Raw genomic sequence first — 72,089 nt, forward strand, 5'->3', positions numbered from 1 at the left:
GATAAGTTCACTTTAAGACCTGCTTTTGAATCACTTTGATTTCTGTTGAAGCAACTTGCATTCGCTGCCTCAATTACGACGGTTAAAGTTTTTCAGGGGCAAGTCCATACTTCTTGAGAAAACAGTTAGAAAGTTGTAAAAACTCCTATGGCACCATATGTAGTGGCACTATAACTCTAGAACTGATCAACCGATTTGGTCCAAAATTTGGCCTTCGTCATATTTTGTCCAAACTTAGTTTAACTCCTAAAATGACCCATATCGATCCTCTCCTTAGGGAACCTCCCCCACAAAAGTTCAACATTTGTGTCTAAGTGGAGTTTAGGGTCTGTTCGTTGTGGTCCTCTTTACAGCGATATTATGTTTTCCGTGGACAAGTCCATGCTTCCTGGCATACTGGTCCAAAAGATATACGATGACCCACTGAAATGACTAGTGGGCGCGATATCTATCGAAAAGATATGACTCCCAAAATAAGATCCACTTCCATAATGGACTATGTCGGTCCACTTCTTCAAGTAACTCCTCCTCAACACTTTGAACTTTAATCCTAATCCACATTTTTGTCGGCAAGTTCACATGTCTAAAAATGACCAAAAAATTCTGAAAGGACCCTAAATACATTCGATCTGTCCGTAGATGAAAGTGTTAATTCACATAGGCTGATGATATGTCTGTCTGTTTTAAATTTATCTACATCATACTATTTGATCAATTCACCCATCTCCTTAAGTCATATGGCTTTGACGGCAGCTTCTTACCGAATTTCTATTGGGCGTTTATACATATTGGGCGTTTATACGCCTCACTGGACCGCATATGCTTAAAAAGCGCATTCGGTGGACTTTCTGTAATATTTTAATATTTCCTTTTTTATCCATTGGTGTCCACCGAACTACTAATGCGTATGTTAGAATGGGCCTAATTAAGCTTTTGAATAGCCAGTGTGCCATCATAGGATTGAGACCCCATTTCGAGCTTATAACCCACCCTTCCATAGGTTGATATAATCCTTCAATTTAAGGGTCACTGCCGGTTATATCACCTTACTGGAAATACAAGCACGTCCGCCTTGCACTCAGAAGGTTTGCGGTTCAAACCCTGACCAGAACATCAACATTTTCGGCGGTGAAAAATCCCCTCAGTGTAAGGCTAGCTTACTTTTCCTGAGTATTTCATCCATGAAAAACTTCTCTACCATTCGGACCCGGTTATAAAAAGTTTTGTTTCAGTTCAAATAATATTTGTTAATTTTATTTGTGTCTCTATATGTACTCTCTTTAGTGAAAATTCGTACTAATAGTAAAGTGATTTAAAATTCAAATGGTACGTTTACATGCAACCGGATTTAATAAATCCACTTAATTTCAAATGTCAATTCCGTTGCATATACGTCAAAAATCCACGTAAAGAAAGTTCACCCGGCAAAAAGGTTTAATTATTGGAAACATCTTATTTCAAAAAAATCCTGAAAATGGTACCATTATAATGACATTTCCATCTCTGATATAAACAAATAACAAACTAAACAAAACTAAAGAGTATTGACCGGCATAGTGAGAGCAAGTGAGCTTATTCAGAGTGGGAGAATACAAAACACTTACATATGTCATGATGACACATAGGGAAGAGCTGATAACTGACCGACCGACCCGGTCCCCCAAAATGCTTGCATTCAACTAAATGAGACAAGAGAGTGGCTAGCTGGTGGAGCCCAAACGCTTCCACAAACATCGAAAACTAGCAATGTTCGAGAAATCGCCACCACACAATTTCAGTTGAAAACCAACAGTAGACGGTGGCGGAGCAAGGCGAACTGAAAAAAAACTTTTGTGACCAAAAACGACAAATCAAAACAAAAATAATAGCAAAGAAAACCAACATAAAAGCTAACAAGTGTTTGGCGAATTATCTAACGAACGAAGAGAGAAACACACGCTGCCGTTTGTCCATTTGACAAAATAACAACTAACAAACAACCGAAGTAACAACCACTAGCAGCAATGAGCGGTGTTTTGCAAGCAGCTTCATTAAGATTGATGGCATTTTCGAAAGCCTCAAATCTTGGTTTAATCACCCTAAGAAGTTTCTCCGTTTCCCCTAGCTTAGCACAGAAAAAAGAGTGAGTAAAAAAACACTATGAAATATGTATTTCAATTGTTTCTACGCAACCAAAATATAATTTTAATAAAAATGTCCACACTTTTTACATTGACATTCAGGGCACTTGCCGTTGAAAGATAAAAAGAAACAATTTGGCTACATATAAAACACATAAAACATGGCCATAAAATCCATGATAGATATGTAGATTGACACATGTGATAGATCAGTGGCTATAATTTCCATTGCCTATAAATTTTAAAAACTAAATTATTTATATCGACCGGTACAACAGCCAATTTGGGGATTGTCGAGGAGATGGTTTAAGGTCAGCAGAGCAGTTCTCAGGTCAAAGACAGAAAACATCTGAGAAGGGACTAACAAAACTTACAGATATTGGTCCATCTGGCGGTAGTTTCTATGGATGAGAGATAAGAAACGGACGCTAACAAAATAGATTGTCGGTCATTTCAATTTCCTTCTTACATTCAATGAGCCTTTAGTCGTTTGTACAATATCCCAGACACTATCTTATAAGCAATATGGAGCAGACTTATACCCCTGTAGTTTGAGCACACAGTCTTATCTCCTTTCTTGTGGACGGGACACATAATGCTCAGGTTCCAATCATCGGATACGCGTTCTGCGTGTCGCCTCCGGTTTCGAACAGCTCGGCATGTAAGCCATCGACTCCTGCTGTCTTATTATTCTTCAGCCGTTTTATTGCTGTCTTTATCTCATCTTGGTAGGGAGGTATATATTCAATGCCATCTTCTGGGGTTAGATCTTTGGTATCTCCGTCGTCTTCGCTAGTATTGGATACCAATATTTTGGAAAAATTCCAAATTACCCTTTCTGGTCTCTAGAGGAGACTGTGCCTGTACCAAAGCTATCAGTCAGATGTTTGCTAGAATTTTCGGACTTTATTCTGGCTGCTGTACATCTCGATTTTCACACTCCCGTTTTCCACTTCTCTCTTTTCCGTACGGAAAAGTCGTTTCTTCTCTCTCTCTCTCTCTCTCTCTCTCTTTTTCTCTCGATAACTCTCTCTTGCGCTACGCGTTGCCTCTAGCGCTGAAAATTCCAATTGTCGCAATTTAATTAGTCCAGAACTTGTTCTAAGCGGTACTAGTACACAATTGACCACTGAGTAATGCGAAGGGAACCAATTGACACCTTTTTATCCCCAAATAAACGACGAGGCGTCATTTGCGACTATTTACTATAAAGTCAATTGGTTACCTCCTATGACATCCCCATGGTAAAGTTTACAGTTGATTGCACTGTGAGGAGTCTAAAGTGAAACTAGTTACTGTAACTCTAAGAATCGGCGAGTTCACGATGCCGAACTAGTTCATCTTGCAAGCGGGTTGCGAATATTCTTAATTAATTATTCTTAAATTAAATATACCACTTTTTTAAACAACTACAGAAGAACTGGTATACGATGCAAACTTGGAACTAGTACAGTACCATCTACTGGTAATGCATAGAGAGTCAATTGGTTACTTTCGCGTACATCTCCTTGTAAAAGTTTATAGTTGATTGCACTGTGAGGGGTGTAAAGTGGAACTAGTTACTGTAACCTTTGGAATCGACGAGTTTCCGATACCAAACTAGTCCATGTCCCTAGCGGGTTGCTACTGATTGTATTTTTCCCTTCGGTAGCGGCACGACACTCCTGGTCATACCATGTGTTCCTAGGTAGAGGTCTCTGGTATCCAAATATGGATTTTGCGGTTGTTTGGAAGGACCCGCTTGCGCGGTGGGATAGTTCGGCATCGGAAACTCGTCGATTCTCAGCGTTACAGTAACTAGTTCCACTTCTGACCCCTCACAGTGCAATCAACTGTAAACTTTAACATGGGGATGTCATAGGAGGTAACCAATTGACACTCTATGCATTACCTGTAGGTGGTATTGTACAAGTTCCAGGTTTACAGTCATATACCAGTTTATTTATAAAAAAGTGGTGGGAAATAGTCACAACTGACGCTTCGTCGTTTACTTGGGGATATATAGGTGTCAATTGGTTCCCTTCGCATTACTGCATTACTTATGGGTCAATTGTGAACTAGTACCACTTACCTCTAGTTTAGAACTATTTAAATTGAGACAATTGGAATTGCTAGCGGGCAGAGAGAAGAAGAGGGCGATTTGTATATTTCCTTCGTATTCCTTTTTTATACCAGAACAATATGAATAATATGTACGAAGATATTCAGTCCATCAACACTAGCTTCTGTTATTGGATGCTTCATTTATATTAAACTTATGAAGAAAATGTAAATGTGAATTATTTATACAACTGGTCGTTTAAGTTACGTTAATTAAGTCGCAACTGACGCCTCCTCGTTTACTTGGGGATAAAAAGGTGACAATTGGTTTTGTTCGCATTACTTACGGACCAATATTTGTACTAGTACTGATTAGAACTAGTTCTGGACTACTTAAATTGCGACAATTGGAATTTTCGTCACAAGCGGGGAGTGGGCAATACTTTTCCACTGTGCTGACAAGTTATCGAGACGAGGAGTTCTTTGATTAAACAATTGGGCCAGTTGAGTGGAATATGCTGTGGCTTACTCTAAGCTGCAATCACCACAGATAGCTACGTTTAACAACAAGGTGGTGTTTCGAGTCTATGTTTGCTCATCGGAATGATCGATGAATGTCTTCCATTTATCACAACGTAATTTGATTTCTTGTTTTTTGGGCGCAGGTTTATCCGCGCCACGATACAATTCTGTTTATATTTCGACTTCTATATATCAATCATGAATTTTATCAATATCTTGATCAGCTGTCTACAAATGGTTTCGTGGCCAATAATATTTTCAAAGACCACCTCTGAACCATCCTGCCACTACAGGGATTCTTTGTGGCCGATATATGTAGCTGTCAATTACCAACTTTTTCAAAGTGCAATTATGCTATGAATTGACCGGAAGGTAATCCTCTTGGCGACCTTGACGCCTATGATAATAGCTTCACTACCATGTTTCGTTCGACTATCATCTATTTCGTCAGAGGTAATGATTTTCGGCGTCTGTGGAACATGAGCCATCCCAAACCCTCTTACTATCCTTCAATCATGAACTTTATCACTGTCTCATAGTGGACTATTTGTCTATTTTGTCGAATTTGGAGGCCAAATTTGTACTTGCGAATCATTTTCAACACCTACTTTCTATTCTGCGGCTGTAGTTTCTCAGGCAGTTCGCAACATATCCCTAGTACTTTGACGTTTATGAAAACAACTGCCCTACCGAATCTCGAATTTTCCTCTGACGGTTTTTGGATATAATTATCCAATGTTCGAATCTTTCGTCCGAATAAGCTCTACAAATGACGACAACTAAAATGTCGTTTGAGCCGATCAACCAGACATTTAACTCTCTCCCCCAGCCCGCTTAGAAATTGATGGTCTCTCGGTTGGATCAAGAGCTGAGTTTCTCGCAGCACCCATTCTAACATATGCATCTGTAGTCTGATGGACCGCTATTAAATAAGTAGATTTGAAAATTTTAGAAGAAGCATTTTCACAAAATTGTGAATTGTGTGATGAAAACGAAACGCAAAAACACTTTCTCAGATTACAGTCAATGAGTTACGCCGACATTCTCCCAGATTATTAGAGTTGCGTCGTTCATGAACGAACCGGCTCAAAGGAACGATTCCGTGAAAAGAACGAACGGATCCGTATCCAGCTCATTCTTTTATATCGTTCATTTAGATCCCCGATGGACGAGTCATTGCTGCTTACAAAATTAGCAGCATTGGTTTTGCAGTCAAACTCTAAACAAACGCTGCGCTAGCGCAAGCAGCACAAATTTCCACACAAAACAAACAATGATTCATAGAGCTACTCTCGCTCAGTAACTCATCTCATTCAGTAGCACATCTCGGTCATATCATTCTTTTGCATCATTCGTTCATCTGGTTCTTTCATATCAAAACCACCACCACTACGATCAGAAACAAAACCACCCCCATTAGCACACAAACAAGCAAGTAACACAACAGTTCCCTGCAAACATTTGCTATCTGTTTCTTGTCCAATGAGTTACTTCAATTAGATTGCACAAACGAATGCGATAGTCGCATTCTTATCCAATAAGATCATGCTCTCGGGAGGAACTGTTCCACTCATTAGATACTTTTTTGAGTGTCTCATTGGACACTGCAGAAAGTTATTAAAACGATAATATGGGTGGTGCAATGGTAAGCGTGCTTGCTTTGCAATCTGAATGCCCGGGTTCGATTCCCAGGCCAGTAGACATTGTTTTTTTAATGACAAAATTATTATAAGCTATAAACCATTAATATAAGCTAAAACATTGATAAAAAAAATAATAATAAATAAAAAAAAATATTTTTTCTTTCTTTTTTATTTGATTTGCTTTAATTTTTTTATTTTATGTGTTGTTATTATTGTTGACCCATTGGTCGTTAATCCTTTGTTTGATTTATTTTTGATTTTTTATTTATAACTCATTATATTTTATATTTTATGCGAGTATGTTTTTAGAATTTTTGTCGCTCATATTAATTTTTCATTTGAAAAATGTGATGTCGCCTGACCTGGTAATCGAACCCCGACATTCAGATTGCAAAGCGAGCATGCCTACCATTGCACCACTGTCTCATATAATCATCTGTATACAAATGTCTTATTTGTTCAAATTACAACAGTTCTAAAAATAAATGCAAGCTATCTCATTTGTATCCAAATAAACGATGGAAAATAGATAGACATCATATTCATACAGAATTGTTATTGTTATTTGCCTATCGTATTTTTATCTAAATTTTGACTGAATACGATGCAAATGGGATAACAATGTAATTGTTGTTGTATATTAGACAAATGTCGCATTTTTACAAAAAATTAGACACCAAAAAGATTCTCATTTATAAAATTAGATAAAACTCACTTCCAATTGCTGGCAGGGTTGTGTCATTCGTGAACGAACATTATCAAAAGAACGATTCGGTGAAAAGAACGACGGAGTCATATGCAGCAGAGAACGAACGACTTTAAAAGAAAATAATAAAGTCAAATGTATTGTTGAACGAAAAAGAGCCAACGAACGAAGTAAACGACCCGGATCTTTTTGGTGAACGGAATGAAAAAGATCGATCCGCTCAATGACGAGATTGCCCAACACTACAGATTATAATCACATCAACTTTCCCAAATCTCACATCCTAGATCTTAAAAACTACACCATACGAAATCACATTAGGGAAAATTTATTAAAAAGGTTGATCGTAGTTTACACTGTGCAACATTTTTGAGCCAATCGCGTGCAAACAACTTCTGTCCCGAATTTTATGAAAGTAGAGGACCAATAGGCAAAAAAAACCATATTTGGGTTTTGTTTTCTTAGATCGGGTTCGGTTTTTATGGCCTCATCTAAACATGGTTAAAGATCGAGTTTTTAAAACAAATCGGGGCTGTATCTCTGAAACCAATACGAATCTTGTTTTGACATCTGCAGCAAACTTGTAGATAAGAGCAAGAAGAAAATATTTTGAGGAATAGTGAACTCGAAAAACTGCATTTATTGCCTCAAATTTTATAATATATCTAAAAATTCTGTATTTTGTGTATATTTCGCAGCGTAACTCCCAAAATGTTACATTTTTCTTAATGTTACCTTTAGGGAAAATATTCTCTGGAATGTAATACACAACTCTTAAGAACATTATATTGTTATAAAATGCCTCTATCGCCTTGTTTATAGCAAATTTTTCAAAAACAATTTGGTAAATATTTCAATAATTCATTGAAATCCCCAACATGGGAATAAACAGCCTGTGTGAACATTGTTTGAAATAAGTTCTGTAAAAGGTATGATATGAAATACCCCTTAAACAACTTGAAATAACCATTTTAGAGTTTCAGAATGTTCTGAAGAATTGATGGTCACGTTATTTGGAAAATTTTTAGAATGGTTACTTGTTTCAACTCCCAACAGTTTAGTTGTTACTGACCAGAATTTCAGAAATTATGTAAACTTTTCTATATTTTAACGAGTTTGATGCGCTAGATGCAGCTTTTCCTAGTTCATCTGTTTGACACATATGTTGTACTACTTTAGGGCTACAATATTGCTACAGACTGCAAAGCAAAATTCTTATTAGTTTCGGAGATAAATGTCCGATCACTGGAAAAAAGGCTCATTTTAGGTCGGTTTAGATGAGGCCATAAAATCTAAACCCGAACTAAGAACACAAAACCCAATTAAGGTTTTTGTAGTCTCAATATGTACTTTCAGAAAATGCCCATTAGAAGTTGTTTGCATTTCCAGTGTTGCACAGTGTTATCAATGCACAGAGGCAACCTCTTCAGACAATCAGATTAAAGTACACAACCGAATTTGTGTGCAGAATTTAACTTTTGTCTATATTATCTTTTAGAATATTCCCAGTTATCCATCCACATTTGCTAATGAATCATAAATCGTTACCATCTATTCCGCATAGATTATCTTCTACTTGATAATTATAATTATAAGTGTATCGCAAAGAAAAAAAAAACATAAACTTTACTCTCTTATGACATCATAACAGATAAATTTGTCTGCGTTGAAATACTCAAGGAATTGTGGAGTTTAATTAATATTTTTTTGTGAAATACCACGAATTGACGATAAAAAATGGTTATTAAAATTCAATCAAGGTGCTACACCGTCTAAAGAGAGAAGCTACACATTATAATTATCAATTCGCAACCAGTCGCTGCTTATCATTTTATGATCATTCTTTAATGGCTAATCGAAGTTTTTCGCCAAACCACGAGGAGTGTTACATAGATTCGCAAACAAGCAAAACGACCTACGTGACCCGATACAGAACATTTGTTTTATAAGCCTAACTAAATATCCTCCAACCTTCCCGATCCTATACACATAATTTCCATATTTGAATACCTCGACTTTCGACCTCATCGATTTTGACCTTTCAGCTTTGGGTGTACTTCTAGTAGGGACATTTTCATTCTTTTTTATGACATGACAAAATTCTAAGGTGACCAACCAAAATGACTGGTGGCCACGATAACTATCGAAATGAGTTGTCCCCAAACATATGTCGAACCAATTTTTATCACCATTGTACTACTGTATTTTGACGGTATCTGTCGTTAGACACGCCGTTCTGTCTCGATTATAAAAAGGAGTTCCCATACCATGATTCAGGATGAATTCATTGATATGAAAGAAGTCACCCTAGTCTCTGTGGAGGTGTTCGTGGGAAATATGGAGGAAATAATCATTTGGGACCCTATAAAGTATATGTATTCTTGATCAGGATAAAATTCTGAGTCGACCGTCTGTTGTAATCATTCTCACGTCCACAATAATTGAGCTAGAGCGCTATATTTTTGAACGTGAGTTACGTTTTTCCATAGGCAGGCCAAATTCGAAGATGGGCTATATCGGGCCACGTTTCGGTATAGCTCCCATATAACGGTATCTCCTGGTTTTTCGGTATTTTGAGTACTTTATTTACATTTTTAACCGTACTAGCTGTAATTTTACATTTGAGGTTCTTAGGGGTCAAAACACTTCTTCACTAAAAATTGTCAAGTCCAAGTTTAAGTATAGCCCCCATATAATGGTAGCTACCGATTTTCTGTATTTTGAGGGTTTAACTAAATTTTTTGACTTAATTTGACATTTCGGTCCAGCCGAACTAAATGCTCAGCATTTATGCTAACAAGGGTATATACACTTTCTTACGGGCAAAATGTGTCTCATCGAAATAATGGTGTTAGACCCCATGTATGTTTGGACGAAACCCGTTTCAGACAATTTGGAGTTGATTTACCAATATCCGTGCGTCTGTCTGTCTGGCTGGCTGGAGCGCAGGATAACTCTCGAACGAATCACAGATTCGGTCCAAAATGTGGCTTTCGTAATATTTGGTCCAAACTTAGTTTAAGTTCGAAGATGTGTTATATATGTAGGTAGCTCCCCCGCAGAAGTTCGAAAATGTTCGGAAAATTTGTGCGCTCGATAACTCCCCAGCAAAAATAGTAACTTTGTATTTTGTGTTTCCAGAGGCTAAGAAACATTTCTATCTTAAAATGTTTATATAGGTCCACGTTTTGATATAGCCCCCATAGGACGATATCTCCCGGTTTTCGGTATTTTGAAGGTTTTGGCCTCATTATCACACCGAGATGGCTGAAATTTGGTATTTAGTCTTCGTTGGGGGTATAAAACTTTCCCCCAGAAATTTGTAGGTATAGGTTCACGCCATCATATAGCCCCCATAGAACGGTACCTTCCGATTTTCGGTATTTTGAAGGTTGTGGCCACATTGATCCACCGAAATGGCTGAAATTTGTGGTAGAGGGTATAAAAAGGTCGGCCCGACCGAACTTAACGCTTTTCCTACTTGTTTTTTAATTAACAAAAACTCGCGTGGCGACGGTGAGCGTTGAACACACAACCCTAGGATTTATAGTCGGACACACACACACACACTGTGCCAGCGTACTCATTACTTAGTGAGGAGTAAAGTAAGTAGGTTTGCCTTGTAAATTTTTTAAGAAGTAACCCATCACTTGTAAAAGAAGCTTGTAACCCATTACCAAGTAATGTAAGGTAATGGGTTACGTAATGACTAACGGATCCGAATTTTTGCTGGGTCTATATACTTTGGTCTATACGTTGCACATTGTGAAATTTCTACCAGACTTAGATAAGGTTGCAATATGGACTCAATCGATCCACTCTTTCTAGTATCTTCTACAGAAAAATTCGGACGGTATAAGATTCACTCCCACATACGACGGTATAAGATTCATCAGGGGCAAATCGAAGGTAAGCAACATCGGTCCAAAAATGTTCGGAAAAATTGTGCACACGATAAATTTTAAAAGGAGTGGCCGATTTGGTCCATACCAGATATAGATCAGGTTCGAATATGGACTTTATTTTTCCACTCCTTCGGGTACCTATCATACAACATTTCGGATAAGTTCACTTTAAGACTGGTTCCGAATCGCTTTGATTTTTGTTGAAGCAAGTTACATTATAATATATATAAAAGTTCCACAAACATCCCATACGGGACAAGGGAGACCTCTCTCATATCAATGAGTGCACCCCGATTCATATTAGCTCAGTGATATGGGACCTACAGTTTATCGCCGAGTCCGAACGGCGTGTCCTAAGACACCACTTGTAGAGAAGTTTTACATGGCTGAAATACTCAGGAAATGTCGCCAACATTACTGAGGGGTATTTTGCCAACGTTGAAAATTTTGATGTTTGACTGGCCAAGGCGGGTGTGCATACCATTGCACCACGTTGGCACCCAGCAAGTTACATTAGCTGCCTCAATTACGACGGTAAAAGTTTTTTAGGGGCAAGTCCATACTTCTTGAGAAAAAAGCCCGAAAGGTGTAAAAACGAACGCACGTTATATTTATCTTGAACGGTTCAACCAATTTGACCCAAACTTTGGATCTCCTAATATTTTGTCTAAATTTAGTTAATCTTCTAAAATGGTCCCCCCACAAAACTTCAAAATTTGTGTCTAAGTACAGTTTAGGGTCTGTTCGAAGATCCTTTGGAAATGTATACCGATGCTGTTCGTTGTGGTCCTGTTTAAAGCGATACTATGTTTTCCGTGGACATACTGGTCCAAAAATTCTACGATGGCCCGCTGGAATGACTAGTGGGCGCGATATCTAACGAAAAGATATGATTCCCAAAATAAGATCCACTTTCATAATGGACTATGTTGGTCCATTTCTTCAAATACCTCCTCCGCAACAGTTTTGAACTTTAATCCTAATCCAAATTTTTGTCGGCAAGTTCAAATATCCAAAAAGGGCCACAAAATTCTGAAAAGACCCTAAATGCATTCGATCTATCCGTATATGACAGTTCGATTCACATAGGCTGAGGTTATATATCTGTCGGCAAAACCGACTGGTACTTTTTTACTTGTTTTTACTAGCCTTGTAGGTACGCTCGTGTTGCCAGTGCTAAATAAATCTTATTAATTCAATGAGTTGTAGCACACGCAAACTTTGTGACAATTTAGGTCGATTCGGCTAAATACCAGTCAAATAACGTTTACTCTTCGGTGTTAGTTGATTGCTATTAACATATTGAACACGTTTCTGAGAATTAAGCGCTCTCTTTAATTCCAAAAAAAAAAAAAAAAAAAAAAAAAACAAAATATTTTATGGACAAAGGTGGTCATTAAACTTGTAAATTTAAATTTCATATTTTATAAAACCGTAATATCCCAATAACTCGTAATGCTGCGGGCATTTTTTACAAATTATTTATGTTTTCGATTTATCGAGATTCTACTGTATTGTATTGGGTGTAACAATAAATTTTAATATTTAAGCATGTTGTTCTGACAACCTGTTAGCCGGAATATCTTCTTTTGTCTATGCGACACTGAATGACTTTGCAGAAAAAGAACTAGAAAACGAAACTTTTTTCGACAGTGATAAATGTCTAACGATGAATATGAAACGAGCTTTTTTCGGACGAAGATACATACATATGTATTTATATACATATAATTTCAACCCAACATAATTATAATGTTCAATTCATTGGGGATATGTAGAGCAGCATACTAAAGGGTGCAGCATAAATGAAATTCGAATCCTCTCTCACGCTAGAAGTGTGAACATTTTAACGACTAAATTAATTATCATAAATGCACACGTTTGACAAATAAATGTACATATGTAAGTTGAAAATAAACAAAAGTGTTAATTAATATCATTTGTTGATTTTGCGATATCGTCGTCTCCATTCCCGAGGGGATTTTACTGCACGCAATTTCAGACGTAGATATGTATGTATTAATTCCAACAACAATATACACACAAATGATTTTTGTTTATTTAATTATGACTATGAATAATCGAAAGTCAAACAAACTATAAAATATTCCAACTGAGCAGAGAGTGGTCAACGTATGCATGTTACTAAACATTTACACTGGAGCACACAAGTTTGCGTACAAAAGTTAAAACGCGACGTTATTATCGACCAATTTGTTGTTATACCTTAACCCTAATCATTTTGTTTTTTATATGATTTTAATTGGTTAAATATTAACTGGTTACAGCAGTTGTAGAGCCCAATAAAAACAAATTTTCCTTTAGCCGATAGCCTAAGACGCTAGTGCTATTTTTTATATAATTTTATTGTAATTTTTTATTATAATAAAAATGTGAAATAAATAATAAATAAATAACAATTTTCCCCGTGAGTAATAATAGTAATACATAGCATGTTTACATTGCACTACACTTAGAAAATCCCGCTATGTCCCAATTTACATTAGGCGAGTTTACTTGCGGCAATTGTCAGTTTGTAGGTGAGAGAGGGTGCTGAGATGCAAAGGGTTACCATATGCCTCTCTCTCCTACAAAATGACAATTGCCGCAAGTAAACTCGCCAAATGTAAATTGGAACTAACTTAAATTTAAACTCTAATGTAAACATGGCTAATGGGCTTTGTATTCGACACGACAGTGTAAGTAAGCTAATTTCTGTTTATAAAATTCGACAGAATTTTATAAACAGAAATTGCCTTACTAGTTATAACCAATGCTAGTTCCGGATCCAAGTGGGATATCAACAAAATAATTCACACATGTTTTCAAAGATTATGCTATTTTTTCATTTTTGCAAATATTTCATGGTGACTGACTGAAAAAAAAACTTTACACGTGTTTGACCACTTATTTTATGTTCATTGTTTGTTTTTGTTTTAGCATTGGATTTGCCAAAAAGACAATGAAATAAATCACAAGCCACCAGAAATAATTGTACCACAATTATGTAGTAGGAAAATGCGTGCAGCAGTTTACTACATCATGAGAGTAAATTGCTTTTTAATTTTTTCCTGTGGTTTCATTATTTTTGTGGTTTTGAGCTATTAAAAATATCGGCAGTTAATATTGGTGTTATGTAATAGGAGCTTAAATGAACAAAAATATGAAATGTCACACATGAGTATTATAGATCAGGCTAAAGGTCAGAAAGGCAAATTTCGTTCAAAACACAGAACAAATCTTCCCGGCCTTACTTCAAAGGGAAGTGGAATATATACCGTTAAAGCTGGTCGGAATCTTCAACGCTTGCTTGAAATTTGGGTATACTCACATAGCCTGGCAAGGTAAGTTACGCAAAAAAGCTAGATCAGGCCGTGAGGTCTAAATGTTAACCCGGAAAAACGGAATTATGTCTATTTTTATACCCTCCACCATAGGATGGGGTTATATTAAATTTGTCACTACGTTTGTAACTACTCGAAATAATCATTGTAGACCCCACAAACTATATATATTCTTGATCAGCGTTCAATTCTACATCGATATAGCCATGTCCGTCCGTCTGTCCGTCCGTGGAAATCACTCTAGCGTCCGAACGGATTGACGTAGGTGGATGAAATTTTGGGAGAATCTATTATATGTACGTAGGACTTTTGGTATTGAAAGCGGGCTATGTAGGTCCACGCTTTCGTATAGCACCCATACAAAATGACGCGTGACGCGTCGTCGTTTTAAGGAATTTTTAAGATATTTGTCCCATTTAACCACCGAATTGTAATTTGGTATTTTGTGCCTCCAGAGACCAAAAAACATTCCTACCAAAGTTGGTTTATATAGGTCCACGTTTTGGTATAGCCCCCATATAAAGTACGCGTCATTTTAATATATTTTGAATGTATTAGTCCCATTTGACAACAGAATCGGTTGTAACTTTGTATTTTGTGTTTCCAGAGGCTAAGAAACATTTCTACCATAAAACGTTTAAATAGGTCCACATTTTGATATAGCCCCATAGGACGATATCTCCCGATTTTCGGTATTTTGAAGGTTTTGGCATCATTATCACACCGAGATGGCTGAAATTTGGTATTTAGTGTTCGTTGGGGCTATGAAACTTTCCCCCAGAAATTTGTACGTATAGGTCCACGCCATCATATATCCCCCATAGAACGGTACCTGCCGATTTTCGGTATTTTGAAGGTTGTGGCCACATTAATCCACCGAAATGACTGAAAATTGTGGTGGAGGGTATAAAAAGTTCGGCCCGACCGAACTTAACACTTTTCTTACTTGTTTAACAACAATTAGGTACCTGGGATTAATTCTGAATAGGAAACTTAAATGGGAAGGCCATATTCAGAAAAAAGCTAATAAAGCGCACATATGTTCAAAATGGGGTTATAATCATAGGATAATATGCAGAAGCGTAATGAGGCCGATTCTAACATAGGCATCCATTGTACAATAATCGAGAAGGTAGGTCAAGTTCGAACAAATTGTGAAAAACAAGACCAGGGTGTATTTGCTTATTCTGTCAGAATTACCATAACTGAATATGCAACAGGTTGTACTATTTATTTTATATTTTGGATCATTAACTAATAACGCGAAAAATGAATGGGAGGCTATCGTCACCTGAAATGCCCAAAGACGTAACCCTCAAAGGGTTACGTTGAGGGTTACGTCTTTGGGCATTTCAGGTGACGATATACAATTTGTGCACAGATTTGAAAGAATAAGCAAACCAATAGAAAAAATTGTAATCAGCTGTTTGCTATGCCCTCCCTTGTAATAGAGTTGTACAATCTAGTTCATTTGAAAGATCTAGTTCAATAGCTCAGCTCTTTTAACTGAACTAGTTCAGCAATCTAGTTCATAGTTCACTATCCAGTTCAATCATTCGGATCAGAATCGTTCACGGGATCTTATGATTCGCTTGATGAAAACACACACACACATACACCAAATAGGAACAAACATTAGAATAGTATACTAAAACTACAAAAATATTACATTTAGATAATTTTATTCCATTCATAAAGAATGATTAAGTTTGTATTAAGTTTAGAAAAAAAGTCCTTCGGAAAAAATTGTAAATAGAATTTCATTTAAGTGGCTGGTAAAAAATCTTATGTTTTGCGTTTGTAGAAATTATAACTGCGAAAAAGCTTGATGTTTCTTTTTTCCTTTTTTCTATCCACAACAAGGCACATTGAATGAATGATAATGGATTCGATATATTGGAATGTGTTATGTCAACAATGTTTTTTATGTAGAAATTACTTTTATTACAATGGGGGTTGACACTTCACATTGATCCAAAACATAAACAAAACTCATTACATTACGAAGGCATCACTTGCACATGCTGAACCTGATTGTGAATCGTTCGTTCGTTGATCGTTCTTTGTGGATCTTTCGGTCTGCGTTCAGTGAGCTATTGAACTATAATGAACTATATCGACTGATCTAGTTCATACGCTCCTTTCAATGAATCGTTCAATTGAACTAGTTCGTTCATGAACTATACAACTCTACCTTGTAATGATTGTACCATGATAGTCATCTGTATTAATGTGAAAATACTGCAAAAAATCCAAAGAATGTGCTGTTTAAGCATTAGTGGGGCAATGAGGACTAAACCAACTAGGGCTTTAGAGACAATTATGTTTTTCCACCTATTAGTAATGGAGGTAAGGTATGAAGCAGCCATCGCAGTTATAAAACCTAAGTACATATCGCACCTGTTAAACAAAAGGGTAGTAACTCAACATTTTGAAATTTTCACTTTTTAATAAAAAACGATAGATAATGATCAACTCCATCAACTGTAAAAATGTCACATTGGTTTGTCTACCCTTTCGTCAAAAAATACCGTTATTTCACTCTTCGTATCCTCAGAGTTACTAGTTAAGTATGAACAGGTTTTTGTCTCTACTGAAAAGTAAGAAATTTTGAGTTGCTTCCCTTTTGTTGATTAGGTGCGATATATGAGCGAGTGGATCGAAAGAGACCATAACATACAACGGATGATCATTAGGGTTATGATTTTTTGAAATTTTTTTCTCAAAAATTATTTCCTTTAGTGAGAATGAATGAAATTTCGCCTAATAATTTATTATAAAAAATTGAAAAAATTCTATGAAATGAACAATTTTTCTCAAAAAATTATTTCCCCTTGCACGAATGAATGGCCTTTTGCCTATTAATGACTAAAATAACTTTTATACCATTTAAATTTTAAAAAAAGATCCCGCACAAACCACTTTTAATTTTTATGATATATGAAATAACGTTATATATAATATAAAATGATATATGTATATCGTCTGCTCCATCGGAAAAGGTCGTAAGTCCACTTTTTTTGGAAATCGCGTTTTTGTTACAGGATGATAGTACAAGTCAAAACACGTCGTATGATACAAAGAAAATGGTAGTATGTCGCGTTTTTCTATATGTTTAGCCCTTGTCGGAAAAGGTCGTAAGTCCACAAAACGTACAAATTTGAGTACGAAAAGGTCGTAAGTCCACAGGAAAATGTATACTTTAAAGAATACTACAGCTAATGTAGTTCAGATATAATGTTTAACGTCATCCATGGTTGAGGTATAATGTAAAGAACTAGCCCACACCTTTGGATGATAATCGGATGATATTTGGCGGAGCCTGTGGACCAAACTTTTGAACAAAAATGTGATAATTTCTATATTGCAACGAAAATTTACATTTGAAATCTATTTTCCCCTATAAGCGAACTAATTATGAAAGATGGACTTCTGGCCTTTTCTTTGATACAAATTGGGATGCTGTATGTGTTCAAATACCTCATATATTAAAAAATTTGTAAAAAAATCAAAATTTTTACTGTTTTTACACGAAGATCTATCTTAAAAATTGCGAGCTGTATCTTAATTTCAAAAGACGCACAGACGGTCATGGTTAGAATTTTACTCTGGTCGGGTCTTATTGCTAAAATATGTACCCAGGATTGGGGAAACGGAATCGTTCGTAAGTTTTATATATAGCGCATTTAAAAAATAGGTCACAGGTGTAACCCGCTCCTCCGAAATTCACCAAGGGACATCCCTGTGCATAATCTGAAAATTACATGGAATAAGTTCTTAGGGTCGGAGATTCAACAACCGTTGCCTCGCAAAATTAATTTTCTGTCCGATACTTCATAACTTTTGCAAAAAAGCGATTTTTTAAAAATAGCGCCTGCACCCGTCCCCTCCGAAATTAAAAAACTATAAAGCCTATTTTCACCCCGGTTGTTCCTTGCATATTCTCTGAAATTTTCAAAAAAAATCAGCCGTTTTTGAGTCTATGCGGAACACACACACATTGTCTTTTGTATATAAGATTTTACACAAAAGTTTTGGTACATTAAACCCGCTAATAATTATCTCATCACCATGTTAAATTTCAAGCTTATCCTTTGTCTTAAACTCAAATCATTCTTAAAATTTCGCTCCGATCGGAATATTACTGCGATCTACAGGACAGCTACAAAGTCGGGTAAAAATTGTGGGTTTGGTCCATTTCACACCTTTCGATCATAACCAACATCTAATGGGGTCACTTCTGGTCGGAACCCGACCTCTCCACAAAATTTCGTGACGATCGGTCCTAAATTGAGGCCTGGAGTTTTATTACAATTGTTAATGGATAGACGGACACACATAGCTAGATCGCTTTATCTCGTCAAGATATGAAAATATGGCAGGGGGAGGGGGTCTATGACGAATACTTCGCGATGTTACACGAATATTGGACAAAACAAACTTATAATACCCTTTCCACATTGTTTTGTAAAGTATAAATATTTTATTTAAAAACGTCCGTAAATTGTAGGAAAAGGTCGTAAGTCCCTACAAAAATACAAAACTGTACAAGGAAAAAGTCGTAAGTCCAAAGACATGCAATTATCTCCCAAACGCGACGGAATTTTATCAAACAAAGTACAGTTATTGAAGCGGAATAAATAAACGAAAAATACTGCCTTTACCACCATAATAAAATCTTTAATACAGACAGCGCTGGAATGTTTTTTCTTTCTCCTGAAAAATTTATTGAGAGGGACTTACGACCTTTTCCGACGGAGCAGACGATATGCTATAATACGATGATAAAATTAGTGAGAAACAAACGGTTATGTCATTTTGGTTATGTCATGTGCCCCTATACCTTGTTTTCAGTTTAATATCTGCTTACAGTGACTTCAACAAATTGTCAAAAGTTCTGAAAATAAAAACTTTAAAAACTCTTTGTGCGGAAACGTTTTTCATCGAATCACTCTGTAATTAAGACTTTAACTAATCTTACGTAAAAACTCATCAAAATATCATACAGGGATACGAGGTTGTAAAAAAAGTCATAAGCCTAATATATATGTTATAATACGATGATAAAATTACTAAGAAGCAAACGGTTATGTGATTTTGGCTATGTCGTGTGCCCCTATACCTTGTTTTCAGTTAAATATCTGCTTACATTAGATCTGTTCCTTTACGTGCAGAATCTTCAAGATTTACCACTTGTTACTCGAAAAGTGTTCCCTTACTTCAGACGCCTTACAATTCATATGGGAGCAGTTTACAACTTTTACTACTTTTGACGGTTTTACCATTTTCAAAAGTAAAGGAACAAACCAAGTAACTTCAAAAAATGGTCAGAAGTTCTGAAAAATAAAAACTTTAAAATCTCTTTGTGCGGAAACTTTTTTCATCGAATCTCTCTATAATTAAGATTTTATGCAATCTTAGGTAAAAACGCATCAATATAAGAAATTGTAAAAAAGTCATAATCCTATACAACACCCCCTCTATACTTGAAGTTACATATTTAAACCGAGGCACAGTGTCCAATTTTATGTAAAAACTGGCCAAAACTCTAAAACTAAATGGATTTTGACCTAAACTTGGGTTCTTATGTTTTTCGGGTCGTTTTTTCGTTTTTAACCTTCAGACGGTCATCAAAGTGGTCTTTTTGGTCCCTTCTCCTATAACATGTGATCGTATCAGTTCAAAATATGTATTCTACAAATTTGTTTGCCATCAATTTTTAGTATAGGTCCTAGAATACACGAAAACACTATATCTTACCTAACTCCAGAAATGTGCAAAATTAAAAACACATTTTAGGGTTAAGGTCGTACTTCGTGTGAGTTTTGGCAAAATTGTAATACAGTAGAACCTCGATAATTCGTAATTCAAGAGACCGGCAATTTTATACGAATTATCGAGGATTTCGATTTAGAGAGGTTAAAATGCGAAGGAAATTGCTTCAAGAGACCGACAGCTTATACGAATTATCGAGGTACAAATTATCGCGACACTATACTCGTATGGTGTCTTTGGCAACTTTACTGACAAGAATTTTACTATAGGTCCTAGAATACATCAAAACTCTAAATTTTACCTAAGCGCCAGGAAATTACCCTATAGTACTCGTATATTCTAACATTCTGAATCAACGAAAATATATCTGCAAAACAAAATGTCACATAAAAACGAAAAGTTCAACTTTGTGCGGGATGTTTCGATGGAGATTGGTAATAAACTCTTCTCTTTTTATAAAATGATAAGTTACACACCTGAACTCGATCTTACTCACAACTATTTTCATAATTTTTTGTTAAAATTGAATTGAATTGAAAGAACGCTCACTTCGTTAGAGGCACTGAACACCTTAAATACGTTTCACATACCTTTCATTAAAATTACAAAAAAATATTTAAACCCCGTTGTTTATTTTGGATATTATCATAATTTTATAAACAACTTTAATATTGAGACAAGAAAAAAATTCAAATAGGGCCACTTTAACCTTCTTATATACCCACCCACTTATTTAACAAGAAGCCTATATATTTTTTCATAACTACACGCAGTGGAATCCTATAAACAATATTTGAACCTATTTATTGTAAATTTATAAAAAAAAAATCGATTTTTGGTCAGGTTTTTCGGAAAATTGGACACTGTGCGAGGCATTAACATAATCCATAAATATTTTGTTCTGCCAAAACCCTTGTAATGATGTGCCTCACCATATTTTCTATTAGAATATGCTGGATAATTATTGATTTTCATTAGATCATCTCTTGAACAAAATATTCGTCATCATATCGATGTGCTTCTACAGTTCGTGTTATATATTCTTATGCGCAAGATTTATCGAGTTTTTGTTCTCCATACATCTTTAACCATATAAGGTATGCTTTAATTTCCATTATATTATATTCCATTATATCGCTTTCTCCATTCCATTGATAACACTATGCAACAAAATTCAATTATGAAGTATAGCAAAAAGTATAAAACACGTGTATCGGCATTATTAAAGTTTACATCGGAAAGTAACCAAAGTAGGCGGGGCAAGTTCTAGTTTTTTTTCGAAATGTTCGAGTTAAGATATCTTGGAATCTTTGCATTTTAGGTATATAGTGTCTTTGGCAACTTTACTGGGGAGGATGTGGGGAATATTTTTGTTTAACCACGTGTCAACCCACGTGCGGTGCATCAAAGAGGCTGTTCAAAATACTTTGAACAGATTATCACATTTTCCATTGATTGATAATGGAAGTTTTTTAAGATAAGAGTTGAAGATCCCACATGTAGTGGTAGCTAGTATCGCTAGTTGTTTGTGTGTGCGCTATGCACTTAAGATTTTATGGCACATGCATTGTGGGAAAATTCTTCAATTATAAAATGTTTGTATTTTTAGAACATAGAGTTTAGTGATAAGAATTGTAATGAAAGGGTAGCCTAAGAAATATTTTGTATTGATTCAGTTAAGCGAAATATTATTGAAATAAATCAGTGACTTACAACCACTCATTGTGTTAAGACGTTCTTCGTCCCTAATTTTTAACAGACGAGCTGCGGCTGTCTGTTGGATGCTGCGGCATCAAATTTATATTTATTCAGAGGCCTTTTTGGTCTTTTTTCGAAAATCTTTCAAAAACTCCTTTAAAATGTGATCATATCAAATTCAAATGTTCCACAAAATTGTCATAACATTTTACTATAGCTCTCAGAATACACCTAATATGGTGATGTTATCTAATCGCCTGGAATCTCTAAAAATTAGGATTAATGTCGGACCTCATCTAAATTTAGTTGTCGATTATCGATAGCAATTATTGTTGAGTGGCGTTGTCAGTTGCCAAAATTACTTTATGTATGGCAACATTAAACTGAAGTTGCGAATCTCAGATGACGAAGCGGCTTTTTTTCAGCAACCACCTATTTTCAGTTGCAGTGAACATTTTCGAAGAAACAAGAAGTAAAATAGAAAGAAAAATAAACATTTTCTTAACAATCGTTGATTCTTTGCATCATTAATTAATTTTGGTGTATCAAAAATATGGTGAAAATAACGACAAAACAACAGTTTGAAACATTAGTTGATAAATTGAGTGCAAATCCAAACTTAGCCCCAGGAGTTCCGGTTTTTGGTGAATCCAAAGCCACAGCAAAGCCATTTTGGACAGTTTAAACAGCCATGGACCTCCAACACGAACGCCTGAAGAGTGGCAGAAAGTCTGCATTCACTTTAAAGCTTTGTTGAAGAAGAAAATGGCTCAAAATAAAATAACATCCGCCTTTGAACCAAGAATGTTCACATGTGTTCCATCTATACAGCCGACTACACCAGGGAATTTCGTTTTTGATTAAAAATATTTTTATTTAGTCTTTTTTCCTGCTCTGTCAACTTCGAAACGATCCAATGGTTTCGGTGCCAAACATTTGTCCTCTATCAAGTGGACAACTTTCTTCAATACGTTCGGAAATGTAGATTAAGCCATCCAATTGTTGTTTTCATTGCCATGGGACATTTAAAAACTTCCCTCCGCAAAAAATCTCAACGCAGCGCACACATTTAAAAGTGGGGGTATTGCTGTTGATCTATAACTTACTTTGAAGTCATCCTTTAACGTTTCCACAATGGCAATCGAAAATAGACTTTAAACCTAAAATAATTTACTGATTATACATATCTTTCCAACATGAGCATCAGCTTACAGTGCAGATGGCAATTCCAATGGATTCGACTTGACCCTCAAATTTCTTCTAATAGATGCAATGTCCAGTATATATATTTTTTTTTCATCATTAAAATTAAATTGAACTTATAATTTAAAATAGTTTTTTTTTTGCGAATTGTGTGTTTTGGATTGAACATAGAGTTCACAAGTTTGAAAAAACACGTTTATCGACCACCTATAATACAATACAATAATACAACATTTCATCTCAGCCGCGCTGGCAATTGACAATGCAACTCAAGTTTAGTGGCAATTATTCAAAACTGTCCCACAAAACATAATTTTAGGGAGATGACGTCAAAGACAAAAATTTTCTCCGTCAAATTTCACTATAGTCCACCAAAGAAATGAAATGTCTATTTACATTATAAGTCATGAAAATATTAGTATCCATTTTGCCGAAAAAATATGAAAACATTTCCCATGTTTTTTGGAGGAAAATGGTTTCCTTTTTTCTTCGAGTTGATATATGAAAGTAATATGAAACTTAGTTCTAGGTGGAAAGTGCCAAAAGAAGAAAAATTCTACACAATATTTCACTATAAGTTTCAGAATAAACCATATATCTAGGTACATATAATATTTTCATAGGAAAATTAGATTACAAATTTAAATATTTTTTTTTTTTTTTTGGATGAATTATTTGTTTTAATTTTCGATTGTTAATTTTACATAATTCCATGCTGGACCAAAATCTAATAAAATCCTTCGCTTTTTGGGGATATTTAAAAAAAAAAATCCAAATCAAATTTCAGTACGAGTCTGAATAATAGGAGCCTGTAACCATAACATGAAAAATTCTCAATAGCCCTTGTTTTTGATATAGGGTTTATGGCCATATTTTACATGGTCCAAAATAATACTCTGATAGGAGTAACTCTTGCTTTGGTGACATTTACGGAATTAACCCTAGAAATTGACATAAATAGATGTATCATGCATGATCATAACAAATCCAGTTATGTTATAGTCATTTATGTCAATTTCTAGGGTTAATTCCGTGAATGTCTTCAAAGCAGGAGTTTCTCCCAGCATTGTATTATTTTTGGACCACACCAAATCGTACATGAGATATGACACCTACATTTTCATTGGACCATAGCCATAGACCTCTCACGTGTTTTAACATACAATATAAGTAACCAATGGCTTATCCTAACTACCTAATTTAGGTTAAAAATACTAAAAATATGCAATTTTAGCAGGTCCATCTGGGTTTACTATATTTTTCCAATATATTTTCACCACAAATATTTCAGAAGCTATTTATATGGAGCGCACAACATCTTCTGTATGAATTCATGACGAAACCCCATCAAGAACATATTTTTAGCGTCCAATCACAACGACAATCTGGATAAAATTGTAAAATATGGCCATAAACCCTATATCAAAAACAAGGGCTGTTAAGACTTCCGAAACGTCAGTTGCTTTGTAGTCGTGCATGAAACTAGGCGTTCTTAGAGGGGAACTCGACCTAAGAACCCCTAGTTTCATGCATGACTACAAAGCAACTGACGTTTCGGAAGACAGCCTAACTACCTTATGTTGTTGATGTGGACTGATGGGGGGAAGTTGAGGGGTTGGAATTTCAGGAAGGAAAGTTCAAGGGTTGCCAATAAAGCCAATAAATAACTAAAAAAATTGTTGTTGCATACTCTATTTCGAACATTTTCACTCAGGTACTCCCACTCGGGAATAAAATTGAGCAAATCGGCGTTGCGAGTGACGAAGAAAAATATAGTATACTCGATTTTTTTCTCGCACGAGTACTTCTGCTCGAATTTGAGTATTTCGAAGCTCTGCATTTATGTAATTACAATGATCGAGTAACACACGCTTCATTGGTAATTAATAATTAATTTGTTTCTTCATCACTAGGAATGTTGTCTGTTGCCGATAACCGATTCAATTTTGTTTTTATTTCTTCCGCCATAATGTGTCTCGGCAGCTGATAAAGTGTGACTCAATTTAATATGTCACCTAAAATCGGCACACAATTGTGCACAATTTATTTGTTATCTCCCACTTGAAATCTGATCGATCGATTATCGCCACAAACATAAAAGCGCTTTCGCATTAACTTGAAAAATGAATGCCCTAAGGTGAACGAGAATTCATGTGAAAAATATGTACATATATGTGTGTACATTAGGGTAATAGCATTTTCGATACTTTTGTCAGATACTATAATATAGGTGCAGGCTGGAACATGGATTTTTTCAAAGTTTGTAGTGATGAAGCGTATATCCTTAAGAAAATGATAAATACGAACAGGACCGAGTTCGCGAATAACAGTTTCTTCATTATTATACCCTCAGCATTTATGCTAACGAGGACATAGACAATTTCATACGGGCAAAATGCGCCTCATCGAAATAATAGTTGAATACCCCAAGTATGTTTTGACGAAATCCGTTTCAGACAATTTGGAGTCGATTTAGCCCTGTCCGTCCGTCTATCTGGCTGGCTGGAGCGCACGATAACTCTCGAACAGATCAACCGATTGGGTCCAAAATTTGGCCTTCGTAATATTTTGTCCAAACTTGGTTTAAGTTCGAAGATGGGTCATATCGGTCCACTCCTTCGGGTACCTCCCCCACAAAAGTTCAAAAATGTTCTGAAAAATTGTGCGCACAATAATTCTTGAAGGGAGTAACCGATTTGAACATCGTGAAATTTCTACCAAATATAGATGAGGTTTCAATATGGACTCTATCGACGCACTCCTTCGGGTACCTCCCACACAAAAGTTCGGATAAGATCAGTTTAAGACCTCCTCTAGAATCGCTTTGATTTTTGTTCTGACAACTTGTATTTAGTGCCCCCCATACGATGGTACAAGTTTTTTCGAAGGCAAGTCCATACTTCCTGAGAAAACATCCCGAAAGTTGTAAAAATTCCTATGGCACCATTTCACATAGGTTTCAATTAGGAAATTTTTGGCCAAAACCCTATTTTTGAAGTTTCGAAATTGTATTTTTTTTTGTACAGAATAATAAAAAACACATCAAGTCATCTGAAAATAATTAGTTTTTGTAAATAACGTTAGTATTCGTTGATTGGCGCAGTACCAAAGTTGACACTTTTTATGTAAAAATAAAACAGACTTTGTGTTGTATTGCGTCGCTGCATAAATATACAGAAGTGAGACCAAAGTTATTATGAATCGGGAAGCTGTTAATGAGTACATTCATAACATTTTTGTAAATGAAATTGTAAAACGAAATTTGTAAAATTAGCGTAATAATATCAATGTTTTTATATATATTAAAAATTATTTTTTACAAATACTTTTTAAATATTCTTAAACTTTTAAAAAAATGTCCAAGTTTGTCCACCTCCAAATTGATTTCGGAAGATAGCTGGGGGACAGATCTAATAAATTGAGAAATAAATTCTTGCTCAAATTTGCCACAGTTAAAATAAAGTGGATTTTTCTATTTCAAGATGGGAGAATTTTTTGTAAATACCTCTTGTGATTGTACGTAGTATCCAATTGAAATAGAACGGTAATACCCGCATCTATCAACCGATTTTCCTTAAAATTCATATTTAAGGGTTTCAGAGTGTAGAAAACAACTATGTATATTTTTTTTTGAAAATAGGTCCATTTTTTGTAATAGCCCCCACATAAAAGTACCGTCCGATTTTAGACATTTTGTTGATTTTAGCGACACTTTATGACCGATTCTGCTGAAATTTGGTATTTTGACCTCTTGGAAGATATGAATTCTTCGTACCAAAAATTATTAACATAGGTCAATGTTTTGGTTTAGACCCCACACAACGGGACCACCCTGTTCAACATATGTTGGCAGTTTTTGGTCATTTTGGTCTATAAAACGGAAGAATTGCTGTTTGTACACATTTATTATAAATAATAACTAATTTCAATACTAAATGGACGTTGAAATAGTTTTGGCCAGAAAATTTGGATTTGGGACCATTGTGCATTTGTAGTGGCTGGAGCGCACTATAGCACTCAAACTGATCAACCGATTTGGGTGTGTGGGTTCGAGTCGTCATAATCATAAAGCTCGATTTCCTTAGAGAAATTAATGAATAAACAATGATAAATTGGTACACGCTATATCTGTTGAAAGGAGCAACCGATTTGTTCCAAATTTGGATCTCCAAATATTTTGCCCTTCTAGTACCTCCCCCACAAAAGTTCAACATTTTTGTTTAAGTGCAGATCCTTTGGAAAATTATACCGATGCTTCTCCTTATGGTCCTGTTTACAGTGATATTATGTCTTTCGTGGGCAAGTCCATGTCTTCCGGACAAAGTGGTCCAAAAGATTGCAAGTTTAAATGTCTCAAAAGGTCCACACAATTCTGAAATACATAATTTTTGGGAAAAAGGATTTTGCCTTTTTAGCCAGTATTCGATCTGTCCGTAGATGAAAGTTTCAATTCGCATAGGCTGAGGGTATATCTCTGTCGACAAAGCCGACTGATACTTTCTTACTTTGTTTTTATTTAAACATAAATATAATAAATAATATTTCTTTATTTTTCCAGATGCAAAGTTCTTATTGTTGGTGGAGGTTCTGGAGGCTGTGCCTTGGCCGCCAAATTATCATCGAAATTGGGTAAAAATAAGGTTATCGTTGTGGATCCAGCCGATGTAAGTTATTATCGCTTAATGTGCGTCGAATCTTTACAAATATCGAATCAAAATTCTTTTGATTTTAGAAACATTACTATCAACCCATGTTCACATTGATTGGTGGCGGCATGAAAACTGTGGAACAAAGTTACAAACCAATGGCTCAAGTTTTACCCAAAAATATTGAATGGATTAAAGAAAAGGCCCAACATTTTGACCCCAACAACAACACAGTTACAACGGCATCGGGTCAAGAAATTAAATACGACATGTTGTTGTTGGCAGCTGGTCTGCAATTGAACTATAACAAGGTATATACAAAGAAATTTGTCTCCATAATATAACAAAAGTAATAACTTGTTCCTTCCCCTTAGATACCTGGTCTGTTGGACGCCTTGGCCATACCCAATGGCAAAGTGTGTTCGATATACTCCCCTCTGTATGTCGATAGAACCTACGATTGTTTACGCAACATCACCGAGGGTAATGCCATATTTACTTTCCCCAGTTCACCGGTGAAATGCCCAGGAGCACCACAAAAAATTGTTTATATTTCAGAACACTATTTCCGCAAGGTATGTTCTTATCGATTGGAAATGTTGTCCACAGTGTGGACTAACTTTTATTCTTTCTTTTTTCCAGATGAACAAACGTAATAAAATCAATGTTACCTACAACACAGCATTGCCCGTAATCTTCGGTGTTAAACATTACGCCGATGCCCTGTGGCCAATTGTCAAGAAGCGTAAAATCCAAGTCAATACCCGTCGTAACCTGATCGAAATTAAACCAGAAAATGATGTGGCTATTTTTGAGAATCTCGATAAGCCTGAGGAGAAATTTGAAGAAAAGGTAAATTAAGGGAAAACGCTGACACAGGCGATGTCAAATTTATTAGTTGTACGGAATGAAACTGGACTCTTGTTTTAAAGACACAGAAGTCCACAATAGGTTATATGTAGTAACTAAGGTCAAGGTCTTAAAGTTTTGATTCTATGGCCTATAAAGCAGTTGTGTTCAGTTGCAGCGGATTGCTGTACACAGTATGAAAGAGTTCCTCCATAACCGAATTTTATAATAAATATTTTAGTAACTCCAGTCTCAAAAATTCTGCAAACTGGGCTGGCTGCGTCTATAAAGAATCAGGAGGCAGGTGATCGGCAGCTGAAGAAGTGTAGCGGATCGTGTGGTCTCAATCCACATGCAGCGCATGTGTTGGGTATTGTGGCATCAATTCGAACTCGAAATGAATTGAGGCGGCTGCATCGTCCGGATCTTAACTGGGCTAAAAGGTTACCACAGACTGACCTATTGCCTTGTAAGAGATCAACAAGGCATCCCAAGCGCTGCCGATTAGCGACTTTAGGACCGTCTTCCTACTTCTGATCTTATCGCAAATAGCTGCGCGGACGATATAAACATGATATCGAACGTTACAACCAATATTTTGGGATAGTTAGTGGTCGAAATTAGGACACCAGGGGAACAGTGATGCCGTGATTTTAGTGGTAGATATTTTCATATTCCTCATATGGAAGATCTGATCTAGGTCAGTTATGTAGACATTTGACGTTCCATACTCAACTCAGGGTTCATACAGTTGCTTAAGCATTACCATTGATACTCCGGGTGGGTGCAACGCTTTGGATGATTTTGTGTATCGGATGACATCTGCAACATCACCTTCCGTAAATTGTGGTGGTACCTCCTCTGCTGGGAGTACTTTTCGTATACGGCGTAGCAATTTAGACGGCTGCAGCATCCCGAGCGAAGTTGAGACAAAACTACTCTGGTTTGATGTGGCAGAGCTAATGCTCCTCAGCTGCGATAATGGGTGATGTTCTCCGAGGACCGCATTCACACGATAGTTGTTTATGGCATCTGCAACTGCATCTTTGTGAATGCAATTTTGACTCGATAGCTCGATAGGTTTGTTGATCTAGGGGTTCTCTCTGGTAACGTGGGACCACTCTTTTTAGATCATGAAGATCCCTCCTGACATGCCTCGGTGGTGGAGTCCTATCCACCATATGGTGATTGTGATGGCTCTCTCGGTAGCAAGCACTGCAACGAAAACATGCCATTGTGTTACTGTACTAGAATCATTGTCTCCTCATGTAGATAGTCCACTGAAGACATGAGAAGGCAACCTGTTGTAGTTCTCAGAGCGGCATTCTGACAGGTTTGAATATTTTTCATGACATTGCACTCATATTTGTAGACTATACTGGCGCCGCATAGCTTACCACAGAACGACCTATCGCTTTATATGTGGGCAACAATGTTTCTTTAAGGACTAGGGACTAGAGGACCTTGTCGCATCTCAGCTCTGGCATGCGCGGAATATGCTGTCAGATGTGACCCCTAGAATTTTGGTGTAGTTTGTGTCGGATTTCTGCTACCATTGAATATAACATTCAACTCAGTTCTCAGCTCTGCCGTCCATGTGGTGAACAGAGTGGCCGTAGATTTAGTTGCGTATATTTACATACCCCTCGCGTGAAAGAAGGTTGTAAGATCAGTCAAATAGCCATTCAAAAATTACATCAGGGAAGGTAACTGACGCCAATATCTTACAATCATCCGATCTCAATGCCGTCTGGAAGGGGTGGAATACAGGAAAAGTAGTTAAACAGTTCCAGAGATATCACCTCATCTTGGGGAACTCTCTGTTTCACTCTACGGTACTTGGGACTTTTTTTCCTGAATTCCACGTAAGACTGGTTTTGCTATGGGCGACAAAAGCTAAATCGGTCTGTACGATCCAGCTTTGCTGGCATCCTTGCCTGGTTTCTGTAGCGTGACCATACTACCCATTTCCAGACGATGCGGGAACGATGGGTGAGAACTTTAGTGAGATACTCGACTCCCGGCATATTCTCCTGCTTTGTCATTACTACGGTCATTCACAAAGTATTAGATAATTCAGCGTTCCTGATGACATTCGCAACATCGTCCATTGTAAATTGTGGGGGTTCATCCTCTGCAGGAAGAGATCTAATACGACGTAGTACTCTTCACTTCAACCTCGGGGTTCTCGACAAACTGTCGTTTGAAATATCTTACGCACCACTTCGGATCAGTCAGCGTAACGTCGTAACGACGTGGCTAAGGTCCTATCTTCATTATTTCCAGGGTTCGAGAGTGACCTAACCGTTGCGAACAATTCACTTATTCCGGCTCCAATGTTGCAACTCTTCAGATGATTTAACCACTTTTTACGATTACGCTGGCCGACCGACAAACCTGTTAACTTCAGGTGTCAGTCTGCTGACTCTGGGCTCACTGGGGTTGACACGACGAAGTTCATTATGCTCATTTGCAAATCCCGTCGCCTCTGCTGGAAAGTTTGGTCTAACTTCGGGTATTCGACCAGCAGATATATAACGAACGGCTACAGCAGTGATGATGTCTCGGAATGTCTTTTCTGCTACCCGAAGATGAGAAGGGTTGGCCAGATATCCGAAGCGGTGATTAGGGAACTGTCTGAAACTAGGCCAGTTAGCTTTCCAATGATTGATAAAAATGCGGCGTTCAGAAGTAAAGAAATCGGGCAGTATGCTGATGGAGACAGTTATTGGTGGATGGTCTGAGCCCAGACCAACTGTAACACTCTCCGCTAATTCTGGTAGGGGCGTCCTCATTAACCGTAAAAAACGTAAAGTTATCAATCTGCACAGCCAGCATTATGCCCCTCTGGCCGTTTCCGATTAAACCTAATCCCCCATCTCCACTTCTGGTTCGATCCTTCCTAAGTAGGTTGTATCCTTCACAACGCTGTAAGCTGCAGCTGTTGTTGAACTTGGTTTTCTGCAGCGCCGCAACAATAACATTCTTCCGACGCATGAAATCCACTATTTCCTCGGAGTCCATTGCAATTAAATATCAAAATGTATGCATTTCCCACATCAATAAGTGACATCGTTTCTGCCTTTTTTTACAACCCGACTTATTCAGACCTGTTTTTATTGTTTTTTCTCTCAATAATAAATCTGTTTTGTTTTCTTTTTTTCGTAGTATTCCATGCTGCATGTCGTACCACCCATGAGTACACCAACCGAATTGGCCAATTGTAAAGAATTAGTGAATGAAACCGGTTTTGTAGATGTTAACAAAGACACCATGCAGCATGTAAGGTATCAGAATGTGTTTGCCATTGGCGACTGTTCATCTTCCCCCAACTCAAAGACAGCTGCTGCAGCAGGTATGTGGAATAAAATATTTTTCTCTATTTATTCTTAAAAATAACATTGTTTTTTTTTTCTTTTCTTTTTCAACTTTCCTTTAGCTGCCCAATCACCGGTGGTATTCAAAAATATGATGGCTGTTATGAAGGGTAAATCCTGCGACAAAGTCTATGACGGCTATGCCTCTTGTCCCTTGGTTACCGGTTATAAGACATGTATTTTGGCTGAATTCGATTACAATTTGAATCCCTTGGAAACATTCCCCGTTCCACAGAATAAGGAACGTTACAGTATGTTTTATATGAAAAAGGATATGATGCCACTACTCTACTGGCATGTTATGCTTAATGGCTATTGGAATGGACCTGCGTTAATGCGTAATATGTTGTCTGTATTTAAATTTGGCAAAAACTAATTCTCACCTAAGTAAAAGTTGTAACAATGCATATTTGTCTCGGTATTCCTTAAATTATTTCAGTGTCTCTAATTATTAATAATAAATTAAAAAAATATGAAATTAGCCTTTCATTTTTATCTCATACAATCGCATATTCTACGTATATGACAAAATAATTCAAAAAATTGTAAAATTCACCTATATTCGAGAAAATAGACTATGAAGACTCTAAAAAGTTACTCAAGTTTGTCCAACATTACGACGTGGAAAGGTAGGAGCAATGTTGGTAGAAGTCTTTAAAACTCCGTTATATGAGTCTATAAAACTCATTATAGAAGTCTGTAAAGATTATCTTATAGAAGTTTATAAAGACTCCTTTAAAGGAGTCTGTAAAGGCTCTTTTATAGGAGTCTGTAAAGGCTCCTTTATAGGAGTCTATAAAGACCCCTTTGTGGGGTCTGTAAAATGCTCCTTTTTAGGAGTCTATAAAGAATCTAGTCCATAGCAAAGTGAACTTATATCAACAAATACAACCACCAATTAAATAATGTATGTATGTATGTTACATTCAAGTGAGGTGAAGATAAAAAGATCACGTTTTATTATTACAAAAAAAAAAAAAAACTATAATATAATAAAAACTAATTATAACAAAAAATAAAAAAAAAATAATTGTCAAATATCGATGTAATTAAAATATACTACAAAAACAAAAGAAAAAAAATAATCTCAATTTAAAAAGAAATACAAAATATTTTGTAAAAATGAATTTTATTCTTAGTCTGAACATCCTCTTCGTTGTGCATTGTCGTTTCGTTTCGATTATTCTTTCTTTGTTTTCTTTTTGTAGACACAGGCTGCCAAAAATACAGATGAACTTAAAAATGTTGATATCAAGAAATTCGATAACAGCATCCAATCGTGAGACTGAACATAGACGGTATAGATGCGAGCTGCAAGATAACAAGGGGAAATATTACAATTTGTTTATAAAATGTAAATGTATACATGTGTATGGGTGCACTTACTCATATTAGTGAAGGCCGATAAGGCCCATGTGGTGCGACTTACGGAACTGGCATCTTTTGTGCGCAAGATAGCAATCAATTGTAGAACTTTACTGGTAGCACCAATGGGGGTACAGAAAGGCTGAAAAGGTTAAATTTAGTTTTTGTTAATATACAGATTTTGTGTTGGGTTTATACTACAAGTATAATGCACTACAGTCTGTCAATTAAATTGCGATATCAAGTCAAACAGATAGATCAAATATATCTAGATATTAATTAGTTACATTCAACCTATATTTAGTCTTGTGTCAGACTATGAAAATTTTCATGAAAATGTTTTGAGCTTATGGGTAAGAAGGGAGAAAGGGAGCTCCTTCACCTCCGCCCTCTCCTAAAAGCTAAAATATTTTCATGTGTTATTTTCAGTGTCTGGCACAAGAGTTACTTACTGCAAACATTTCTAAACAAATCGAAACATGTCCTTTAACTGCACAATTTTGAAATTTTGTGTGGGAGGTACTCGAATGAGTGGACCAATATAGTATATCTTTGAATAGACCAATATAAATCACTTCTTTCAATAGCGAACTTTGAGAGAGGTACCCAAAAATGTTATCCGATAAAGACCTTGATTGGAACTTGATGTAAGTTTGGAAGAAATTTTACAATGTGCAATGTTTCGGCCAAATCGGATTATTTTAGTTGGCGCAGGATTTATTTATTTATTTTTTTTTGAGCAAAATGGAAGTTTTGGCTTGCCCCTGAAAAAAATTGTGCCGTCGGGTCGGACAACATTTTGCAAACTGCACTTTTGTAAAAAATTTGGAAATTTTGTGTGGAAGGTACCTAAAGGAGGACCGATATAGTTCATATTCGACCTTGATCCATGTCTGGCAGATACATTGTGATGGACCAAAATTAGTTACTTCCTTTGAGAGCTATCGTAAGAAACTTTTAACTTTTGTGGGGGAAGTACTTAAAAGAGTGGGCCTATATGGTCCATCTTAGAACTTGATATAAATGGCAAGCGAAATTTTTTTTTTTAACTTTTATGACATGAATGATTTTATTATAACATGAATGATTTAAATATTTAATTCAATTTAATTCAATTAGTTAATAAAAAAAGATAACAGAATATAGGTACATATTTGCAAATTACTGCATATAGCAACTATTTTGACAGACTGTACAACAATAATAGAACGTGCATGTGTGAGTATGAATGTGCAAATTCAAATTATACTTACGTGATACATATATTTAAATGATTATGAAGTGTTAAAAGCATGCAATATATTTTTCTATTAGAGCGAAAATGAAAACTATTCACAATTTATTGTTATTTAAATGATCACATAGACAAAACCAGAGATGCAGAGTGGAGGGTTGTGCAAAAAAACTTAACTAAGGGCAATTTTGTATTTTTTTCATTTATAAAAAAAAACATTGGTTTTGGTCCCCTACAGTACAGACAATACAAGTAAAACATTTTGGCCGCAAATTTGTAGATTTTATAAGAAAACTATAAAAAAAACCTCGAACCCAAACCTCGTACCTTAAGCCATATTGAGAACCAACCCTGTCCGACTCAGACTTAGATCGACTCAAGGCAAATTTATATAAGGTATATGCATGAATTACATGGTAGAACAATAAAAGATAACTGGGTTGTAACGTTAGTGTCAAATTCCATACAACATTATATATATATTTATTTCTATTTCGATGCACATTAGGGGAAAATGTACATTTTTTGAGGAAAGAGTATATAATTCGGAAAAAAACTATTTTCCCTAAAGACTTCTTCATATCAATGATATGTAACCTCCTCCAAGTCCGAACGACGAGCCGCACAATAAAACACCGCTTATAGAGGGGGTACAACGATAGTTAATATGTGAGGTATTTTGTTAAATTTGAAAAAATAAAGCCCTAATAAACATGTGCTTCTTTGATTTCAAAAACAAAAGATTGGACCAACTTCTCCTACATCAATGAATTTCCAAACATTTTTGCAAGAATTCTACTTTCTGCCAGAAATGAAGCATTTAGTGGAATGATGTGGAAATATTCAAATTGAAAATGTAACGAATTTTCATTCATGTTTTCCAAAATATTCAATCAAATGTAAAAATTATTTTTTTTTTTTAAATTCAAATTATTTATAGACATTTCCTTATTTTGTTTACATATACCTTTGACACTAACATTACAAACAAAAACAAATTTCTATGTGGTTGTTGTTGAGTTGTATTTGTTGTAGTATTTACTTTACCTTAGCCTTATGCCAGACTGAAAATTTTCATTAGAAAATTCTTTGTTATTCTCTTTCTTTTTAGTTTCTATGTTACATACAAAACCTAATAATTTGTTCCCTTTCAACGCTCATACCTCAGTCTATTTTGTTGAGATCGACTTGAAAATTCTAAAACAAATATTTTACCGGTTTCTTCTACATTTTGTGGTCATCGTCGGTCAAAGTCAGATTAAGCAACGTGTCCTCTGGGGATATGCTCTTCTGGAGCAAGCCTTTTCAATTGGTCGAGAAGTTGCCTACTTTGCTTCAATTGTTATGTAGTCATCCCAGTCCAAAGTGTAGAACTTGTTAAACGAATACCGGTTTGTACAATTCTTGGATGTCTCGGGGAAAAATTGTAATGTGCAAAGTTTGGCCCAAGACGGTTACACCATTTTAGCAAACAAAAAAATGTTGAACTTTTGTTGGGGAAGTGCCGGAAAGCCGTTTCCATTGTTATATCTATTATTAGGATCACTGTAGGAAAGTAAGATTGAGATATGGAGGTAGTTTTTGAAATTCGTACTTATGGATACGAAATGTACCAAATGATACAATTTAGATTTGAGTGCAGGGATAGCGCTGGAATACTGTTATTTGAAATTTATTACCGTCGAATTGAAGGATTGATGTAGTTTTGAAAATTCGTACTTATGAGAACGAAGAGCACTTAATGGTACTAAGTTTGGTACAATTTGGGTGAAATCCTGAGAATTGGAGGGTTGAGATATGTGGTTGTCGAAGTACGTACCATAAGTATACAAAAATCACTATATGAAACTCAATTTGCTTGGTATGTGGAGGTGGTTTAAAAAATATATACCGCAAATATACGAAAAGTACTAAATTGTTCTAAATTTGGTATTGGGTGTTGGAACAGAGCTGGAATTCTAAAATTTGTTCTTAGAGTCACTGTTGGTGTGTAGGGTTAAGATATGGAGACATGGTAGAATAAGAAAAGGTAGCAGCAATACACAGCTGACTGAACTGGGTTGTAACGTTAGTGTCAAATTTCATATGACATTTTATACATTTATTTCTATTTCGATGCACATTAGGGACATATATTTTTTGAGAAAAAAAAAATATATCATTCGGAAAAACATAAAAATTGAAAATGTAACGAATTTTCATTCATGTTTTCCAAAATATTGAACCAAATGTGAAAAATTATTAGTTTTTTAAATTCCAATAATTTATAGACATTTCCTTGTTTTGTTTACAAATACAACTGGCAGTAACGTTACAAACAAAAACAAATTCCTTTGTGGTTGTTGTTCGAGTTGTATTTGTTGTAGTATTAACTTTACCTTATATTTGTTCTACCATGATATGGAGATGACTTTGGAAATACATACTATAACAAGTAAAAAAGTATCAGTCGGCTTTTTCGACGGGGATATACCCTCAGCCTGTGTGGATTGAAATACTTTTTTTCCCAAAAAAAAAAAACTTATGTATTTAGGCGGGTTTTCAAAATTTTGGGCGTATGTACCGACAAAAGTATGGGTAGGATTAAAGCTCAAAAATTTGCGGGGATATAGATAGAGCTTTTTTATCACAGTAGCCTACGAAAAACATAATATCGCTGTAAACAGGGCCACTAGGAAAACCTTCAGTAAAAATGTCCAAAGTATTCTCGAACCACACAAAAATGTTGGAACATTTGTGTGGGTTGTACCACAAGGATTGGACAGATATAGCCCAAATTTGAATATAAACTAAGTTTCGAGAATATTTAGAGATCCAAAGTTTGGACCAAATCGGTTGCTATGTCTATGAGAAATCGCGCGCACCATTTTAGCGAATATTTTCGAACTTTTGTGGGGAAGGTACCGGAAGGAGTGGACCTATAAGCACCACCTTCGGATTTCATCTACTGTAATGTAATTATTTGGCTGCCTTCAGCTTTTGCATTACTAAGTAAATAAATAAAATAAAAATAGAATTCATTTTTCAATACAAAACTCCTTAGGACATGTTAGCTCGATTAATCCAATTAAATAATAAAATAAAAATAAATAAAATATTCGAAGAAATATTACAATATCCAACCACTACATATGGTGCTATACAACAACTTTACAACTTTCGGGCTGTTTTCTCAAGAAGTATGGACTTGCCTCTGCCGTAATTGAGGCAGCGAATGCAAGTTGCTTCAACAAAAAGCAAAGTGATTCGAGAGCAGGTCTTAAAATGAATTTATTCAAAATTTTGTGTGGGAGGTACCCGAAGGAGTGGACAAATATAGCTCATATTCAAACCTGATCTATATCTGGTAGACATATTGAGATGTGTAAAGTATGGACTAAATCGATAATTCCTTTCAAGAGTTATCGTGCGCACAATTTTTCCTAACATTTTTGAACTTTTGTGGGGGAGGTACCGGAAGGAGTGGACCGATGTAACCCATCTTCGAACTTAAACTAAGTTTGCACAAAATATTACGAAGACCAAATTGTGGACAGAATCGGCAGATCCGGTGCTTCAACCACTACACACGGTGTCATAGGGCTTTTTTGTACCTTTCAGGTTATTTTCTCAGGAAGTATGAACTTGCCCCTGATGAAACTTATACCGTCGTGTGGGGCAGTGAATACAAGTTGCTACAACAAAAATCAACGCGATTCGTGAACAGGTCCTAAACTGAAAATTTCCGAAATTTTTTGTGGGAGGTACCCGAAGGAGTGGACCGATTGAGTCCATATTGGAACCTCATCTAAGACTGGTAGAAATATCACGATGTGCAAAGTATGGACCAAATCGGTTACTCCTTTCAAGAGTTATCGTGCGCACAAATTTTCTGAACATTTTCGAACTTTTGTGGGTGAGGTACTGGAAGGAGTGGGCCGATGTAACCCATCTTCGAACTTAAACTAAGTTTGGACAAAATATTACGAAAGCCAAATTTTGGACCGAATCGGTTGATCCGTTCGAGAGTTATCGTGCGCTCCATCCAGCCAGACAGACAGAGGGACGGACATTGCTAAATCAACTCCAAATTGTCTGAAACACATTTCGTCCAAACATACCAAACATAAAAGTCTCAATAAATTACAGATGGAAAAGAGATGTTATTTTACAAACTTTCTTCCGTGTTTAACTCAAACTAAATAAACTATTAAATTTACATACAAACAAACCAGTTCCTCCTTTTTCACAGCACTCCACAAAACAAAAATAAACAAATTACAATTTTTATCAATAGTCTTCTTCCATCGAAAGCGTGTTAGTTGTTTTACCCACATAAAAATACCAACAAAAAGCAACAGTTAAAGCGTTATCAATTCGATGTGACAATAAAAATCACCGCCAAAAAATGATTAATTGAATTTCATAGTTCATTGCCAACAAAATATGTAAAATTCTATTTCATGAAACAACAAATGAAAATAATGTGAAAACTCATTTGACGATAGAAAATGAAACTGTTACTTACCACTAAAAATTGTAGAATAACCAATGGGAATAGCCTCAAATAGATAAGTAGAGCAATGATGACATATAGAACTGCTACAATTTTGGTTCGAAGTCCAAGTAAATTTTGATATTTGAAAGCAAAATATATGAGAACATATTCTTGGAGTAACAAAATTGGATATTCCATATACGATAGAAATTCATAGCGATTTGTATAGTTGTAGGACATCATAACTGTATAGCTGAAAAGTTCCAGACAAAGGCCGAGTATACTTATACCTAAAATAAAAATAGAATTATTAATAAATATGACTCTTAATTAAGAAATTTAAAATTGCTTCCGAAAATATATCTGATGTTCCGAGTAATTTCTTATTTTTATGAATTTTTAATATTAAATTGGACAATAGTTTTGTCTGACTACATTTTTCAATATTGGAACTGCGTTCATTCTGATAGCATATTGTATATAAGTGTCTAACAGGAATATGACATTATCAACAGTGTTTAATCCCTCGTGGAGGGCAACAACTATGAAGAGATACGATAATTTAAAAGCTGAGAGAGAATAGACTGAACCAGATGTTAGCCATGTAGCGTTTTCTACCCTAAATATGAGAAGGTCGTCTTGCTCTTTCCACCACCAAGCGAGGGAATTTACCATAGGATAAGAAACAAGGATGAAGTCTAGGCATATGAGGAAACTCGATAAATGTATCCTAATATGACTAAAAGGGTCATCCTTATTGACCACATTCTACCCTCTAAACGACCTGTTTACCATCTACTGGACGAGACAAAGAGCACACTATCAGCTTACAGGTTACTGTTATCAATCAAAATCTTCCGCTGCGAAAATCTACGACACCACAGCATTTAGAGAACCTACATAAGGGAAGGAACATGTCCATTACTGTTCATGTCCATTAAAAAAATTTCCACTCCAAACCGGCGGAGGTCAAATCGACCGAAGATATTTTGGGCACTGTGGTTAGGGAAACTTCAACAAGTCGGTATGGTTTAAGAAACATACCACCTGTCAGACAAGACAGCAAATAACTCCGATTAAGCTCTGAAATATTTCGTTCCAAAATCTTGTAATACCACACATTAGGGAGAGTACTCAGTCCTGTGGATCACATACATGAAGAGACGAACAGACTCACGAACCACAAGTCCGATGGACGTGGCCGGTTATATCATGCCTCAGAGCCTCCTTTTATGGCATTCTTCTATGGTTTGAAGTAAAAGACAAAATCTCTAAGTACTTGAGAAATATCAATTCTCATCTGTCTCTCCTCCACTTATCTTGGTATTATTATCCGAATTTTCAGAGCGAGTAATTGGTTCCGAAAAAGGAATTTACACCTCAGACAGTGCGTTTACATCAAATCCAAAACACTCCTTATTTTAATTGGTAAATCTTATTCTCTAACCTCTACCATTCTTTCCCAACTTTTCGTCATTCATTTGTTTTTAATTCGAATATTATTATTAGGACTAACGATGATTGACAGCAAACAAAGATCATCTGACCAACTGCCGTATGAATTTGTTAAGTATAATCCTGCAATGCTTCTCTTAACTATAATAATTTCAATGCTGCTTACCTTTAGAAGATTTATTTTCACGTATGGTATTGATTTGAGGCACTTTTATGAATAAGCATGATGAAACTGTAATTAAACTCAGCAAATCAGCAATAACTAAAACTATGCCTCTATCCAGGTATTTTACAACAGCCTCTTGAATATCATCAATGGAATCCATGGTTACCTATTTTCAATAAGAAAAAATTGTCAATGAGTAACTTCAGTAATTTTTTGTAGAATTATTTAAATTTAATACAGTTACAAACCAATACACTTCATAACAAGTGTTCAGTATTCAAAATAAGAACAACAACAAATAATATTCAAGACATAATTACTTACCTAACACAATAAAATATAACAAATTAATAGTTTCTGAAAGAATTGTTGTTCAACAATAGCCCACAGCAACACCCTTGATTTTAACAGGTGCCTTGTTTTAAATTTTATACTTATTAGATTTATTAACAATCAATTATACGCATCCATGTACGTATAGTAATACTATATATGTGATATATCTATGACCACTTGTATTCGTATATATACCGTCCTACACATATAAATAACCAACTAAATCAGCAACACAAAAAAACTAACTCCCGCCGTCCGAGCAGACTACGATGGCGAATGATTTTGAACGCCGGCAACTGTCATTTGATCATATGTTCTAGTAAGGATCTATAAATCGATTCATATGCTATTGATTGATCGACTTTTTGAATAAAACAAAATTCTACCGCTAACAGTGCGTTTACATCAAATCCATTCCAATGTTCGTCAATAAAGGCCTGCGTACATAAGCTGCTCTGCCTGATTGCCTTGCTTTCCTGCTTCATTTTTGACATAATAAAAATAAAAGAATAAAGAAGGCCTAAAGGCCTAAAGGCCTGCGTACATAAGCTGCCTTGCCTGCTTACCTTGCTTACTTCTGATAAAAGAATAAAAAAGAAAAGGGCAACCCATGGTTTAATAATAAAGGTTATATGCTGTTTATATTAGAGCTTTTTACAGGGTTAACCTTCTTTGAGAGGATTTGTTTGAAATATAAGCAATGGAATTGACATTTAAAACCCAGTCGGTTTGTTAAATCCGGTTATATATAAACGGGGTATTAGCCAAAGCTTTATGTCAATTTAAATTTTTTCATTCGAGTATGCCTAAAACTTCAAAACAATATAAACAAACTGTGTATGTGTGTGTGGTGTTTGAATAATATGCCAAAGAATTTTAAAAACAATCAAATTCAATGATTTTTAAAATTGTTTTTAGACCATTTTTATGGAAGAAATTGGTGAGATTTGCATTGAAACAATCAGTTTATGATATTCACAACTCGATTATGTGGAGAAAACTTAACTATTCATTCATTTTTCGCGTTTTTTATAAAATGCTAAAAAAAATGCATTGTAAACAAACCCACTTGTTGCTTTTATTTTGAAGTTTTAGGAATTCAATAAAAGCAAGGGTTCTATAGATTTTTTTCATTTAAATCTACCTCTTTACTTATACCATGGGGCAACCCAGTTCGAAATTTCCTCGGCCTTCTTTATTCTTTTATTTTTATTATGTCAAACATGAAGCAGGAAAGCAAGGCAATCAGGCAGAGCAGCTTATGTACGCCGGCCTTTATATCCTCATTATGGGGTAGTTTACACTATATGTAAATGTCATATGACATGAAGTTTTCCAACGTTATACAACATTGTTCCACAACATCCCATACGGGACAAGGGAGACTTCTCTCATATCAATGAGTGCACCCCGATTCATATTTAGCTCAATGATATGGGATCTACTTTTTATCGCCGAGTCCGAACGGCGTGTCTTAAGACACCACTTGTGGAGAAGTTTTTCAAGGCTGAAATACTCAGGAAATGTCGCCAACATTACTGAGGGGTATTTTGCCACCGTTGAAAAATGTTTGATGTTGCCTGGCCGGGGAATCGAACCCCCGACCTTCTACGTGCAAGGCGGGCGTGCATACCATTGCACCGCGGTGGCACCCAACGTTATATATTCGCTAATATTTGCAATATTGGAGATTTTCCTTAGTCGAAGGTCACACTAGAGTGGTTTCACTGAAACTTTTAGGGATTCTTAAATCGAGTTCCCCACTACAGCAACATCATGATTTCACTCTAGTATGGACATCGACCTAGGAACCCTGGATTTCATGAAATTGTTTCAATGAAACCATCTAGTGTGACCAAGGACTTATGCTATTTACTCTGTGGGCCCACACCAGCAAAAATGTAAAAAACTACGTCTCCACATTGGCTCCGTGGGTAGATACCCAGCAAAAAATTTTAGAAGTTGTGCAATTGGAGTTATGATTTCACAACATCTTTCGATGTAGTCCAACAGAGATATGAAAAATTCACACCGTTCGATACATTTTATAAGCAGTTGCTGCAGAGATCCCTACAGAAAAAAAAACAGTTGGTTGATCCCTACACATTTCTTCAAAAGATAAACAAGAGAGTATACATTTCGAAGATTTTGTTATAAAATAAAGAAATAACAACTTAAGTTGCGAACGTTTTTGCAGTAATTCACGAGACGGGCATTTTTAATGGAGTGGAGTCCATTTCGAGTCCATGTCGAAAGCTGAACTAGTGATGGGAAGGCAACATAAAAAAACTTTAGGATGATGAAAGAAAATCAGATGCACTTGGATTAAATCGAGAAAGGAGGAAGTAAGCTCAAATGTGATTGAATTTAATGGAAACTTTTTTAATTTGTGTTTATATAAGCTGTGTTCCTTTACTTACCTGAGGTTACCATTATTACCATTTGTTACCATTTTTAACCTGCAAAGCGTTCCTTAACCCCGAAAAGTGGCAAAACTGGAAGTAATTTTTAAGAGAGTGAGAGTGGAGAGAGAGCGAAAATGGCTTTCTCTTCTACCACAGGCTACCAGCAAAATTTCTGCAGGTAAAAAATTGCAGAACTGATTTTTTGACTTTTGTTTGACGATTATTTCACAATGAAAAAGAAAATGGACGCAAAACAGAAGAAAAAGTCGAACGCTGATAAAACTAAATTAAAAACTGTGAAATATAAGACGAAAATTGATTTTTTTATGTTTCTTTTCGATATTGCTGCCAGACCTACCATTTTTCTGTTCCTTTACTTTTCTGGTGAAAATGTTCATGAGAGAGCAATTTTGACACTTTTCTCTTTTACCACCCTTGCCATTAAAAAAGTAAAGGAACAAAGCTATAATAAAGTTCTTTGTGTTCTTGTTTTACACAAATAATAAATGCATTTTATTTATTTTGGGATATTTCGCAATGGCATGCATTTTAATTGCATCTTTAGATTGATTAAAAATGCAATCCGAAGAATGCATATAAATTCAATCTAGAGCACTGCATCTTAAGTTGTTATATTTGTTCTACCATGGGTAAAACCATGGTACAATTATTTTCTAATGCTAGGATTACTTTTACGAAATCCACTCGATTTCAACTGTCAATTCCATTGCATAAACGTCAAATGAAATCGAATGGATTTCAGATGAGATTTCATTTGACGTATACACAAAGAAATTGACAGTTGAAATCGAGTGGATTTCGTAAATGTAAACTTACTGCAAGTAAAGTCAAGTGTTGTTGTACAACAAACGTAAAAACAACCACATAGAAATTTGTTATTAGGAAAAAAAGGAAATGTCTCATGGTAGAACAAGAAAAGGTAGCAGCAATACCCATCTGACTGAACTGGGCTGTAATGTTAGTGTCAAATTCCATACGACATTTTATATATTTAGTTCTATGTTCGATGTATATTAGGGGCATATATTTTTTGAAGAACAAATTTATTCATCAGAAAAAAACTATTTCCCATAAAGACTCCTTCATATCATTGACATGTAACCGCTTATAGAGGCGGTACAATTTTTGTCAATATGTGTGGTATTTTGTTAAACTTGAAAAGAATAAAGCCCTAATAAACATGTGCTTTTTTGTTTTCAAAAGCAATCGATTGAAACAGCTTCTTCTTTTTCCAATGAATTACCAGCGACCCCAAACAGTTTTTAAGAATTATACTTTCTGCGAGAAATAATGCATTTAGTGGAATGATATGGAAACATTCAAATTGAAAATCTAATGAGTTTTCATTCATGTTTTCCAAAATATTCAATCAATTGTGAAAATTGTTAGTTTTTTAAATTCCAATAATTTATAGACATTTCCCTATTTTGTTTACATGTACGTTGACATTAACGTTTACAAACAAAAACAAATTTCTATGTGGTTGTTGTTGAGTTGTATTTGTTGTAGTATTTACTTTACCTGGTTTGTTCTACCATGGAAATTTCTATAAATTATTATAATATGTTTGTTCGTTTACTGCATGTTGTTCGTTTACTCTACAGTACAATGCCAACGAACTTAAGCCCTCGGCACATACGGTCCGTCAGCGTTATTTCATGTCACGCGTTAACGCACGGCATTTTAAACAATATGGAAATCCATATGGTTGCACTGATCAACGCAATTTGAAACGCACGGAAGTTAAAATTTTTTTAACTCCATGCGTTACGACGCGCGTTCGCTTTTGACATTTGTTTGTTTACATTTTGTGATCATATGTTACAAATCAAAATGGCGTAAATTGGAAATTGTTGTAGTTATTGTTCATTTCATTTTCTGCGTTTCGCTTGCATTTTTAAGGAAAAATAAAAAATAATATAATTGAAAATGGAAGAAGCCCTGATAAATGCCGTCCAGCAACACCCATGCATATACGACAAATCCTCAAAGGCGTATAGAAATAAATTCTCGAAGGAAAAGGCATGGGACGCTGTGGCAAATGCTGTCGGTAAACCAGGTAAGGAGAAACCAAAATTTATTAAAATTTGTTCTATTATTTTTGTTTATTTTCACAGTAAAACAGTGCCAGACAAGGTGGAAGAGTCTGAGGGACCGGTTTGTGAAGGAAGAGTTGAAGCTGGCTTCGGGGAGTGAAGCTCCCGAATATATGGATTGGAAGTTTTCCGCCTCGATGTCCTTCCTACGCGATCATCTGCAGCCGAGACCGTAAGTTAATTTTATTAATAATAATCCTACTCCTCAATAGAAATTGTAATATATGTATGTGAGTTTGTTTTGCCGATGTACGTGACAGCGCGAAATATTCGCCCTAGGCCCACTTTCTAAAAGAAAGGGTGCTACTAAAGAACCTTTGGCATAAATAGAATACTCTACCATCTGGAGGAAAAATCTAAAATTTTTACCACAGTTAGATCTTTACGTCCTGATTACAAAAATGTAAAGTATGTTTGTCCATACTTCCCGAGATATGGGCCCGTGAAGTTCCGAAAATTCCCTTGTTAGTGTTAGTTTTCGTGCCCTAAATTGGCTCCTGTCCATAGGAGAAAGGAATCCCCGACCGAAGGCCGGCTACTAAGAAAAAACTTGCAATTAAAAAAAATTTCAGATTTTTTCCGTCAGCTGGTAGAGTATTCAATTTGTTCCGAACCTTTCTCAAATAATGAGTGCTTTTATAGAAGATATATAGAACAAAGTAATATTGTTTTCTGTCCAACTTATTGCTGTCACTTGAATTACATTCCACTGTCCTAGAATTACGCAGATTCTTGGCCATTTATTTTGGATCACTTGGCATAGTGAGTGAGTGATACCTCACTAGACCTTGAAAAGATGAACCGATTGGTTTCACACGATGACTTGGCAGACAATAGGTGTGTCGTTTAATCAATAATTTGTACATGTCCAGTAGCTTCTTGTAAATGTTACCGATTTTTGTCGGAAACTCAAGAATTAAGTTAAAGATTCGACTAAATGTGGGTGCGCCATTGTACAGGCCTTGGTTCCGAGATTGAAGGAACTAGATGAACGAATGAGCCAAATGTAGTTCCAATAATTTTTTCTTGGGAATAATTAATTTGAACTGTTCGTTCCGAAATTACGCAGATGTTTACAAATTTTTTGTAATAGGAAAATATGTCAAATGTTACGTTAAAGAAATCGAAAGAATTTGTAATCTTTCATATCAGGGTTTCATCGATTCCATAGAAGACCAGTTGCAGGTGAGAACAGAAGTCTATATGCTGGCCGTGGAGGAGCAAACGTGGATAAATCATTACAACAGATCATACAACAAGGCAATGGATTTGTTAAGGCAAGACAAGTTGAGTCAAATCTGGCCTCGGCCATAGATGCTCTCCAATAATGTCTGCTCCCTTAGAATGCAAAATAATTCTTTTCCAGCAGGCTTCCAAAAAGCAGTATTATCAATATCTGCGTGCACTGAAAACTTTGGAAATGCCACATTTACCTAAATTGCAAAATTACAAATTTGCTTCATGCTATAACGGTGATTGAGGACAATATAAGTGATTCATCGGAAGCTGATTTTAGAGAGCTTCTGGAAAGAAGCAATCGAACATACCAAAAAGTTGTGATATCAATACCATAATCGAAGATCCCAAGAACTCGACGAAGAAAAGTGCTGCGGACACTGCGACAACAGATGAGGAAAATTTAAGTACCCAAGATTGAATTGATTTTTCACTAATATAACAGCGAAGTTATCAAGCAAAGCTAGTATTGCAGCCACCTCCAGGAATGCATGATAATTTGGATGCCTATAAATTGTACATTTGTTCCATTGCGGGTTTCTTTGTGCTCGAATATTATGTAAAGCTGGTGATGTTGTGACCACTAGCTATTTGGAGGATTTGTGGTCAACATCGCTGACAAAATTTGTCGATGAAATAGGTATGAGCTCGTCGTCATGGACCGATCCAAACATTTTGCTGAGAATTATGAAGTGCATTACGCTTTCAATTAGCACATTTAGTGCTATGGTTATTTTAATTCCTTGCGGCAATTGTCAGTTTGAAGGAGAAAGGTGTGTGGCATATTGTAACCCTTTGCCTCTCAACACCCTCTCACGCCGACAAAATGACAATTGCCGCAAGGAAATTGGCCTAATGTAAATATGGACTTGGATGTATATTTAAAAAATGTTGGAATGTTACCAATTCTACAACGTTGGGTCCATGTTTTCCGTGGCATGCTCGACAAGGAACAACTCTGCTCATGGTTGTAGAAAACATTTAAGAATTTGAAGCAATAATTGAACGTTTTCTCTTCCATTCAGAACAATTGGAAAACGCCCCCTTTCCCAAAAAGTTCACATTTTCCAGCATGGTACCAGACGATGATACACGTCAAACCAAAGAGTTTATGTATGCCTTAATGAAATTTGTTGATGATCTAACGCTTTCACCCACTGAAGTTGCTACCATTGTGAGAAAAGGTGCAGCTTTAGCAGTTACCTGTGGGTGATATTTCGGATCTTATACAAATTGTAACTGATACACAATATTTGGAAAAGATACGTCAATTTTTTGCCCTGTACCTGTACTATTTATTTATTTGTTCAATTTAACATGTATAACAAAGCCAATAGGCCAATTATTGAAATACAATATGGAAGAATGTGTCACATATTTACATGATTATTATACCAAAGAGGATCGTTACAATTTATTATATTCACAATCGATTATCATATTGGAGAAAAACTGCTGGAAACAGTTTTAAAACAATTGGAGAATTTATCTGATGGGCAAAATTGAATACATGTGTATGTAGGTTTTTGAATCCATTTCCCAACATTCCTCAGATGTGAAATTTTGAAAACAACGATGAATTGTGACTCAATTCGACAGGAGATAGTTGAGTAGGTTTGGTAAGGCAGTTGAAAAGGTGGAGAGTAACGCGTGGGCATCTTCCGCATGCTGAGCAGATGTTTTGTACGGTGTCAGCAATCCAATACTAAGACGTCTGCACCATCCAGATCGTAATTGAGCCAAACGTAGCGTGTTTTCACGGTAACGCCCGACCATCACAATGGTATGCTTTCGTTGTATACAGGAAGAATCTTTGTCTCCCTATGTAGATGGTCCAGGGCAGACATGAGGAGGCACCCTGTTGTAGTTGTGACAGCTTTGAATATTTTTCCATTGTGATCTAGGGATTCTCTCTTGTATCGTTGGCTTGTCACAGATAGTCGTGTTATGCACGGACGACGGGAACATGCTGTCGGATGTGACCCCTAGAATATTGGGATAGTTTGTGGTCGGAATTCTGCTATCATCGACCGTGACATTCAACTCTGTTCTCACCTCTGTCGTCCATGTGGTTAGTGGTGGGTATTTGCATATTCCGCGCGTGGAAAAAGATGGTAAGATCAGTCAAATAGGAATTCAGCATTTCACAAATGATATCAAGATCGTACCATCGTACGTACGCATACGTTACGATCTCAATTCTGGAGGGGGGTTGAACACAGGAGAGGTAAAGGTTACAATTTTGAATGTTTGCATTTGAACCATGGCACAATTACCCAGGTATGGCATCGTAAAATTTTGAATATGTTATGTCAAAACTTTCTTTATGTTGTTGGGGAAATTACAACAAAAATATTTTTTTATAAAGGGATTTGACTTTTCATATTCGATCAGCTGGTGTAATGCACTACCTAGTAGTTCTGCCATGATTTGAACCTAACCTGAATTGAAATAAATTAAATAATGGATATGTTAACTTCAGTTCAATGTCAACGTAGTCGGCATCGTCGACTATATCCTTCCCAAATCCTTTGTATATGAATTATTAAATGATTTTTTACTACCTAAATGCAAGTATTTACAATGTTTTCTATATTTTTGAAATGTAATATTTTTATATGTATTTCTAGAACAACAAGCAATTTCGATTCCTATCAAGGAGAAGAGTATTTAACAGAGGACTTTGAAAGTTCTTATGAAACTTCATTTGAAGTGTTGCCGCAGGCAACTCCAGAAACCTCTCCTACTGATCTTCCAAAAAATAAGAAGCGTAAAACCGATGAAGCCCACGAGAAATTTTGCGAAGTAATGGGAAACCTTAATAGTGCAGTCAAAGTGAGCATGGAAGGAGAATTAACAAATAATGGATTTTATAAGTATATTGATTCCATGTTAAAAACGATGGATGACAAATCTAGAAGGCTAATAGAAGTTGAAATAATAAATCTTGTTGCAGAAAGAGTAAATATTTTATATATTTAATAGACTTAGTATAAAACATATCATTTGAATTGAACTTGTACCTTTTATATACTTATGGACTGACTATATATAATGTTTTTTTAAGTTACTTTTTATATCTTTTAAGTAAATATTTATTGCCTAGATGACTGTTTCTCTAAAACCTAAGTAAACCAATAAAACATTATTCCAATTGTCAGTTTTTAGGACACCATCATCCCCTCCTAAAAACAGACAAATTTGAGCAATGATTTTTTTTTACTAGAATTGGTCGATTTTCTGTCTGTTTTACCTTTTATTTAAATACATATCATGTATTGAACTTTATAAAAAATGTATATCGTCATAAGTGTTCCTAGTCTTACCTACCCCCATTACTATATGTCTTCTTTTGTTAACGTTTGGATTTTCCGAACAGATTTATAGAGTTCCGGTTATTTAAAGGTAAATGTGATCGTTAAATTTCATGGAGGACATTCTTGTCATTAACTTTAATGTGTAAAATATATTTGTGATGACTGCAAATTGGTTCATTTTGCGTTTTAAAATCCATCCAAAAGTAAAAGAAGACATAATAGTGGCCCTTAGAGTAAATAATTTTTCCATTTTATTTGAAATAAATATTTTGAATTCATATTAAAATTGTTTCATTTCGATTAAAAGAAATCTATATACATACATATATTGTATACAAGAAGGACCTAAGTCAAACAGAATGAAATTTGGTACTTATTGCTTGGCATATTTAAAGAATGTTTTACTTTACTTTTTTACTGTGATATTAAATAAATAAAATAAAAAGTAGAGATCATAGGTTTGTGAATATCCCGTATTACGGATACGTATTCCTAGATATGTAGCCTTTCAGTATATCTCTTATTTCAAATGCTCTTTTCGAAGCATTATTAGAATTATTTTTTTTAAGTTTTGTTAGATTTTTCTGGTTTTTTATCTCGTCTCTCCACAAACCCTTTCTACCGTCCTTATCGCCCGCAAAGTTCTTAGGGCAGTACTTCTCATCATTATCCTTCAGAAAGTTGTGAAGGACAATAGTTGCTTTCACAATATTTTCAGCAACATGTGGGCTAACATATAGTGGACCAAGTAATATCCTCCACCTAGCCGTTAATATCCCAAAGGCATTCTCGATAGTCCTCCTTGCTCTGGAAAGTCTCATATTGTACATTTCTCTGTCTGCAGGGAGAAGTATTCCTGGATAGGGACGCATTAGATTGTTTCTTAGCGGAAAAGCTGCATCTCCCACGAGAAAATAGGGCACATTTTCCCCACCGACTTCTATTGGAGCATCTGGAGGTAGATTTAGCTCGTTGTTTAGAAGACTTTTTCCAAACTCAGAGTTTCTTAGCACGCCACCATCACTTTGTGATCCATATGCCCCTATATCCACAACTGTAAACCTGTAGTCTGCGTCGCAAACCGCCATTAAAACTATGGAATATGTACCTTAACAAAAAAATAAAAGTTAGTTCCTTCTTCCAAGTTTGGATTTAGGCAAATACCTTTATAATTGTAGTACATTGATCCTGAATTGTGTGGGGATTTTATATATACATGTTTTCCATCAATGGCTCCTACACAATGTGGAAAATTCCATACTTCTTCAAACCTTTCCGCCATTTTCGACCAGTCTGCTGTCAATGGAGTTTCTAGGTACTGAGTCGAGAGTTTTTCCCAAATCTTTTGGCACGTATCTTTTATAATATATCTCACTGTTGAGGCTCCAATCTTGAATGTCACGGATAAATAGCTTACACTATCCCCATTTGCCAGATATCTGGAAAAGTAAGTACATATAGTTATCCTAAAAACACTAAAATTATTTTACTAACTTACATTAGCGTTAAAAACAAACGACACTTTGCAGAAATTGTGGGTCTATTTGAATTTTTGGTTAATTCAGATTCCAATATATGGAAGAGGACATCAAATACTGCGGGCGTCATTCTTACCAAAAGTTGGAATTGTTCCAAGTCAGTATTATATAGTCTTTCGAAGTCCAGAGCAAAGAAGCCGTCCTCATCCCTACGTTCAAAGAGAGGCCTCACCCAAAACCTTCTTGGTCTTGGTAAACATTTCAAAGCCTCATATAACCCGTAGGCAATATTTGCATAATAGCGTATTGTTAAAATATCCATCAAGATAAATAATTTTCCAGATTTTGTTTTCAAACAAATTTCTAATTGTGAGCGCGTCACACATACACATACTATTGCATTCAGAAAACATATGTTTTTTAGTGGTGTGTTGGTGGCGCGTCTCATGTGCGTTAGCAAAATCTAACGCGTGTGACATATCAGCGCGTAACGCATCGCAAAACTCAACGCGCCGTATGTGCCGAGGCCTTTAATGTCCAATTTCCATTAGCAACTTTTTCGTCATTTAGAGCTGTTTCGTCATTTATTTGCTAAAACAGGCAACATTTTGCGTCATACAAAATTAAATAACGATAGCTGCGTCATTTATTCTAAACAACGCACGAAAACACCATACTATTATACGCAACCCTACTTTTTCATCATAAACTACCAAAAAATGCAACTGTTTTATGATGTCTTTGTTTGTTTGTGTGTGTTGTAGAAAAACAAAAATACTCAAACGATGACAAAAGTGCAAATAAATGTTTAAAAAAAACTTGCAAAAATTACATTTTTTTTCAATTTTGAATTAAGTCAAGTTATTTGGTAAATTCTTATTTTTCGGAATTAAAATTATTGTCTGCGTGTGTATGTGTTATTGTATCCGTGTGTATGTGCGATTGTGTGCGTAAGCAAATGACGCAAAAAAACAGATGTAAATACACTTCATTTGTTTCTAGGATTTCGTAAAACGAAATCATTTAATGTGCATATTGGTCCATGATGAAATAATAAGGTGGCGTAAAACGACCAGCTGATTGGTTTCAATCTGTCAAATTTTTTGTTATTGTGAATAAATTGTATGAAAACGTAAACAAACATTTTGACATATTGAAGAATTTTCCGCCAAAAATGAGTTGTTGTTGTGCTACTTACGTGACCTGTTAAATAGATCTTGTATTGGTCTGTTCCCGTACTACACATTTTTACTCCGATAACCGATTTTTCCTTTATGTTATCGAAAAAAATAGTAAAAATGTGTAGAAATGTGCAGTACTGGAACAGACCATATGTAAATTGGACATAAAGGCCTGCGTACATAAGCTGCTCTGCCTGATTGCCTTGCTTTCCTGCTTCATTTTTGACATAATAAAAATAAAAGAATAAAGAATGCCGAGGAAATTTCGAACTGGGTTTACCTTTTCTTTTTTCGTTGTTCGACCCATGGTACAATAATTCTTAGGTAGGCCACAGCTAACAGCTGATTACAATTTTTTTTTGTTATGGCTTAATCTATCAAAACCGTGTTGACATGCAGAGTTGATATTTATTATTGATCAAAAAATTCAACTCTGTTTTGTCTTCATTTCAACATTTCGTTCTTCTTCTTCTTTGTATACTCATCCGTTATCATTCATCAAAACAATTTTGACGTTTTAAGCCATAGCGACAGGGTTGTATTTTTTTGGCGATTCTCATACCTGGCCTACCTATGAATTATTGTACCATGGTTCGACCCATAACTACGAATAAATTACTTATTTCCCCACACAAAATTCTATGAACGAACGACGATTTTTCTACGTTGTTCGATTAGAAATACTCTCTGAACGACGAATAAGTATGTCCCATCCCTAACAAATGAGAGAATTTATCGAAAAAAATAATTATGACATGTCTAAATTCAAAATTGAAAAATTTGTTGAAAACACAAAGATTTTTAGAAAAAAGGAAAAAGATGAATTAAAATTAATGAACTAAACATTTTATATAAATGCAGAAGGAAGATGGTTGTGTTTCATTCATAATTCCATACACATTTCTAGTCCATTAGTTCAAAATCGCGTAAAAAACAAAACAGAAACAAAAAGGAAACAAATAACTGAAAGTCTGTATACACAAACACTGCTTTGGCATGTCTCTCTCTCTTTAATTTTGAAAATAGAAACATATAAAAATATATTAAAAATACAAAATTATTCAGAATTTATGGAAAATATTAATGAAATGTGTGTAGTTGAATATAGAAGATACATTTGAAGGAAAGTTTATTGCTTTTCCTATCCATTTAATGTATATTTTTTGTGTTTTCTGTTCAAATTTTCGTGAAAACAACGAAACAAAAAATGAAGGAAATTTTGTTTATGTTTCTGTTAATTACGAATGGGGTCGTGGAAACGGGTTAATTCGTGTACGTCGTTCGACAGACGAACAACGTAATTGAAACGCTCGTGTGAACATGACATTATTCTTTTATCAGAAGTAAGCAGGCAAGGCAGCTTATGTACGCAGGCCTTTAGTCGATTACAAGAAGTTACTGGACTAGTACAAATTTGTACAAATTATTGAGTAAACGAACACACCTATTATCAGTGTCACTGTTATTTGTAATGTCATGTTCACACGAGCGTTTCAATTACGTTGTTCGCCTGTCGAACGACGTACACGAATTATACCCCGGTTACACTATTGAAGGTTAACCCACTGGGTTTAATAGATACAGTGGGTTAATCTTTGCTGGTTACACTTAGCTTTTCGAGGATATAAACTGTCAGCTGATGTTTGTTTACGTATACATACAAAATAACTAACAAAGTCGTGTTTTACACTTTTACAATTTTTCGTATGAGATATCGTCCCTCTTTGATCATATTGGTATATTTTACACACAGGGATACATTTTTGTATCATGGTATCAAGCGTACTTTTTGTTAAAAAAGTATCTAATGTAAAAAAATAAATAATTTTATTATTTTCAAATAACTTTAGATTTATTAACTCCATAAAATCTCATGCGACCAATCGTAAACGTGTAATAGGCCGTTTATATATAACAAGGTTAACCCAGTGGGTCTGGGTTTCAAATGTCATTTCCATTGTATATACTTCAAACAAATCCTCATAAAGAAGGTTAACCCTGCAAAAAACTATAATATAAACGCCGTATTAAACACGACTAATGTTTGGTTTACATTCGGCGTCTTTTCGTGATTTCGAAGGCGTTTCGTGATTTCGCGCGGAATCAAGCAAAAATTATCATGATTTCGCATACAAAAATGAAATCATCTCATTTCGTGATTTCAGCGAAATCAACATCGAAATCGCAGTACACTTGATATACAACCCTGTTATTGCCTGAAAAAGTACCAAAAGTTGCAACACTTTTCACGTATCACAATAAACAAGGTAGATGGTCAATTGATGCAACAAAAAATTTTAGTATCAAAATTTGTAAACAATGTGAAAAAAATATTAAATTACTTTGTCACAATGCTATTTTGCAGTGTGTTATTGTACTTTTTTTAATGGTAATGTTAGAAAAAAGAGCGAATTGTCAAAAATGATTCCCCATACAAATTTCTTAAAATATAATGGAACGAAAAAATTACGGAAATTGCAAAAACTGCAACAAATCAACGTATCAGCTATCGTATTTAGATGATAATGAACATGTTGCTAGTTTCTACTATGCCAAAATTGTACGGCAAAAAAACAGGAGAATAAATAGGGTGTATTCAGCGCTGTTTTTGTTTAAAGAGAAGTGCAAGTCTTGCTAAACTTCGGAGTACGGGAACCCATTTTTGCACTAAACGGGAAAACTGCTGCAAGTTCTGAACACAACTTTTATCTATCAAAATTTATTATTATGATGTCTCAACGATAAAATTATTTTTTTATTTTTTAATTTGTTATTACTATACACAATTAATACGATATATAGATCATTTTACGATAATTTCCGAAATAAAGTTGTAAAGTTCTATATTGTCGTATATTTTTGATGACTAATTCAATTTACAACAACTTGTTTTGAAAATTCATGTTCGATCAGCTGCGCATATGCATCTACCTTGATCAATGTGATATGTTTGAAATCAACAAAAAAATAAGTGTAAACACCGGGATGTATTTCAGGATTTCGTGAAATCCAGTGGATTTTAGAGCGCAAGTGTAAACTTGGCATAACTCTGTTGCAAAAACAGTTGCAACTTTTGGTACTTTTTGAGTAGAGTTGTATTTTTTTGCACAAATGCCGAATACAACACTGTATTTTTGGTGGATTTGTGCCGGATTTAAAATAAACCCAGTCGTGAGAGGATTTAATTTTTGTATGGCAAATCTGGTCAGATTTGACCAGATTAATAGTACGTTTATATATAACCGGATTTTACAAACCCACTGGGTTTTAAATGTCAATTCCATTACATATACGTCAAACAAATCCTCATAAAGAAGGTTAACCCTGCAAAAGGCTATAATATAAACATGGCCTAAGCAATAAATCCTCATGAAGTGGGTTAACCCGGCAAAAAACTGTAGTGTAACCGCGCTATTAACCCGTTTCCACGACACCATTCGTAATTACCAGAAACATAAACAAAATTTCCTTCATATTTGTTTCCTTGTTTTCACGAAAATTTGAACCGAAAACACATAAAATATACATTAAATGAATAGGAAAAACAATAGATTTTCCTTCAAATGTATCTTCTATATTTATCTACACACATTTCATTCATTTTTTCCATAAATTCTGAATAATTTTGTTTTTCAATATATTTTTATATTTTTCTATTTTCAAAATTAAAGAGAGAGAGACATGTCAAAGCAATGTTTGTGTATACAGACTTTCAATTATTTGTTTCCTTTTTGTTTCTGATTTCTTACGCGATTTTGAACTAATGGACAAGAAATGTGTGTGGAATTAAGAATAGAGCTGGCAACAAATCGATGGCACTATCGATAAAATCGATTGTTTTTTAAAAATTAAATATCGATAGATAGTTTTGCCTATCGATATTATCGAAACAAAAACCCCCAACCCAAAACTCATTAAAATAAATAGAAATTTCGCTGCTTTTCGGTTTTGTGTGTGTGAGAAAATAAGCCTGTAGTCACACGTACATATTTTTCGGAAAGGTAAAATGTATTTTTTAATATTTTTATAAGATAAAAGCAATTTTTTATTCTCCTTTGCATTTCTGTGAACTACTTGTGCAAAATGTCAAGAAAAACATTGACATTTCCTCCATTTTCATCTCCAAATTAATGGTGCTGACATCTTACCGATAATATCGATAGTAATCGATATTTTAAACTATTATATCGAAAATATCTAATGTTGGGAATATCGATGGTTTGCCAGCTCTAATTAAGAAGGAAACACAACCATCTTCCTTCTGCATCTATATAAAATGTTTATGGGTCTATCTTGTATTGCCACTAAACTTGAGTTGCGTTGTCAGTTGTCTGCGCGACTGAGACGAAATGTTGTACCATTAATGTCAACTCAACTGGGTGGTCGATAAACATGTTATCGATCAATGTTTTGTCAAACTTGTGACCTCTATTCTCAAAAAAAAAAATTAAAAATAAGTGCGCTTTGGATAACTCTTTTGTGTATTCTGGACAATATTTTAATATTTTGGCTGAGTTTTCGAGCAAATTTGGAAAACAACCCAAGATTGGAATATAACCTGCCCATTGAATCTTCGGATCGTCAAGTTTTATTTGCTGTCCCAAAAAATGATAAGTTCGGTGGAATTATTTTTTGATGATGAAGAAAATGTACAGGACATTGCATCTATTAGAAGAAATTTGAGGGACAAGTCGAATCCATTGGAATTGCCATCTGCACTGTAAGCTGATGATCATGTGGAAAGATCTGTATAATCAGTAAATTATTTCAAAATACGCCTTAAATATTTTCGATTGCCAAAGGATGCCGTAGTTTAGGTTGTGGAAACGTTAAAGGATGACTTCAAAGTAAGTTAAGGTAGAATTAGACGTGACATAACCATAAAGCCATAAGGCCATATCAATCAGCTGATTCAACCAAACCTATGGAAATCAATGTATTCGATTAGTAGTAACATAACATAATGCCATAACCATAAGAAACCAATTGGGTTTCGGTTTTCTATGGTTATGGCTATGTCACGTCTAATTCTACCTTTACAGATCAACAGCAATACCCCCACTTTTAAAAGTGTGCGCAGCGTTGCGATTCTTGGAGGAGGGAAGTTTCCAAAAGTCCCATGGCAATGATTTCAACAATTGCATGGCTCAATCTACATTGTCGAAAGTATTGAAGAAAGTTGTCCACTTGATAGAGGACAAATTGAGCCAAAATTGGATCGTTTCGAAGTTGACAGAGGAGGAAAAAAGGCAAAATAACCATTTTTATTCAAAAACGAAATTCCCTGGTTTAGTTGGCTATATAGATGGAGGATGTTCGTCATTTGTACTTAAACTGTCACCAAATTCATTTGCAAAAGATTTGCTGCTGTCCGCTCCAAAGGCGATAAATTCACTTATTGCGATGGATATTGATACACAAAATTAATTAATGATGCAAAGAATCAATAATTGTTAATAAAATGTTTATTTTTCCTTCTATTTTACTTCTTGTTTCTTCGAAAATGTTCAGTGCAACTGAAAATATGTGGTTGCTGAAAAACAGCCGCTTCGTCAACTGAGATTCGCAACTTCAGTTGAGAGTTGCCATACGTGGATCAATTTTGACAACTGGCAACGCCACTCAACGATAATTGTTATCGATGATCGACCCCTTAGTTCATTAATTTTCATTCATCTTTTCCCTTTTTTCTAAAAGTTTTTGTGTTTTCAACAAATTTTTCAATTTTGAATTTAGACATGTCATAATTATTTTTTTCGATAAATTCTCTCATTTGTTAGGGATGGGACATATTTTATCGTTGTTCTGAGAGTATTTCTACTTGAACAACATAGAAAAATCTTCGTTCGTTCTCAGAATTTTGTATGGGGAATCAATTAATTTATTCGTATTTGAGGGTCGAACGACGAATAGAGAACGGACGACGTACCGTGGAAACGGGCTATAAACAAAATATAAAAAGTGTCAAAAAATTATCTTAACCCTGCCACTATGTTAGAAAAAAATCACTTACGATATGTTATGACTTTTGGCTTTTTATTAAAAAAATTTAATAGCATGGTACAATAATTCTTAGGTAGGCCACAGCTAACAGCTGATTACAATTTTTTTTTTGTTATGGCTTAATCTGTCAAAACCTTGTTGACATGCAGAGTTGATATTTATTATTGATCAAAAAATTCAACTCTGTTCTTTGTTTACTCATCCGTTATCATTCATCAAAACAATTTTGACGTTTTAAGCCATAGCGACATGGTTGTATTTTTTTGGCGATTCTCATACCTGGCCTACCTATGAATTATTGTACCATGTTTAATAGTATACATTTTGAAAATATTTCTAGAGCTTGGGATCATTGCAATAACTCTTGTGCCAGACATTAAAAACAACACATGAAAATATTATGTTGCCTTCCCATCACTAGTTCAGCTTTCGACAGGGGCTCCAACTCCACTCCATTAAAAATGTCCCTCTCATGAATTACCGCAAAAATGTTCGCGCTCAAGTCTTTATTTCTTTATTTAAGAAAATCTTAGAAATTTGTCTTTTATTCTTTTACCAGCAAGGACGCAAAACTTTAATCAAACGTTGATTGTGTTTTCGTCTTTGCCACTTTACGTTAGCTATAATCGTGTTGTCCTTCACTTTACGTTCATCAATAATTATGAAAAATAAGCCATTCACGATTAGTGACCAAAACTGACGCAGTACAATCTTTACTGACTTCGGCTTTGTTCTTCGGTCAAAGAATTAATAAGCTGCAATTTTTTGCTGCTGGTCGTTTATTTTCTTAAAAATACTTATATATCACTACAAAACTTGCAAAATAATTTACAATTGTTCTGAAAAGTAAAACAATCATCCAGGAAAACATACAACGTTTTCCCAAAAGAAAATTTGACCAAGAGTATAGAAACCACACACGACATCTTAATTGGTTTGAGGTAAGAAAGAGTGGTTAAATGAAAAAAAATTGCAGTGTGTTTTCTTCACAACGAAAAGAAGAAAAAATTTCATAATTCAAGAACGTTTTTGGACTTAGCAAGCAGCACAATTTGCTAAAAACATTTGTAAAGGAAATAAATTGCCGTTAATGCCATAAAAATTCAAGAAAAGTAACAAAAAATGTAAATGAAAGACATTTTTTGGGAAAATATATCTCGTAAAACATTGAAGAAAAGAAAATATTTCTGGGTGTCGTGAGACTTGGTCATATGTGTGCGTTTTTAGTGTATGTGTGTGAGTGATTGTGTTATCCCCTCTTTAATATGTCGTTGCGTAGTGTCCATGTTTATTTAGACGCGCAGTGTTGCATTTTGCAGGTGTCGTCGTCGGATGTTGTTTTGGATCGATGATGATGAACATTTTCTAAGGTTATGGAAAAGAATTGTCATCAGACAATTCTTTTAATGTGGTCACTTTTTTATTGCTTCTAATTTGGTTTTGTATGACCTGCAGATGAACACTTGTGGTTTACATATTTTCTATGTTTCTCCTAAAGTCACGAATGGATAAGTAAGTTTTTGTTATTATTTTGATTTTATTTATGCGATAAATTTTGTTTTTATTATTGTAGAAAACAATGAGATTAAAACATTTTAGTAGCCTCGAAATCGTACACAATATGAATATTAGATAATTGTAATTAGGAAACAAAAACATTTAAGGGAGTGTCAAGACTATGACTTAATTCTTAAATCACTTCATATAATTATTACAAAAACCATAAAACCGCAACATGGTTATGTCAAACTTTAGCAAACCTAAGCATCAAAGGGTCGAGTTTAAAACGCTGCTACCTTTTTACGTTTCTATACCCTCAGCATTTATGCTAATATGAGTATATACACTTTCATATGGTCAAAATCTTCATCATCGAAATATGGTTTTAGACAAGTATATTTGGACGAAATCCGTTTCAGACAATTTGTAGTTGTTTTTGCCATGTCCGTCAGTCTGTCTGGCTGGAGCGCACGATAACTCTCGAACAGATTAACCAATTCGGTCAACAATGCTTTCGTAATATTTTGTCGAAACTTCGTTTACACACGATTACTCTTGATGGGAGTAACCGATTTTGATGTGCATCCGGTTTCAGTAGCACCCATCAAAAATACACCTATTTCAAATAGGTTCTTCAAGAACCGCGGATGTGCCTCCACATTCTTTTTTTGCGTAAGATACCCATATTACTCGCGTGTCCCTGTAATTTATGACACGCGTTTTCGCAAATAGTATAATCGCGTATAAGGGATTCCATTTACGTAAAAAAATTTAAAGAAAATCGCGGTTTGGTATGCGGATTTATCAAAATACATTTTTGCTGATTTTCCTATTTTCAAGGTATCTATATCCGCTGTTTTAGTGGGTGGATTCGATCGCGGAAGGGCTCCTTAGATCCGTCGCGTAAAGAAAAATTAAATTCACGAGGTGTTCAAAGGAAATTCAATGACACTTGTAAATTTTACACGCAGAAAATTGGTTTTTGAAGAAAATTCACGCATCAAATTGTGGTCTTTAGACTCCAATTGCAAGGATGCTGTGGAGCACACTCATGAGATATACATTAAACGATGTAAAATCACGAGTTCTATAATCCTATTATTCAAAAAACCCCGAAATTCCGGCTTCAGAATGTCAGTATCAATTTTAGGTGGTTGCAGTGGATATATCGAAAAATCATACACTAGTAGCATGTTGCCCATGGAGTATTCTTTGAGTCTTTCTTTGGGCTTAGGTCTATGAAATGTAAGGTTAAGCCATAAATCGGTAGGGAACATAAATAACTTGTTGGTTTCAACCCATTTTTATCCATTTTTCTACATTGATACCAACACAGCTTCCACGAAAATAAATTTTAATGTTCGACATTATGGGGTCCCTCCTAAAACACTTCATTTTAAAGATTTACAGTCATGCTATATAGAATATGTTAATAGTTCGCGAATTCTGTAAGGGTGAAACTAGGATTCATCAATTGTAAAACATTTTTTGCTTTTACCATATACAGTTTGATACGACCAAAAATGTGCCTCATTGAAATAATGGTTTCAGACCACAAGTTTTTTTGGATGAAATTCTTTTCAGACAATTTGGAGTCGATTTATCCATGTGCGTCTGTCAAACGGATCAACCGATTCGTTCCAAAATTTGGTATTCTTAATATTTTGTCAAAACTTAGTATGGGACCCCATAAAACCAAACTTCCTGATTTAAGGTATTTTTAAGATTCTAGCTACATTGGCTCCATTTTGGCACTTGGACTTTCAAGAGGTCGGGAAACTTCTTCACCAAAAATTGTAGGAAGAGGTCGACGTTTTGGTATAGCCCCCATATAAATGTACCTCCAGATTTAAAGTATCTTAGCTATAGTTTTTGACCGAATCAGCTGAAATTTGAATTTGAGGTTCCCAATGACCAAAAACTTCTCCACTAAAAATTGCCAATATAGGTCCACCTTTTGGTATAGCCCTCATAAACAGTACCTCCCGATTTTAGGTATTTTGGGGATTTGACCTAAGTTTTTGACCGAACTAGCTGTAATTAACCGTTTGAGGTTCTCAGTGGTCCTGAAACTTCTCAACCAAAACTCGTCAAATTTGGAATAGCCCCCATATAACTGCACCCCCCGATTTTCGATATTTGGAGGATATTAGCTACATTTTTTAACTGAACTAGCTGTAATTTTACACTTGAGGTTTTCAGTACCCCCATATAACCATATAAAAGGCAACTAATTCATTTCAGTTCAGAATATGTATTTTTCTTTTCTATACACGAACAAACATATAAAAGTTTTGTGCTTTCCCACACGGGTGATCCACCATAATACCAGTGTTCATATGACTTTGTTCATTCTCATGTCTTACGTATATCCTTTACACAGCAAAGCTATTCCTAAATAGCTAATTTCGCATGATACGGTATCGGCCAAAACTATTTTTTTAAGAAAACAAAGTTGTAATTTTTATTTGTATTTTTCTTTTTATTTATATCTATACTAGCTGACCCGGTTCCGCGTTGCTGGCCCGTCGTTTTGGATTTCCGTGTAAGGCTTAGTAATCTATCTACAGTGTATCTATCTAATATTAGGTCTGTACGATAACCCAAAAAGTTGTACAAATTCGTAAAAATTTTTACTGAATGCTGAAATTATCCAGCAAGAGAGAGCGAGTTTGGAGAGATTTTTGAAGAGTTTTGTGACTGAGAACTTGCAAATTTTTGCTGGGAAAATTTGTCCCGCAAAAATTTGCAAGTCTGATCAGCTGACTTTTAATCACCTGTCAATGTAAACAATTCGAAATGTTAACATTTTTGACCAAGAAAATTTCACAATTTCACATTTTTTTAGATTCTAAAGCGTTGTGGATAGGATTAAAGCATTAAATAGGTAAACTGCAATTTTAAAATTTATGTTTTTGTTCCGTTTGGTTTAAAACATCAAAAGAAACAAAAACAATTTTCATACATTTTCGGAAAAGGCTGACTTTCTTGCAAGTTTTTGCAAAATGCTGTTCCATAACTTTCTGCAATTTTTCTTGCTTGAGAGAGTAAAATTCACTGAGACAGGTTGCTGGAACTGGCTGAGTAATTTTTGCCGGGAAAGTTATTGTACACACCTATTGATACCCCTTGATATTCGAACCGAATTGACGATAAATCGACGTTTTGGTATAATCCTCATGCAATGGTATCTCCAGATGTAAAATAGAATATTACTTTAATTAAAGCCTCCACCATAATATGAATGGTATAATTAACTTTATGATTCTTTTTGTAAACCATCGGAATATTCGTGGCAGAACCTATAAAGTATATATTCGTGATCAACATAAAAAATAAGTGAATATAACGATGTCCGTCTATCTGTTGAAATCAAGATACAGCGATATTTAACATAGAGCTTTACAATTTGGTACAGAGGTTTTTATTTTTTCTCGTAGCATGTTTGGTATTAAAAATTGGTTATATCAGTTCACATTTTGATATAGCACAGACTGACCGCCCGATTTTCGGAATGTTTAAGGTTTTAGTCTCATTATCCCACCGAAATGGCTGCAATTTGATATTTAGTATTCAGTGTGGGTATAAAACATAGAATATTCGGTTAAGGTCCAGGTTTCTAAGTAGTCTTTATTGACCGGTACCTCTCGATCTTCGGTATTTTCAAGTTTATAGCCACATTATTCATACGAAATGGCTATAATTGGTACTTAGTCTCCCTTGGGGGTATAAACGGCATATAGGACGGTACCTCCCGAGTTTAGATAATTTGGAAGTTTTTTGTCTTCATTGTGGGTAGAAGTTTCTTATGTAGCCTTCATTGAGCGATACCTTCCTTCAATATTTTCAAGGTTTTAGCGGCATTATTCAAGAGAAATGGCTATATTTGGTATTTAGTCTTCCTTGGAGGTATCAAATATTTTAGCAGAGAATTGTCGGTATAAAACCATGTTTTCATTCATAAAACCTAAACCTACCGATTGGGGATTTTTAATGTTTTAGCCACATTATTTAACCTGAATGGCTTAAACGTGATTTGAATATAATTTATGGTGGTGTAAGAATAAAGCTTTCAAAAATTGGACGCAATCGCGGTATTCTGCTTCCAAAACACCCATTAATGGCAGAGGCCACAATTGCAATTGTATTAAGTACCAATACGTCTAATAATCTCTGATATTTAGCGATTTGTTAAAACCCGTTGTTATAGATGCACCGAATTTCTGGCCCATCGCTTTAGTGACCAATGTACATTTTTTAGACGTTCTAGTTATTTAACCATCTTTGAAATTATGTTTGCCTTATTTCTCAATCGATTTTTTTGGAATTTCGGTCAAGGGTACATGTCCCTTGGCCATGTTATTTGGGTTGTACTGTATTCCAAAATGTGGGGTTGATCGCGCTTTCCCAATTATGGAAGCCAGTGTTTATAGGGTATTTGTAGTAACGCTTACTAAAATTAAGGACATTACCTATAATTATAAATTTTAAAAAAAAATTAGGTTGACCGCGATATTCCCCTTCCGAGATGACCACTCAGGATCAAGACAGTTATTACCATAGTATTGCAATCAATTTTTAAACAATACGTCCAAAATTATCTTTGATTTCACGTTTTCTTAAAAAATGTTGTGGGGGAGGTACCCTGGTCACTCCACTGACCAGTATAAAAAATAGCTAAAAACCTATTCTCAGACCTAAAAACTCAACATACAAAATTTCATCGAATTCGGTCCAGCGGTTTCGGAGGAGTTTAATTTCGAACATCATGGCAGTCTCGAAGAATTTTATATATATATAGATTACTGAAAACACAAATATAAGGAATTCAGAATGTAATAAACAAAAGTTAAAATTCAAAAAACATTTTAGGTCGCAAATATGAGCGGACAAAACTAAGGCACCCCTCAAGTTGAGGGATAACAAAAACCATTGAAATCATTATTTCGTTGCGTATTCTTTATTCTGGATGACTCAAGCACATCTTTTAGGCGTAGATTTTCATTTCAAAAAAATGTACTGGCCGATACTATACGTCTGATTTCGGGTCCGAAATCGTAATGACAGTTGTACTGACTTGATGACATAATTTGGTTCGGAAATGTCGTTTTCGCTCAAATTAATCATCAGCCCGATCATGAATGTAAACTCCCCGTGAGTTTTGTCTTTCTGTCGTTGAAACTTAATGGAGAGAGTGAGACAACTCACGGGGAGTTGGTATTCATGATCGGGTCCCATAAATTGAAAGTTACGAAAAGACATCAATCTGATCTTTAATTTACAAGAATTTTTTCCCCCAATTCCTCTATCCGTGCCGAAGATCATTTACATTTCCCAAAATGTTAATTTAAATTGAAATGTTCACTTGCCATGTTGTTCAGTCCATTTCCAAAATTCTTAATTTAAAAACCTCTGATACAACTTTTTAGCGATATGGAAATTTTTCCTATACTAAATTCATCCAAACAAATTTAGCTTTTTTTCCGGATTTTGGAGTATAGTAGATTTACCAGATCTAAACCCGAATTTTTAGGGTTCAATTATTTCGCTACTATTGGCTTAAGTCAATAATACTTTTCATATAATGGAGAGACAATCGTCTTTTCTTTTCCTGCCTCAAGGGCATAATCACCGGATGATTGATTCTTTAGCTATGTGCTTCTGGTAAAACTGTAAATATGAGCGTGTTAGAAACGGTTGTACAACAGTTCAGCTGTGGTGTTCGTATGTTTTTTGGTGACCACCTTTTTATGTTTTTTTTATCATTTTTTTTATTTACCACCTTTTCCTCCGCATTCTTTTCTCTCACTCTTCGTGGTGCTATATATGGTCATAGACTGCGTGTACCTAAAGATTTCGAGGAGTTTTAAGAAAGTAGTTTAATTTCTGCTTCTACTGTAGATTATCATTATATTCCAGCGGATAGTTTAGTTAATTAAGTTAAGTAAATTTACTTTTATACGGGATATGGCAATATTTTCATGCAGTGCACAGTGGCCAATTTTACGAAAAAACTGTCCAAAACTCTAAAAAATAATGGATTTAGACCTAACCTTGGGTTCTAATGCTTTTCGGGTCGCTGGTTTCCATTTTCATATTTTTAACCCCAGGCGATCATTATAGGGGACTTTTTGGCCCTTCTCCTATATAATGTGATCGTATCATATCAAAATATTCTACACGTTTGTTCGCCATCAATTTTTGCTATGGGTCCTACAATACACCAAAACTCTATATCTCACCTAAACACCAGAAATATGCAAAATTATAAACACATTCTAGGGTTAAGGGCGTACTTCATGTGGGTTTTGGCAAAATTGTCATACAAAGCATCATTTTAGAAGAATTACGTCAAATGCAAAAATGTTCTCCGCTAAATTTCACTATAAGTCACCAAAGAAATGAAATCTCTATATGTATTACATACCACTGAAATATCTGTATCAATTTTGCCAAAAAACCAAGAAACTAAAATGGGGTTGCAAGCTTTTACCATTTCTACAGTTTTGAAAATATTTGAGTTCCTTGCACTTTAGGTGTATAATGTATTTGGCAACTTTACTGGCAAGAATGCGAGTAATAAAAAGGGTCTTTTTGGTCCCTTTTTCCAAAAATCTTTAATATCTACTAAAAAATGTGATGGAATCAGATCAAAATATTCTAGAAATTTGTTCGCCATAAAATTTTACTATAGGTCCTAGAATACATCAAAATTCTAAAGTTTACCTAAACGCCAAGAAGTTACCCTACCTATGCTATATTCTGACATTCTGAATGAAAGAAAATCTGTACATATCTCCAAGACAAAATATCGCATAAAAAGGAAAAGTGCAAATATGTACAGGATGTTTCGATGGAAATTGGTAAAAAAAACTCTTCCCTTTTCATGAAATTATAAGGTACACAGCCCAACTCGATCTTACAACTATTTTCATCATTTATTGTGAAAATTGACATATAAAAAATCAACAAGTACGGACATCAATTATTAAAAAAGGCGCACTTAATTGGCGACACTGACCATTTTAAATTCGTTTCACATACCTTTCATTACAATTACACCAAAAAATATTTAAAAACAACTTAAATATTCCCAGCAAAAATTTGGATCCGGTAGTCATTACGTAACCCATTACAACGTTATGAAAACAAGCTACTTTTCTCATTACTAGTAATCTGAATAATGATGGATTATTTCTTAAAAATTTTACAAGGCAAACCTACTTACTTTCGTCCTTTCTAAGTGCTGAGTACGTTGGCACAGACCGAGTGTGTCCGACTAAATCCTAGGGTTGTGTGTTCAACGCTCACCGTAGGCACTCGACTTTTTGTTAATAAAAAATAACAGTTGGTAGTGACAGAGTGTGTTCGTGGCAGAGTGTGTAGTGTATTTGGCTAGAAATCAGAGGTTCATGTGTTCAAGTCAGGCAGAGCGCTAAATAAAATAAAGCAAATTTAAAACAAATTCTCCGCATCAACTGTTCTAAAAATAGAATTTTTTCAGCTTACTTTTCAACTTCTAGTGGCCACAGAAAAACTAGATATTCTAGTGGTCATAAATAACTAGTAACTCAGTGCGACATGCCCTTGTAAAAATAATGGGGAAGAAAGGGGATTTGTGAGTAGTTACGGCTGCCAAAAGTCCTTTTCCAAATCCCATTATGTTGGGAGGACTTTTTTTGCTGGGTTGAGAATTGTTTTCTTTGATATCCTTTTATACCAGCTTATTAAACAAGAAACGTATATATTTTTTCATAGCTACACGCAGTGTTCGATTTTTGGCCAGGATTTTCGGAAATTTGGCCACTGTGCAGTGGTATAAATCTGGAGGCAATCCAGGTCATGATTCCTTTTATGACTAAAGTAGTGAAATGAGCACATTCTAGGTGCATATTCCTTGATCTTAACACTTTCCGTAGTCTTTTTCTTTGGTCGGTTACTAAACCGACGTCCCAACCATAGAGATCATGACTTCGTATACTTTAAGGATGTAGAAGATTCAGGTACACACTTTTACGGTTAGGCGAGTTCAAATGTAAGTTCATATTGCACGTGAGAGCTAGTTACATGAGAGCACAAAATATTTAAATTAAAATTTCCCACAATCTAAAATCTGGTCTTTTTCAAGGACTCTTGTTTACATTTATGTATGTATGTCTGTCCACAACGAATAATGGATATTAAAATCTCTTAAAGTTTCATATTACTTTTCTGTTTAGGCCTTTCATGCAAAAAAGAATTGACAATGTGCAAACACGACAAGATCAATAACTTCCTGAGAAAAATTAAATACTCTATACTAAACACACAGGTGGGACGTTGAGAATATTGGCAGGGTTCGTTGACACAATGAGACAATGTTGTATATTATGATGATGGGAATGAATAATTAAATTAAGATAGCTATAAGCCAAACATGAGCTGCCATCGGTGCTGAATCGTTATTTACCAAAAATCGATGTAAAGCAAATATCACATCTGTGAAATGAAAGTGACAATGAAGATGCGTTTTCTTTATATTCCTACCTACCTGACTGGTGGTTTTATAAAATGACTTGTTGTTCATTTTGTTAGCCTGTAGATTTGCAAAGCCCTAAAATGCATTATGGGAATTTTTCTGTTCGCCTCTCTCTTTCGACACACACACAAACATACATTGAATGGTTTTCTTACACTTTGTGTATAGGTTCAAGTTGTTGTTCTTCTTTTTATTGTTGTAATTTACGATATTATGTAAAAGACATATTATATGGAGAATCTTCGTTTCCCATTGATTGCAAATTTGTTATGCTTTACAGCTGATTCGAATTCAATCTTTATTTTTGCCAAATAACAGTATGTATTTGTATGACGGTGTATGTGTTTTAAGTCTTTTCGGAGAATTGCTTTTTCCCTATAACTCGAAAGATGTGGAACATAAGTACATCATATTGTATTGAATAGTAATTTGCAATTTTTGTGAACCATACATTTGCGGACATTCAATACCACCATGGACTTAAGCCCTTGACTGTGTCACACCTGTCAATAACTAAGGTATTATTTTGTTTAGTTGTAATAGTATACTTTTGCAAAGATTGATACCACAATTAGATAGTGGTTATGATATTTGTTTGCCTGTTAGAAATGGATGTTAATTGATATGAGAGCGATTTTATAGATCTGATCCCTTGATCACTGTATTGTTGTTGTTGAATGAAAGAAATCAAACGAGTTTTAGCGAATCATTTGAAATATGGGTGACAAAATTTAAACTTGTTTGAAATAATTTTAGTATCAGGATGTGATGTTTTCGAACAGTACCCAATGTGTTAATCACGGTGAAATATGAGCTACACAGGAACCTTCATTCATTTCAATAATTATTTCCTTAATTAGTTATAATTTGTAATTGTAATGTATAAATATGAAGATGAAATGTGTTTGACAATATTTTGTTGTATGCAATACGTGTTATTGGCCTTCACAATTTCTTTAATATAAATGGGAGCATCGCATTTTATATTAGCCCTTCTTTGTACAAAGATGGAAATTTCCATCATATCATTAAATTCCAAAAAATATATTACTTTATCACTTTATATATCCTTTTTGAAAATAGAACGCCAAAAAATTATATATTTATTTTAATTTTTTTATATTTAAGATTCTGGAAATAGTTGAAATAGTGTTAGTAAATACGGTTTCTGACTTGAAAAAAGGGAAGAAATAAAGTATAAAAAGTATTTCATGACGAAATATTTTAAAAGATTTAGTATTTGGCATAGTGGTGTTTTTTTTGTCTCCTCTTTGATCATATTCGTAAATTTCACACACAGTGTTGCATTTTTTGTAACATTGTACCAAGTGTACATTTTGTTAAAAATTCTTTATGTCAAAAGAAGGTGTTTTATAAAAAATATTTCATAAAAATGTTAAAAAACTCATAAAAAATAATCATTTTATGCGTTAAATAATTTTTTATGCACAAATTCATTGCAAAACTTAAATTTTGTTTCAATTTCTCTTACTATGTTTTGCAACTCTGATTAACAAGAATAACCACCACAAAGAGGAGACAAAATCTCGTACGAGCAATCGTATAAATGTAAAACACCACTTAGTTTATACTATAAACATATAATAACTTTTTGTAACTATTTTTTTCAGTAATTAGGAGCTCAAAATATATCACCTCCATTAATTTCGTAAAAAAAAAACTTGCAAAGGAAGGCTAGCTCAATGATATGGGTTATACCTTTTATAGCCGAGTCCGAAGGGCGTGTCTTAGAGCATGACTTCTAGGGCAGGCTTAAAGTATTGCAAATATATAAATTGAAATTTAACCTCATCATAGGGATACCTCGTGGGGGACCCTAACAATCAACTCATACCAGTTTACCACATTTTCAAAAATTATTTTTTTTTTACGTCAATAAGGGACTTTTTAGGGAAACGGAATTAATACATTGAATGGAGGGTAGACTTTTTTATTTTATTTAAACAAAAAATATTACAAATAAAGTTATAATAAAAATTATAAAAAGCTCCAACCAACTAGGGCTATCGGGGTTATTTAGAATTAAATTATTAGTAAACTAAATGCATTTGTAATATTATATTTTATGATGAAGATGTAATATTTTGAGAAAGTTATATATGTTTATGATGTTCTCATGAGATGGGGGAGGACAGCCAATGTAGGTAGTTAAATTTGCTAGAAAAGAGGGAATGGTAGTTTGATGGAAGTAATCCTTTTAGTAAGATGATTGTCACGATTTTAGGGCATGCTGCACCAGGTATTTTATACTCTTGATTATTGTTGGATTTCCGTTGATTATTGTAGGATTCCTGCTGGAATAAAAATTGAGATTTTGCGGAGATTGAAGGTATTGGACATTGACATAATAGGTGTCTTCATTTCATTATCATCACAAAGTCTACAGTTGTTCTTGTTGGTTGGTTTCGTGGCAAGTCTACTGTAGTAATCACTGTCGTTCCAGTAGTAGGTATTCGGTCGGTAATAACTCTTGTCATATTGCGGATGTGTGTGTGTGTTTTTTTTTGTCCTTTTTATACCCTCCACAATATTATGGAGGGTATATTAAGTTTTCATTTCTCCTCAAAGTAATCATTTTAGGTCCCACAAAGTAAATAATTTCTTGATCATACTGAAATTTAAAATTTAGCCACGTCTGTCCATCTTAAAATCATTCTATAATCCGATAGAATTGAAGAAGGTATCAGAAACTAATTATGGCTTCGTAAAACTTTTGGTATTGAAAATGTACTATATTGATCCACGCTATGGTATAGCGTATATAGCACGACTCACGTCGCTTTATGGAATCTTGAAAATAATATTCCCAATTGCCATCCGAATTGGTTGTAATTTGTGATTCCAGAGGTTAACATTTCTAGCAACAATTATTTATTAGATCCCCCATTAGCGCAACACTTCCATATTACATATTTTCGAGTCTAGCCCACATTTGACCAACGAATTGGTTGTAACTTGGGATTTTGGATTTTCAGATGCTAGGATCTATATAGTCAGTTTAAAAATAATTAAACTGACTATATAGGTCCATCTTTGAACGAGACGCGTTAAGGCATTGATCCGATTTACCCACGGTATTGTATATAAATGGGGATTTTGTGTCCACCTTGTGACGAAACGCGCAAAGGAATTTTGATCCACGAATTGGTTGTAATTTCGGATTTTGGGTTTTCAGATGCTAGGATCTATATAGTCAGTTTAAAAAATAATTAAACTGACTATATAGGTCCACCTTTGGACGAGACGCGTTAAGGAATTTGAAGGCATTGGTCTGATTTACCCACGGAATTGTATATAAATGGGGATTTGTGTCCACCTTGTAACGGAACGCGCAAAGGAATTTTGAAGGTATTGGTCCGATTTACCGACGGAATTTTCTATAATTAGGAATTTTGTGTTTCCAGAGTTTAGAAAACAGTTTCACAATAAAATTTCTTTATACATATGTGGGT

The 72,089-nt window shown here is 35.0% G+C and overlaps 4 protein-coding genes across 4 annotated transcripts in view; 3 read left to right on the forward strand and 1 right to left on the reverse strand.

The window, feature by feature from the left end:
* The first annotated feature begins 1,671 nt into the window (after positions 1–1,671).
* On the forward strand, positions 1,672–32,306 carry LOC141401187 (sulfide:quinone oxidoreductase, mitochondrial-like). The gene is made up of 7 exons (XM_073981162.1): positions 1,672–2,122; positions 27,515–27,620; positions 27,689–27,913; positions 27,977–28,177; positions 28,245–28,454; positions 31,620–31,806; positions 31,891–32,306. The coding sequence occupies exons 1-7, from the start codon at positions 2,004–2,006 to the stop codon at positions 32,202–32,204; spliced, it is 1,362 nt and encodes a 453-aa protein (XP_073837263.1). The 5' UTR covers positions 1,672–2,003; the 3' UTR covers positions 32,205–32,306.
* Positions 32,307–32,744: 438 nt separating this feature from the next.
* LOC141401188 (solute carrier family 66 member 3-like) lies at positions 32,745–41,149 on the reverse strand. Its single transcript, XM_073981163.1, has 5 exons — positions 40,850–41,149; positions 40,526–40,691; positions 38,935–39,194; positions 33,215–33,335; positions 32,745–33,139 (listed from the first exon to the last, which is right to left on the reverse strand). Exons 2-5 carry the CDS (start codon positions 40,683–40,685, stop codon positions 33,009–33,011), a joined length of 672 nt encoding a protein of 223 aa, XP_073837264.1. The 5' UTR covers positions 40,686–40,691; positions 40,850–41,149; the 3' UTR covers positions 32,745–33,008.
* Positions 41,150–45,087: 3,938 nt separating this feature from the next.
* On the forward strand, positions 45,088–50,214 carry LOC141401551 (uncharacterized). The gene is made up of 3 exons (XM_073981854.1): positions 45,088–45,346; positions 45,405–45,555; positions 49,250–50,214. The coding sequence occupies exons 1-3, from the start codon at positions 45,217–45,219 to the stop codon at positions 49,599–49,601; spliced, it is 633 nt and encodes a 210-aa protein (XP_073837955.1). The 5' UTR covers positions 45,088–45,216; the 3' UTR covers positions 49,602–50,214.
* A 9,085-nt stretch (positions 50,215–59,299) lies between these two features.
* Positions 59,300–72,089, forward strand: part of LOC141400591 (F-box/WD repeat-containing protein 7-like) — a 24,226-nt gene continuing 11,436 nt past the window's right edge. Inside the window, exon 1 of the mRNA XM_073979855.1 lies at positions 59,300–59,539. The gene's annotated coding sequence lies outside the window, so the exon portion shown is untranslated. The remainder of the gene's footprint in view (positions 59,540–72,089) is intronic.

Source organism: Musca autumnalis, unplaced genomic scaffold (genome assembly GCF_047663935.1).
Source record: "Musca autumnalis isolate F117 unplaced genomic scaffold, ASM4766393v1 scaffold_4, whole genome shotgun sequence".
Classification (NCBI taxonomy): domain Eukaryota; kingdom Metazoa; phylum Arthropoda; class Insecta; order Diptera; family Muscidae; genus Musca; species Musca autumnalis.

What these genes read in the sequence shown, in the direction of transcription:
- LOC141401187 (XM_073981162.1), top strand. Translation starts at nt 2,004, where the DNA reads ATGAGCGGTGTTTTGCAAGCAGCTTCATTAAGATTGATGGCATTTTCG. An exon ending in CAGAACACTATTTCCGCAAG is followed by an intron (nt 28,178 to 28,244) that starts GTATGTTCTTAT and finishes TCTTTTTTCCAG; the next exon opens with ATGAACAAACGTAATAAAAT. An exon ending in AGGAGAAATTTGAAGAAAAG is followed by an intron (nt 28,455 to 31,619) that starts GTAAATTAAGGG and finishes TTTTTTTCGTAG; the next exon opens with TATTCCATGCTGCATGTCGT.
- LOC141401188 (XM_073981163.1), bottom strand. Translation starts at nt 40,685, where the DNA reads ATGGATTCCATTGATGATATTCAAGAGGCTGTTGTAAAATACCTGGAT. An exon ending in TGAAAATAAATCTTCTAAAG is followed by an intron (nt 39,195 to 40,525) that starts GTAAGCAGCATT and finishes TTTTTATTTTAG; the next exon opens with GTATAAGTATACTCGGCCTT. An exon ending in ATCGGCCTTCACTAATATGA is followed by an intron (nt 33,140 to 33,214) that starts GTAAGTGCACCC and finishes GTTATCTTGCAG; the next exon opens with CTCGCATCTATACCGTCTAT.
- LOC141401551 (XM_073981854.1), top strand. Translation starts at nt 45,217, where the DNA reads ATGGAAGAAGCCCTGATAAATGCCGTCCAGCAACACCCATGCATATAC. An exon ending in AAATGCTGTCGGTAAACCAG is followed by an intron (nt 45,347 to 45,404) that starts GTAAGGAGAAAC and finishes TTATTTTCACAG; the next exon opens with TAAAACAGTGCCAGACAAGG. An exon ending in GATCATCTGCAGCCGAGACC is followed by an intron (nt 45,556 to 49,249) that starts GTAAGTTAATTT and finishes ATGTATTTCTAG; the next exon opens with AACAACAAGCAATTTCGATT.